This window comes from Genypterus blacodes, unplaced genomic scaffold (genome assembly GCF_046128005.1).
Source record: "Genypterus blacodes isolate CSIRO-AG114 ecotype Tasmania unplaced genomic scaffold, CSIRO-AGI_Gbla_v1 ptg000036l_1, whole genome shotgun sequence".
NCBI classification, from domain to species: domain Eukaryota; kingdom Metazoa; phylum Chordata; class Actinopteri; order Ophidiiformes; family Ophidiidae; genus Genypterus; species Genypterus blacodes.
This window is the reverse complement of record NW_027466849.1, coordinates 4,233,051-4,305,139: the sequence shown is the minus strand read 5'-3', so window position 1 is coordinate 4,305,139 and position 72,089 is coordinate 4,233,051. Positions and strand designations below refer to the sequence as shown.

General features: G+C 39.8%; 7 non-coding genes and 1 pseudogene across 7 annotated transcripts; all 8 read left to right on the top strand.

Annotated features, from left to right (window-relative positions):
• Positions 1-49,438: 49,438 nt before the first annotated feature.
• Positions 49,439-49,557, top strand: LOC142996145 (5S ribosomal RNA). Its single transcript, XR_012961730.1, has one exon. It is a non-coding gene; the product is annotated as a 5S ribosomal RNA (ribosomal RNA).
• A 245-nt stretch (positions 49,558-49,802) lies between these two features.
• Positions 49,803-49,921, top strand: LOC142996154 (5S ribosomal RNA). The gene has a single exon (XR_012961737.1). It is a non-coding gene; the product is annotated as a 5S ribosomal RNA (ribosomal RNA).
• Positions 49,922-50,366: 445 nt separating this feature from the next.
• Positions 50,367-50,485, top strand: LOC142996152 (5S ribosomal RNA). The gene has a single exon (XR_012961735.1). It is a non-coding gene; the product is annotated as a 5S ribosomal RNA (ribosomal RNA).
• Positions 50,486-50,730: 245 nt separating this feature from the next.
• LOC142996146 (5S ribosomal RNA) lies at positions 50,731-50,839 on the top strand (annotated as a pseudogene).
• A 460-nt stretch (positions 50,840-51,299) lies between these two features.
• On the top strand, positions 51,300-51,418 carry LOC142996153 (5S ribosomal RNA). The gene has a single exon (XR_012961736.1). It is a non-coding gene; the product is annotated as a 5S ribosomal RNA (ribosomal RNA).
• A 7,554-nt stretch (positions 51,419-58,972) lies between these two features.
• LOC142996143 (5S ribosomal RNA) lies at positions 58,973-59,091 on the top strand. Its single transcript, XR_012961728.1, has one exon. It is a non-coding gene; the product is annotated as a 5S ribosomal RNA (ribosomal RNA).
• Positions 59,092-59,336: 245 nt separating this feature from the next.
• Positions 59,337-59,455, top strand: LOC142996151 (5S ribosomal RNA). The gene has a single exon (XR_012961734.1). It is a non-coding gene; the product is annotated as a 5S ribosomal RNA (ribosomal RNA).
• A 445-nt stretch (positions 59,456-59,900) lies between these two features.
• LOC142996144 (5S ribosomal RNA) lies at positions 59,901-60,019 on the top strand. Its single transcript, XR_012961729.1, has one exon. It is a non-coding gene; the product is annotated as a 5S ribosomal RNA (ribosomal RNA).
• The last annotated feature ends 12,070 nt before the right edge of the window (positions 60,020-72,089 follow it).

The window sequence follows — 72,089 nt, the reverse complement described above, 5'->3', positions numbered from 1 at the left end:
TGTAAATTTGGGGCTAATTGGGGAATATTGAAAATTTTGGAAAAAAGTTGACCCCCGGGTCAGCGATTTTTGAAACTGGAGAAAACTTGAAAAGCCCATATCTGTGACAAGGAAGGAGATAGAGAGCTAAAATGTCAGACGCAGCATCCAGGCAGAAATGCCATCAATGTGTGTAAATTTTGGGCAAATTGGGGAATATTGAAAATTTTGGAAAAAAGTTGACCCCCGGGTAATTGATTTTTGAAACTGGAGAAAACTTTAAAAGCCCATATCTGTGACAAGGAAGGAGATACAGAGCTAAAATTTCAGACGCAGCATCCAGACAGAAATGCCATCAATGTGTGTAAATTTTGGACTAATTGGGGAATATTGAAAATTTTCTAAAAATGTTGACCTGGGTCATCAATTTTTGAAACTGGAGAAAACTTGAAAAGCCTATATCTGTGACAAGGAAGGAGATAGAGAGCTTAAATTTCAGACGTTGCATCCAGACAGAAATGCCATCAATTTGTGTAAATTTGGGACAAATTGGGGAATATTGAAAATTTTCTAAAAATGTTGACCCTGGTCATCAATTTTTGAAACTAGAGAAAACTTGAAAAGCCCATGTCTGTGACAAGGAAGGAGATAGAGAGCTAAAATTTCAGACGCAGCATCCAGACAGAAATGCCATCAATTTATGTAAATTTGGGGCAAATTGGGGAATATTGAAAATTTTGGAAAAATGTTGACCCGGGTCATCAATTTTTGAAACTAGAGAAAACTTGAAAAGCCCATGTCTGTGACAAGGAAGGAGATAGAGAGCTAAAATTTCAGACGCAGCATCCAGACAGAAATGCCATCAATTTGTGTAAATTTGGGACAAATTGGGGAATATTGAAAATTTTCTAAAAATGTTGACCCGCGGGTCATCGATTTTTGAAACTAGAGAAAACTTGAAAAGCCCATATCTGTGACAAGGAAGGAGATAGAGAGCTACAATTTCAGACGCAGCATCCAGGCAGAAATGCTATCAATGTGTGTAAATTTGGGGCAAATTGGGGAATATTGAAAATTTTCTAAAAATGTTGACCCGCGGGTTATCGATTTTTGAAACTGGAGAAGACTTGAAAAGCCCAAATCTGTGACAAGGAAGGAGATAGAGAGCTAAAATTTCAGACGCAGCATCCAGGCAGAAATGCCATCAATGTGTGTAAATTTGGGGCAAATTGGGGAATATTGAAAATTTTGGAAAAAAGTTGACCCCCGGGTCATCGATTTTTGAAACTGGAGAAAACTTTAAAAGCCCTTTTCTGTGACAAGGAAGGATATAGAGAGCTAAAATTTCAGACGCAGCATCCAGGCAGAAATGCCATCAATGTGTGTAAATTTGGGGCAAATTGGGGAATATTGGAAATTTTCTAAAAATGTTAACCGCGGGTCATCGATTTTTGTAACTAGAGAAAACTTGAAAAGCCCATGTCTGTGACAAGGAAGGAGATAGAGAGCTACAATTTCAGACGCAGCATCCAGACAGAAATGCCATCAAATTGTGTAAATTTGGGACAAATTGGGGAATATTGGAAATTTTGGAAAAAAGTTGACCCATGGGTCATCGAATTTTGAAACTGGAGAAAACTTAAAAAGCCCATATCTGTGACAAGGAAGGAGATAGAGAGCTAAAATGTCAGACGCAGCATCCAGGCAGAAATGCCATCAATGTGTGTAAATTTAGGGCTAATTGGGGAATATTGAAAATTTTGGAAAAAAGTTGACCCCCGGGTAATTGATTTTTGAAACTGGAGAAAACTTTAAAAGCCCATATCTGTGACAAGGAAGGAGACAGAGAGCTAAAATTTCAGACGCAGCATCCAGACAGAAATGCCATCAATTTGTGTAAATGTGGGACAAATTGGGGAATATTGAAAATTTTCTAAAAATGTTGACCCGCGGGTCATCGATTCTTGAAACTAGAGAAAACTTGAAAAGCCCATATCTGTGACAAGGAAGGAGATAGAGAGCTTCAATTTCAGACGCAGCATCCAGACAGAAATGCCATCAATTTGTGTAAATTTGAGACAAATTGGGGAATATTGAAAATTTTCTAAAAATGTTAACCCGGGTCATCAATTTTTGAAACTGGAGAAATCTTTAAAAGCCCATATCTGTGACAAGGAAGGAGATAGAGAGCTAAAATTACAGACGCAGCATCCAGACAGAAATGCCATCAAATTGTGTAAATTTGGGACAAATTGGGGAATATTGAAAATTTTGGAAAAAAGTTGACCCCCGGGTCATCGAATTTTGAAACTGGAGAAAAACTTAAAAAGCCCATATCTGTGACAAGGAAGGAGATAGAGAGCTACAATTTCAGACGCAGCATCCAGACAGAAATGCCATCAATTTGTGTAAATTTGGGACGAATTGGGGAATATTGAAAATTTTCTAAAAATGTTGACCCGGGTCATCAATTTTGAAACTGAAGCAAACTTGAAAAGCCCATATCTGTAACAAGGAAGGAGATAGAGAGCTAAAATTTAAGACGCAGCATCAAGGCAGAAATGCCATCAGTGTGTGTAAATTTGGGGCAAATTGGGGAATATTGAAAATTTTCTAAAAATGTTGACCCGGGTCATCAATTTTTGAAACTGGAGAAAACTTGAAAAGCCCATGTCTGTGACAAAGAAGGAGAGAGAGAGCTACAATTTCAGACGCAGCATCCAGGCAGAAATGCCATCAATGTGTGTAAATTTGGGGCAAATTGGGGAATATTGAAAATTTTCTAAAAATGTTGACCCGCGGGTCATCGATTCTTGTAACTAGAGAAAACTTGAAAAGCCCATGTCTGTGACAAGGAAGGAGATAGAGAGCTAAAATTTCAGACACAGCATCCAGGCAGAACTGCCATCAGTGTGTGTAAATTTGGGGCAAATTGGGGAATATTGGAAATTTTCTAAAAATGTTGACCCGGGTCATCAATTTTTGGAACTGGAGAAAACTATAAAAGCCCATAACTGTGACAAGGAAGGAGATAGAGAGCTACAATTTCAGACGCAGCATCCAGACAGAAATGCCATCAATTTGTGTAAATTTGGGACGAATTGGGGAATATTGAAAATTTTCTAAAAATGTTGACCCGCGGGTCATCGATTCTTGAAACTGGAGAAAACTTTAAAAGCCCATATCTGTGACAAGGAAGGAGATAGAGAGCTACAATTTCAGACGCAGCATCCAGGCAGAAATGCCATCAATGTGTGTAAATTTGGGGCAAATTGGGGAAAATTGGAAATTTTCTAAAAATGTTGACCCGGGTCATCAATTTTTGGAACTGGATAAAACTTGAAAAGCCCATATCTGTAACAAGGAAGGAGATAGAGAGCTAAAATTTAAGACGCAGCATCCAGACAGAAATGCCATCAATGTGTGTAAATTTGGGACAAATTGGGGAATATTGAAAATTTGGGAAAAAAGTTGACCCCCGGGTCATCGATTTTTGAAACTGGAGAAAACTTAAAAAGCCCATATCTGTGACAAGGAAGGAGATAGAGAGCTACAATTTCAGACGCAGCATCCAGACAGAAATGCCATCCATTTGTGTAAATTTGGGACAAATTGGGGAATATTGAACATTTTCTAAAAATGTTGACCCACGGGTCATCAATTCTTGAAACTAGAGAAAACTTGAAAAGCCCATATCTGTGACAAGGAAGGAGAAAGAGAGCTACAATTTCAGACGCAGCATCCAGGCAGAAATGCCATCAATGTGTGTAAATTTGGGGCAAATTGGGGAATATTGGAAATTTTCTAAAAATGTTGACCCGGGTCATCAATTTTTGGAAATGGAGAAAACTTTAAAAGCCCATAACTGTGACAAGGAAGAAGATAGAGAGCTACAATTTCAGACGCAGCATCCAGACAGAAATGCCATCAATTTGTGTAAATTTGGGACGAATTGGGGAATATTGAAAATTTTCTAAAAATGTTGACCCGCGGGTCATCGATTCTTGAAACTAGAGAAAACTTGAAAAGCCCATATCTGTGACAAGGAAGGAGATAGAGAGCTAACATTTCAGACGCAGCATCCAGGCAGAAATGCCATCAATGTGTGTAAATTTGGGGCAAATTGGGGAATATTAAATTTTCTTGAAATGTTGACCCGCGGGTCATCAATTTTTGAAACTGGAGAAAACTTTAAAAGCCCATATGTGTGACAAGGAAGGAGATAGAGATCTACAATTTCAGACGCAGCATCCAGGCAGAAATGCCATCAATGTGTGTAAATTTGGGGCAAATTGGGGAATATTGAAAATTTTCTAAAAATGTTGACCCCCGGGTCATCGATTTTTGAAACTGGAGAAAACTTTAAAAGCCCTTATCTGTGACAAGGAAGGATATAGAGAGCTAAAATTTCAGACGCAGCATCCAGACAGAAATGCCATCAATTTGTGTAAATGTGGGACAAATTGGGGAATATTGAAAATTTTGGAAAAAAGTTGACCCCCGGGTCATCGATTTTTGAAACTGGAGAAAACTTTAAAAGCCCTTATCTGTGACAAGGAAGGATATAGAGAGCTAAAATTTCAGACGCAGCATCCAGACAGAAATGCCATCAATTTGTGTAAATGTGGGACAAATTGGGGAATATTGAAAATTTTCTAAAAATGTTGACCCACGGGTCATCGATTCTTGAAACTAGAGAAAACTTGAAAAGCCCATATCTGTGACAAGGAAGGAGATAGAGAGCTTCAATTTCAGACGCAGCATCCAGACAGAAATGCCATCAATTTGTGTAAATTTGAGACAAATTGGGGAATATTGAAAATTTTCTAAAAATGTTAACCCGGGTCATCAATTTTTGAAACTGGAGAAATCTTTAAAAGCCCATATCTGTGACAAGGAAGGAGATAGAGAGCTAAAATTACAGACGCAGCATCCAGACAGAAATGCCATCAAATTGTGTAAATTTGGGACAAATTGGGGAATATTGAAAATTTTGGAAAAAAGTTGACCCCCGGGTCATCGAATTTTGAAACTGGAGAAAAACTTAAAAAGCCCATATCTGTGACAAGGAAGGAGATAGAGAGCTAAAATGTCAGACGCAGCATCCAGGCAGAAATGCCATCAATGTGTGTAAATTTTTGGGCAAATTGGGGAATATTGAAAATTTTGGAAAAAAGTTGACCCCCGGGTAATTGATTTTTGAAACTGGAGAAAACTTTAAAAGCCCATATCTGTGACAAGGAAGGAGATAGAGAGCTAAAATTTCAGACGCAGCATCCAGACAGAAATGCCATCAATTTATGTAAATTTGGGGCAAATTGGGGAATATTGAAAATTTTGGAAAAAAGTTGACCCGGGTCATCAATTTTTGAAACTAGAGAAAACTTGAAAAGCCCATGTCTGTGACAAGGAAGGAGATAGAGAGCTAAAATTTCAGACGCAGCATCCAGACAGAAATGCCATCAAATTGTGTACATTTGGGACAAATTGGGGAATATTGAAAATTTTCTAAAAATGTTGACCCGGGTCATCAATTTTTGAAACTGGAGAAAACTTGAAAAGCCCATATCTGTGACAAGGAAGGAGATAGAGAGCTAAAATTTCAGACGCAGCATCCAGGCAGAAATGCCATCAATGTGTGTAAATTTGGGGCAAATTGGGGAATATTGAAAATTTTCTAAAAATGTTGATCCGGGTCATCAATTTTTGAAACTGGAGAAAACTTGAAAAGCCCATATCTGTGACAAGGAAGGAGATAGAGAGCTACAATTTCAGACGCAGCATCCAGGCAGAAATGCCATCAATTTGTGTAAATTTGGGACGAATTGGGGAATATTGAAAATTTTCTAAAAATGTTGACACCCGGGTCATCGATTCTTGAAACTAGAGAAAACTTGAAAAGCCCATATCTGTGACAAGGAAGGAGATAGAGAGCTACAATTTCAGACGCAGCATCCAGGCAGAAATGCCATCAATGTGTGTAAATTTGGGGCAAATTGGGGAATATTGAAAATTTTCTTGAAATGTTGACCCGGGTCATCGATTTTTGAAACTGGAGAAAACTTGAAAAGCCCATATCTGTAACAAGGAAGGAGATAGAGAGCTAAAATTTCAGACGCAGCATCCAGACAGAAATGCCATCAATTTGTGTAAATTTGGGGCAAATTGGGGAATATTGAAAATTTTCTAAAAATTTTGATCCGGGTCATCAATTTTTGAAACTGGAGAAAACTTGAAAAGCCAATATCTGTGACAAGGAAGGAGATAGAGAGCTAAAATTTCAGACGCAGCATCCAGGCAGAAATGCCATCAATGTGTGTAAATTTGGGGCAAATTGGGGAATATTGGAAATTTTCTAAAAATGTTGACCCGCGGGTCATCGATTTTTGTAACTAGAGAAAACTTGAAAAGCCCATGTCTGTGACAAGGAAGGAGATAGAGAGCTACAATTTCAGACGCAGCGTCCAGGCAGAAATGCCATCAATGTGTGTAAATTTGGGGCAAATTGGGGAATATTGAAAATTTTCTAAAGATGTTGACCCCCGGGTCATCGATTTTTGAAACTGGAGCAAACTTTAAAAGCCCATATCTGTGACAAGGAAGGAGATAGAGAGCTACAATTTCAGACGCAGCATCCAGACAGAAATGCCATCAATTTGTGTAAATTTGAGACAAATTGGGGAATATTGAAAATTTTCTAAAAATGTTGACCCGGGTCATCAATTTTTGAAACTGGAGAAAACTTTAAAAGCCCATAACTGTGACAAGGAAGGAGATAGAGAGCTACAATTTCAGACGCAGCATCCAGACAGAAATGCCATCAAATTGTGTAAATTTGGGACAAATTGGGGAATATTGGAAATTTTGGAAAAAAGTTGACCCCCGGGTAATTGATTTTTGAAACTGGAGAAAACTTTAAAAGCCCATATCTGTGACAAGGAAGGAGACAGAGAGCTAAAATTTCAGACGCAGCATCCAGGCAGAAATGCCATCAATGTGTGTAAATTTGGGGCAAATTGGGGAATATTGAAAATTTTCTAAAAATGTTGATCCGGGTCATCAATTTTTGAAACTGGAGAAAACTTGAAAAGCCCATATCTGTGACAAGGAAGGAGATAGAGAGCTAAAATTTCAGACGCAGCATCCAGACAGAAATGCCATCAATTTGTGTAAATTTGGGGCAAATTGGGGAATATTGAAAATTTTCCAAAAATGTTGACCTGGGTCATAAATTTTTGAAACTGGAGAAAACTTGAAAAGCCCATATCTGTGCAAAGGAAGGAGATAGAGAGCTACAATTTCAGACGCAGCATCCAGGCAGAAATGCCATCAATGTGTGTAAATTTGGGGCAAATTGGGGAATATTGGAAATTTTGGAAAAAAGTTGACCCGCGGGTTATTGATTTTTGAAACTGGAGAAAACTTTAAAAGCCCATATCTGTGACAAGGAAGGAGACAGAGAGCTAAAATTTCAGACGCAGCATACAGGCAGAAATGCCATCAATGTCTGTAAATTTGGGGCAAATTGGGGAATATTGAAAATTTTGGAAAAAAGTTGACCCCCGGGTCATCGATTTTTGAAACTGGAGAAAACTTGAAAAGCCCATATCTGTGACAAGGAAGGAGATAGAGAGCTAAAATTTCAGAAGCAGCATCCAGACAGAAATGCCATCAATTTGTGTAAATTTGGGGCAAATTGGGGAATATTGAAAATTTTCCAAAAATGTTGACCTGGGTCATAAATTTTTGAAACTGGAGAAAACTTGAAAAGCCCATATCTGTGCAAAGGAAGGAGATAGAGAGCTACAATTTCAGACGCAGCATCCAGGCAGAAATGCCATCAATGTGTGTAAATTTGGGGAAAATTGGGGAATATTGAAAATGTTCTAAAAATGTTGACCCGCGGGTCATCAATTTTTGAAACTGGAGAAAACTTGAAAAGCCCATATCTGTGACAAGGAAGGAGATAGAGAGCTACAATTTCAGACGCAGCATCCAGGTAGAAATGCCATCAATGTGTGTAAATTTGGGACAAATTGGGGAATATTGAAAATTTTCTAAAAATGTTGACCCGCGGGTCATCGATTCTTGTAACTTGAGAGAACTTGAAAAGCCCATGTCTGTGACAAGGAAGGAAATAGAGAGCTAAAATTTCAGACGCAACATCCAGACAGAAATGCCATCAATTTATGTAAATTTGGGGCAAATTGGGGAATATTGAAAATTTTGGAAAAATGTTGACCCGGGTCATCAATTTTTGAAACTAGAGAAAACTTGAAAAGCCCATGTCTGTGACAAGGAAGGAGATAGAGAGCTAAAATTTCAGACGCAGCATCCAGACAGAAATGCCATCAATTTGTGTAAATTTGGGACAAATTGGGGAATATTGAAAATTTTCTAAAAATGTTGACCCGCGGGTCATCGATTTTTGAAACTAGAGAAAACTTGAAAAGCCCATATCTGTGACAAGGAAGGAGATAGAGAGCTACAATTTCAGACGCAGCATCCAGGCAGAAATGCTATCAATGTGTGTAAATTTGGGGCAAATTGGGGAATATTGAAAATTTTCTAAAAATGTTGACCCGCGGGTTATCGATTTTTGAAACTGGAGAAGACTTGAAAAGCCCAAATCTGTGACAAGGAAGGAGATAGAGAGCTAAAATTTCAGACGCAGCATCCAGACAGAAATGCCATCAATTTGTGTAAATTTGGGACGAATTGGGGAATATTGAAAATTTTCTAAAAATGTTGACCCGCGGGTTATCGATTTTTGAAACTGGAGAAAACTTGAAAAGCCCAAATCTGTGACAAGGAAGGAGATAGAGAGCTAAAATTTCAGACGCAGCATCCAGACAGAAATGCCATCAATTTGTGTAAATTTGGGGCAAATTGGGGAATATTGGAAATTTTCTAAAGATGTTGACTCCCGGGTCATCGATTTTTGAAACTGGAGCAAACTTTAAAAGCCCATATCTGTGACAAGGAAGGAGATAGAGAGCTACAATTTCAGACGCAGCATCCAGACAGAAATGCCATCAATTTGTGTAAATTTGAGACAAATTGGGGAATATTGAAAATTTTCTAAAAATGTTGACCCGGGTCATCAATTTTTGAAACTGGAGAAAACTTAAAAAGCCCATATCTGTGACAAGGAAGGAGATAGAGAGCTAAAATGTCAGACGCAGCATCCAGGCAGAAATGCCATCAATGTGTGTAAATTTAGGGCTAATTGGGGAATATTGAAAATTTTGGAAAAAAGTTGACCCCCGGGTAATTGATTTTTGAAACTGGAGAAAACTTTAAAAGCCCATATCTGTGACAAGGAAGGAGACAGAGAGCTAAAATTTCAGACGCAGCATCCAGACAGAAATGCCATCAATGTCTGTAAATTTGGGGCAAATTGGGGAATATTGAAAATTTTGGAAAAAAGTTGACCCCCGGGTCATCGATTTTTGAAACTGGAGAAAACTTGAAAAGCCCATATCTGTGACAAGGAAGGAGATAGAGAGCTAAAATTTCAGAAGCAGCATCCAGACAAAAATGCCATCAATTTGTGTAAATTTTGGGCAAATTGGGGAATATTGAAAATTTTCCAAAAATGTTGACCTGGGTCATAAATTTTTGAAACTGGAGAAAACTTGAAAAGCCCATATCTGTGACAAGGAAGGAGATATAGAGCTAAAATTTCAGACGCAGCATCCAGGCAGAAATGCCATCAATGTGTGTAAATTTGGGGCAAATTGGGGAATATTGAAAATTTTCTAAAAATGTTGATCCGGGTCATCAATTTTTGAAACTGGAGAAAACTTGAAAAGCCCATATCTGTGACAAGGAAGGAGATAGAGAGCTACAATTTCAGACGCAGCATCCAGGCAGAAATGCCATCAATTTGTGTAAATTTGGGACGAATTGGGGAATATTGAAAATTTTCTAAAAATGTTGACACCCGGGTCATCGATTCTTGAAACTAGAGAAAACTTGAAAAGCCCATATCTGTGACAAGGAAGGAGATAGAGAGCTACAATTTCAGACGCAGCATCCAGGCAGAAATGCCATCAATGTGTGTAAATTTGGGGCAAATTGGGGAATATTGAAAATTTTCTTGAAATGTTGACCCGGGTCATCGATTTTTGAAACTGGAGAAAACTTGAAAAGCCCATATCTGTAACAAGGAAGGAGATAGAGAGCTAAAATTTCAGACGCAGCATCCAGACAGAAATGCCATCAATTTGTGTAAATTTGGGGCAAATTGGGGAATATTGAAAATTTTCTAAAAATTTTGATCCGGGTCATCAATTTTTGAAACTGGAGAAAACTTGAAAAGCCAATATCTGTGACAAGGAAGGAGATAGAGAGCTAAAATTTCAGACGCAGCATCCAGGCAGAAATGCCATCAATGTGTGTAAATTTGGGGCAAATTGGGGAATATTGGAAATTTTCTAAAAATGTTGACCCGCGGGTCATCGATTTTTGTAACTAGAGAAAACTTGAAAAGCCCATGTCTGTGACAAGGAAGGAGATAGAGAGCTACAATTTCAGACGCAGCGTCCAGGCAGAAATGCCATCAATGTGTGTAAATTTGGGGCAAATTGGGGAATATTGAAAATTTTCTAAAGATGTTGACCCCCGGGTCATCGATTTTTGAAACTGGAGCAAACTTTAAAAGCCCATATCTGTGACAAGGAAGGAGATAGAGAGCTACAATTTCAGACGCAGCATCCAGACAGAAATGCCATCAATTTGTGTAAATTTGAGACAAATTGGGGAATATTGAAAATTTTCTAAAAATGTTGACCCGGGTCATCAATTTTTGAAACTGGAGAAAACTTTAAAAGCCCATAACTGTGACAAGGAAGGAGATAGAGAGCTACAATTTCAGACGCAGCATCCAGACAGAAATGCCATCAAATTGTGTAAATTTGGGACAAATTGGGGAATATTGGAAATTTTGGAAAAAAGTTGACCCCCGGGTAATTGATTTTTGAAACTGGAGAAAACTTTAAAAGCCCATATCTGTGACAAGGAAGGAGACAGAGAGCTAAAATTTCAGACGCAGCATCCAGGCAGAAATGCCATCAATGTGTGTAAATTTGGGGCAAATTGGGGAATATTGAAAATTTTCTAAAAATGTTGATCCGGGTCATCAATTTTTGAAACTGGAGAAAACTTGAAAAGCCCATATCTGTGACAAGGAAGGAGATAGAGAGCTAAAATTTCAGACGCAGCATCCAGACAGAAATGCCATCAATTTGTGTAAATTTGGGGCAAATTGGGGAATATTGAAAATTTTCCAAAAATGTTGACCTGGGTCATAAATTTTTGAAACTGGAGAAAACTTGAAAAGCCCATATCTGTGCAAAGGAAGGAGATAGAGAGCTACAATTTCAGACGCAGCATCCAGGCAGAAATGCCATCAATGTGTGTAAATTTGGGGCAAATTGGGGAATATTGGAAATTTTGGAAAAAAGTTGACCCGCGGGTTATTGATTTTTGAAACTGGAGAAAACTTTAAAAGCCCATATCTGTGACAAGGAAGGAGACAGAGAGCTAAAATTTCAGACGCAGCATACAGGCAGAAATGCCATCAATGTCTGTAAATTTGGGGCAAATTGGGGAATATTGAAAATTTTGGAAAAAAGTTGACCCCCGGGTCATCGATTTTTGAAACTGGAGAAAACTTGAAAAGCCCATATCTGTGACAAGGAAGGAGATAGAGAGCTAAAATTTCAGAAGCAGCATCCAGACAGAAATGCCATCAATTTGTGTAAATTTGGGGCAAATTGGGGAATATTGAAAATTTTCCAAAAATGTTGACCTGGGTCATAAATTTTTGAAACTGGAGAAAGCTTGAAAAGCCCATATCTGTGCAAAGGAAGGAGATAGAGAGCTACAATTTCAGACGCAGCATCCAGGCAGAAATGCCATCAATGTGTGTAAATTTGGGGAAAATTGGGGAATATTGAAAATGTTCTAAAAATGTTGACCCGCGGGTCATCAATTTTTGAAACTGGAGAAAACTTGAAAAGCCCATATCTGTGACAAGGAAGGAGATAGAGAGCTAAAATTTCAGACGCAGCATCCAGGTAGAAATGCCATCAATGTGTGTAAATTTGGGACAAATTGGGGAATATTGAAAATTTTCTAAAAATGTTGACCCGCGGGTCATCGATTCTTGTAACTTGAGAGAACTTGAAAAGCCCATGTCTGTGACAAGGAAGGAAATAGAGAGCTAAAATTTCAGACGCAACATCCAGACAGAAATGCCATCAATTTGTGTAAATTTGGGGCTAATTGGGGAATATTGAAAATTTTGGAAAAAAGTTGACCCCCGGGTCAGCGATTTTTGAAACTGGAGAAAACTTGAAAAGCCCATATCTGTGACAAGGAAGGAGATAGAGAGCTAAAATGTCAGACGCAGCATCCAGGCAGAAATGCCATCAATGTGTGTAAATTTTGGGCAAATTGGGGAATATTGAAAATTTTGGAAAAAAGTTGACCCCCGGGTAATTGATTTTTGAAACTGGAGAAAACTTTAAAAGCCCATATCTGTGACAAGGAAGGAGATACAGAGCTAAAATTTCAGACGCAGCATCCAGACAGAAATGCCATCAATGTGTGTAAATTTTGGACTAATTGGGGAATATTGAAAATTTTCTAAAAATGTTGACCTGGGTCATCAATTTTTGAAACTGGAGAAAACTTGAAAAGCCTATATCTGTGACAAGGAAGGAGATAGAGAGCTTAAATTTCAGACGTTGCATCCAGACAGAAATGCCATCAATTTGTGTAAATTTGGGACAAATTGGGGAATATTGAAAATTTTCTAAAAATGTTGACCCTGGTCATCAATTTTTGAAACTAGAGAAAACTTGAAAAGCCCATGTCTGTGACAAGGAAGGAGATAGAGAGCTAAAATTTCAGACGCAGCATCCAGACAGAAATGCCATCAATTTATGTAAATTTGGGGCAAATTGGGGAATATTGAAAATTTTGGAAAAATGTTGACCCGGGTCATCAATTTTTGAAACTAGAGAAAACTTGAAAAGCCCATGTCTGTGACAAGGAAGGAGATAGAGAGCTAAAATTTCAGACGCAGCATCCAGACAGAAATGCCATCAATTTGTGTAAATTTGGGACAAATTGGGGAATATTGAAAATTTTCTAAAAATGTTGACCCGCGGGTCATCGATTTTTGAAACTAGAGAAAACTTGAAAAGCCCATATCTGTGACAAGGAAGGAGATAGAGAGCTACAATTTCAGACGCAGCATCCAGGCAGAAATGCTATCAATGTGTGTAAATTTGGGGCAAATTGGGGAATATTGAAAATTTTCTAAAAATGTTGACCCGCGGGTTATCGATTTTTGAAACTGGAGAAGACTTGAAAAGCCCAAATCTGTGACAAGGAAGGAGATAGAGAGCTAAAATTTCAGACGCAGCATCCAGACAGAAATGCCATCAATTTGTGTAAATTTGGGACGAATTGGGGAATATTGAAAATTTTCTAAAAATGTTGACCCGCGGGTTATCGATTTTTGAAACTGGAGAAAACTTGAAAAGCCCAAATCTGTGACAAGGAAGGAGATAGAGAGCTAAAATTTCAGACGCAGCATCCAGACAGAAATGCCATCAATTTGTGTAAATTTGGGACGAATTGGGGAATATTGAAAATTTTCCAAAAATGTTGACCCGGGTCATCAATTTTTGAAACTGGAGAAAACTTTAAAAGCCCATATCTGTGACAAGGAAGGAGATAGAGAGCTAAAATTTCAGACGCAGCATCCAGGCAGAAATGCCATCAATGTGTGTTAATTTGGGGCAAATTGGGGAATATTGGAAATTTTCTAAAAATGTTAACCGCGGGTCATCGATTTTTGTAACTAGAGAAAACTTGAAAAGCCCATGTCTGTGACAAGGAAGGAGATAGAGAGCTACAATTTCAGACGCAGCGTCCAGGCAGAAATGCCATCAATGTGTGTAAATTTGGGGCAAATTGGGGAATATTGAAAATTTTCTAAAGATGTTGACTCCCGGGTCATCGATTTTTGAAACTGGAGCAAACTTTAAAAGCCCATATCTGTGACAAGGAAGGAGATAGAGAGCTACAATTTCAGACGCAGCATCCAGACAGAAATGCCATCAATTTGTGTAAATTTGAGACAAATTGGGGAATATTGAAAATTTTCTAAAAATGTTGACCCGGGTCATCAATTTTTGAAACTGGAGAAAACTTAAAAAGCCCATATCTGTGACAAGGAAGGAGATAGAGAGCTAAAATGTCAGACGCAGCATCCAGGCAGAAATGCCATCAATGTGTGTAAATTTAGGGCTAATTGGGGAATATTGAAAATTTTGGAAAAAAGTTGACCCCCGGGTAATTGATTTTTGAAACTGGAGATAACTTTAAAAGCCCATATCTGTGACAAGGAAGGAGACAGAGAGCTAAAATTTCAGACGCAGCATCCAGACAGAAATGCCATCAATGTCTGTAAATTTGGGGCAAATTGGGGAATATTGAAAATTTTGGAAAAAAGTTGACCCCCGGGTCATCGATTTTTGAAACTGGAGAAAACTTGAAAAGCCCATATCTGTGACAAGGAAGGAGATAGAGAGCTAAAATTTCAGAAGCAGCATCCAGACAGAAATGCCATCAATTTGTGTAAATTTTGGGCAAATTGGGGAATATTGAAAATTTTCCAAAAATGTTGACCTGGGTCATAAATTTTTGAAACTGGAGAAAACTTGAAAAGCCCATATCTGTGCAAAGGAAGGAGATAGAGAGCTACAATTTCAGACGCAGCATCCAGGCAGAAATGCCATCAATGTGTGTAAATTTGGGGCAAATTGGGGAATATTAAATTTTCTTGAAATGTTGACCCGCGGGTCATCAATTTTTGAAACTGGAGAAAACTTTAAAAGCCCATATGTGTGACAAGGAAGGAGATAGAGATCTACAATTTCAGACGCAGCATCCAGGCAGAAATGCCATCAATGTGTGTAAATTTGGGGCAAATTGGGGAATATTGAAAATTTTCTAAAAATGTTGACCCCCGGGTCATCGATTTTTGAAACTGGAGAAAACTATAAAAGCCCATATCTGTGACAAGGAAGGAGACAGAGAGCTAAAATTTCAGACGCAGCATCCAGGCAGAAATGCCATCAATGTGTGTAAATTTGGGGCAAATTGGGGAATATTGAAAATTTTGGAAAAAAGTTGACCCCCGGGTCATCGATTTTTGAAACTGGAGAAAACTTTAAAAGCCCTTATCTGTGACAAGGAAGGAGATAGAGAGCTAAAATTTCAGACGCAGCATCCAGACAGAAATGCCATCAATTTGTGTTAATGTGGGACAAATTGGGGAATATTGAAAATTTTCTAAAAATGTTGACCCGCGGGTCATCGATTCTTGAAACTAGAGAAAACTTGAAAAGCCCATATCTGTGACAAGGAAGGAGATAGAGAGCTTCAATTTCAGACGCAGCATCCAGACAGAAATGCCATCAATTTGTGTAAATTTGAGACAAATTGGGGAATATTGAAAATTTTCTAAAAATGTTAACCCGGGTCATCAATTTTTGAAACTGGAGAAATCTTTAAAAGCCCATATCTGTGACAAGGAAGGAGATAGAGAGCTAAAATTACAGACGCAGCATCCAGACAGAAATGCCATCAAATTGTGTAAATTTGGGACAAATTGGGGAATATTGAAAATTTTGGAAAAAAGTTGACCCCCGGGTCATCGAATTTTGAAACTGGAGAAAAACTTAAAAAGCCCATATCTGTGACAAGGAAGGAGATAGAGAGCTAAAATGTCAGACGCAGCATCCAGGCAGAAATGCCATCAATGTGTGTAAATTTTTGGGCAAATTGGGGAATATTGAAAATTTTGGAAAAAAGTTGACCCCCGGGTAATTGATTTTTGAAACTGGAGAAAACTTTAAAAGCCCATATCTGTGACAAGGAAGGAGATAGAGAGCTAAAATTTCAGACGCAGCATCCAGACAGAAATGCCATCAATTTATGTAAATTTGGGGCAAATTGGGGAATATTGAAAATTTTGGAAAAAAGTTGACCCGGGTCATCAATTTTTGAAACTAGAGAAAACTTGAAAAGCCCATGTCTGTGACAAGGAAGGAGATAGAGAGCTAAAATTTCAGACGCAGCATCCAGACAGAAATGCCATCAAATTGTGTACATTTGGGACAAATTGGGGAATATTGAAAATTTTCTAAAAATGTTGACCCGGGTCATCAATTTTTGAAACTGGAGAAAACTTGAAAAGCCCATATCTGTGACAAGGAAGGAGATAGAGAGCTAAAATTTCAGACGCAGCATCCAGGCAGAAATGCCATCAATGTGTGTAAATTTGGGGCAAATTTGGGAATATTGAAAATTTTCTAAAAATGTTGATCCGGGTCATCAATTTTTGAAACTGGAGAAAACTTGAAAAGCCCATATCTGTGACAAGGAAGGAGATAGAGAGCTACAATTTCAGACGCAGCATCCAGGCAGAAATGCCATCAATTTGTGTAAATTTGGGACGAATTGGGGAATATTGAAAATTTTCTAAAAATGTTGACACCCGGGTCATCGATTCTTGAAACTAGAGAAAACTTGAAAAGCCCATATCTGTGACAAGGAAGGAGATAGAGAGCTACAATTTCAGACGCAGCATCCAGGCAGAAATGCCATCAATGTGTGTAAATTTGGGGCAAATTGGGGAATATTGAAAATTTTCTTGAAATGTTGACCCGGGTCATCGATTTTTGAAACTGGAGAAAACTTGAAAAGCCCATATCTGTAACAAGGAAGGAGATAGAGAGCTAAAATTTCAGACGCAGCATCCAGACAGAAATGCCATCAATTTGTGTAAATTTGGGGCAAATTGGGGAATATTGAAAATTTTCTAAAAATTTTGATCCGGGTCATCAATTTTTGAAACTGGAGAAAACTTGAAAAGCCAATATCTGTGACAAGGAAGGAGATAGAGAGCTAAAATTTCAGACGCAGCATCCAGGCAGAAATGCCATCAATGTGTGTAAATTTGGGGCAAATTGGGGAATATTGGAAATTTTCTAAAAATGTTGACCCGCGGGTCATCGATTTTTGTAACTAGAGAAAACTTGAAAAGCCCATGTCTGTGACAAGGAAGGAGATAGAGAGCTACAATTTCAGACGCAGCGTCCAGGCAGAAATGCCATCAATGTGTGTAAATTTGGGGCAAATTGGGGAATATTGGAAATTTTGGAAAAAAGTTGACCCGCGGGTTATTGATTTTTGAAACTGGAGAAAACTTTAAAAGCCCATATCTGTGACAAGGAAGGAGACAGAGAGCTAAAATTTCAGACGCAGCATACAGGCAGAAATGCCATCAATGTCTGTAAATTTGGGGCAAATTGGGGAATATTGAAAATTTTGGAAAAAAGTTGACCCCCGGGTCATCGATTTTTGAAACTGGAGAAAACTTGAAAAGCCCATATCTGTGACAAGGAAGGAGATAGAGAGCTAAAATTTCAGAAGCAGCATCCAGACAGAAATGCCATCAATTTGTGTAAATTTGGGGCAAATTGGGGAATATTGAAAATTTTGGAAAAAAGTTGACCCCCGGGTCATCGATTTTTGAAACTGGAGAAAACTTGAAAAGCCCATATCTGTGACAAGGAAGGAGATAGAGAGCTAAAATTTCAGAAGCAGCATCCAGACAGAAATGCCATCAATTTGTGTAAATTTGGGGCAAATTGGGGAATATTGAAAATGTTCTAAAAATGTTGACCCGCGGGTCATCAATTTTTGAAACTGGAGAAAACTTGAAAAGCCCATATCTGTGACAAGGAAGGAGATAGAGAGCTAAAATTTCAGACGCAGCATCCAGGTAGAAATGCCATCAATGTGTGTAAATTTGGGACAAATTGGGGAATATTGAAAATTTTCTAAAAATGTTGACCCGCGGGTCATCGATTCTTGTAACTTGAGAGAACTTGAAAAGCCCATGTCTGTGACAAGGAAGGAAATAGAGAGCTAAAATTTCAGACGCAACATCCAGACAGAAATGCCATCAATTTGTGTAAATTTGGGGCTAATTGGGGAATATTGAAAATTTTGGAAAAAAGTTGACCCCCGGGTCAGCGATTTTTGAAACTGGAGAAAACTTGAAAAGCCCATATCTGTGACAAGGAAGGAGATAGAGAGCTAAAATGTCAGACGCAGCATCCAGGCAGAAATGCCATCAATGTGTGTAAATTTTGGGCAAATTGGGGAATATTGAAAATTTTGGAAAAAAGTTGACCCCCGGGTAATTGATTTTTGAAACTGGAGAAAACTTTAAAAGCCCATATCTGTGACAAGGAAGGAGATACAGAGCTAAAATTTCAGACGCAGCATCCAGACAGAAATGCCATCAATGTGTGTAAATTTTGGACTAATTGGGGAATATTGAAAATTTTCTAAAAATGTTGACCTGGGTCATCAATTTTTGAAACTGGAGAAAACTTGAAAAGCCTATATCTGTGACAAGGAAGGAGATAGAGAGCTTAAATTTCAGACGTTGCATCCAGACAGAAATGCCATCAATTTGTGTAAATTTGGGACAAATTGGGGAATATTGAAAATTTTCTAAAAATGTTGACCCTGGTCATCAATTTTTGAAACTAGAGAAAACTTGAAAAGCCCATGTCTGTGACAAGGAAGGAGATAGAGAGCTAAAATTTCAGACGCAGCATCCAGACAGAAATGCCATCAATTTATGTAAATTTGGGGCAAATTGGGGAATATTGAAAATTTTGGAAAAATGTTGACCCGGGTCATCAATTTTTGAAACTAGAGAAAACTTGAAAAGCCCATGTCTGTGACAAGGAAGGAGATAGAGAGCTAAAATTTCAGACGCAGCATCCAGACAGAAATGCCATCAATTTGTGTAAATTTGGGACAAATTGGGGAATATTGAAAATTTTCTAAAAATGTTGACCCGCGGGTCATCGATTTTTGAAACTAGAGAAAACTTGAAAAGCCCATATCTGTGACAAGGAAGGAGATAGAGAGCTACAATTTCAGACGCAGCATCCAGGCAGAAATGCTATCAATGTGTGTAAATTTGGGGCAAATTGGGGAATATTGAAAATTTTCTAAAAATGTTGACCCGCGGGTTATCGATTTTTGAAACTGGAGAAGACTTGAAAAGCCCAAATCTGTGACAAGGAAGGAGATAGAGAGCTACAATTTCAGACGCAGCATCCAGACAGAAATGCCATCAAATTGTGTACATTTGGGACAAATTGGGGAATATTGAAAATTTTCTAAAAATGTTGACCCGGGTCATCAATTTTTGAAACTGGAGAAAACTTGAAAAGCCCATATCTGTGACAAGGAAGGAGATAGAGAGCTAAAATTTCAGACGCAGCATCCAGGCAGAAATGCCATCAATGTGTGTAAATTTGGGGCAAATTGGGGAATATTGAAAATTTTCTAAAAATGTTGATCCGGGTCATCAATTTTTGAAACTGGAGAAAACTTGAAAAGCCCATATCTGTGACAAGGAAGGAGATAGAGAGCTACAATTTCAGACGCAGCATCCAGGCAGAAATGCCATCAATTTGTGTAAATTTGGGACGAATTGGGGAATATTGAAAATTTTCTAAAAATGTTGACACCCGCGTCATCGATTCTTGAAACTAGAGAAAACTTGAAAAGCCCATATCTGTGACAAGGAAGGAGATAGAGAGCTACAATTTCAGACGCAGCATCCAGGCAGAAATGCCATCAATGTGTGTAAATTTGGGGCAAATTGGGGAATATTGAAAATTTTCTTGAAATGTTGACCCGGGTCATCGATTTTTGAAACTGGAGCAAACTTTAAAAGCCCATATCTGTGACAAGGAAGGAGATAGAGAGCTACAATTTCAGACGCAGCATCCAGACAGAAATGCCATCAATTTGTGTAAATTTGAGACAAATTGGGGAATATTGAAAATTTTCTAAAAATGTTGAGCCGGGTCATCAATTTTTGAAACTGGAGAAAACTTGAAAAGCCCATGTCTGTGACAAGGAAGGAGATAGAGAGCTAAAATTTCAGACGCAGCATCCAGACAGAAATGCCATCAATTTATGTAAATTTGGGGCAAATTGGGGAATATTGAAAATTTTGGAAAAATGTTGACCCGGGTCATCAATTTTTGAAACTAGAGAAAACTTGAAAAGCCCATGTCTGTGACAAGGAAGGAGATAGAGAGCTAAAATTTCAGACGCAGCATCCAGACAGAAATGCCATCAATTTGTGTAAATTTGGGACAAATTGGGGAATATTGAAAATTTTCTAAAAATGTTGACCCGCGGGTCATCGATTTTTGAAACTAGAGAAAACTTGAAAGCCCATATCTGTGACAAGGAAGGAGATAGAGAGCTACAATTTCAGACGCAGCATCCAGGCAGAAATGCTATCAATGTGTGTAAATTTGGGGCAAATTGGGGAATATTGAAAATTTTCTAAAAATGTTGACCCGCGGGTTATCGATTTTTGAAACTGGAGAAGACTTGAAAAGCCCAAATCTGTGACAAGGAAGGAGATAGAGAGCTAAAATTTCAGACGCAGCATCCAGACAGAAATGCCATCAATTTGTGTAAATTTGGGACGAATTGGGGAATATTGAAAATTTTCCAAAAATGTTGACCCGGGTCATCAATTTTTGAAACTGGAGAAAACTTTAAAAGCCCATATCTGTGACAAGGAAGGAGATAGAGAGCTAAAATTTCAGACGCAGCATCCAGGCAGAAATGCCATCAATGTGTGTAAATTTGGGGCAAATTGGGGAATATTGGAAATTTTCTAAAAATGTTAACCGCGGGTCATCGATTTTTGTAACTAGAGAAAACTTGAAAAGCCCATGTCTGTGACAAGGAAGGAGATAGAGAGCTACAATTTCAGACGCAGCGTCCAGGCAGAAATGCCATCAATGTGTGTAAATTTGGGGCAAATTGGGGAATATTGAAAATTTTCTAAAGATGTTGACTCCCGGGTCATCGATTTTTGAAACTGGAGCAAACTTTAAAAGCCCATATCTGTGACAAGGAAGGAGATAGAGAGCTACAATTTCAGACGCAGCATCCAGACAGAAATGCCATCAATTTGTGTAAATTTGAGACAAATTGGGGAATATTGAAAATTTTCTAAAAATGTTGACCCGGGTCATCAATTTTTGAAACTGGAGAAAACTTTAAAAGCCCATAACTGTGACAAGGAAGGAGATAGAGAGCTACAATTTCAGACGCAGCATCCAGACAGAAATGCCATCAAATTGTGTAAATTTGGGACAAATTGGGGAATATTGGAAATTTTGGAAAAAAGTTGACCCATGGGTCATCGAATTTTGAAACTGGAGAAAACTTAAAAAGCCCATATCTGTGACAAGGAAGGAGATAGAGAGCTAAAATGTCAGACGCAGCATCCAGGCAGAAATGCCATCAATGTGTGTAAATTTAGGGCTAATTGGGGAATATTGAAAATTTTGGAAAAAAGTTGACCCCCGGGTCATCGATTTTTGAAACTGGAGAAAACTTGAAAAGCCCATATCTGTGACAAGGAAGGAGATAGAGAGCTAAAATTTCAGAAGCAGCATCCAGACAGAAATGCCATCAATTTGTGTAAATTTGGGGCAAATTGGGGAATATTGAAAATTTTCCAAAAATGTTGACCTGGGTCATAAATTTTTGAAACTGGAGAAAACTTGAAAAGCCCATATCTGTGCAAAGGAAGGAGATAGAGAGCTACAATTTCAGACGCAGCATCCAGGCAGAAATGCCATCAATGTGTGTAAATTTGGGGAACATTGGGGAATATTGAAAATGTTCTAAAAATGTTGACCCGCGGGTCATCAATTTTTGAAACTGGAGAAAACTTGAAAAGCCCATATCTGTGACAAGGAAGGAGATAGAGAGCTAAAATTTCAGACGCAGCATCCAGGTAGAAATGCCATCAATGTGTGTAAATTTGGGACAAATTGGGGAATATTGAAAATTTTCTAAAAATGTTGACCCGCGGGTCATCGATTCTTGTAACTTGAGAGAACTTGAAAAGCCCATGTCTGTGACAAGGAAGGAGATAGAGAGCTACAATTTCAGACGCAGCATCCAGGCAGAAATGCTATCAATGTGTGTAAATTTGGGGCAAATTGGGGAATATTGAAAATTTTCTAAAAATGTTGACCCGCGGGTTATCGATTTTTGAAACTGGAGAAGACTTGAAAAGCCCAAATCTGTGACAAGGAAGGAGATAGAGAGCTAAAATTTCAGACGCAGCATCCAGACAGAAATGCCATCAATTTGTGTAAATTTGGGACGAATTGGGGAATATTGAAAATTTTCTAAAAATGTTGACCCGCGGGTTATCGATTTTTGAAACTGGAGAAAACTTGAAAAGCCCAAATCTGTGACAAGGAAGGAGATAGAGAGCTAAAATTTCAGACGCAGCATCCAGACAGAAATGCCATCAATTTGTGTAAATTTGGGACGAATTGGGGAATATTGAAAATTTTCCAAAAATGTTGACCCGGGTCATCAATTTTTGAAACTGGAGAAAACTTTAAAAGCCCATATCTGTGACAAGGAAGGAGATAGAGAGCTACAATTTCAGACGCAGCATCCAGACAGAAATGCCATCAATTTGTGTAAATTTGAGACAAATTGGGGAATATTGAAAATTTTCTAAAGATGTTGACTCCCGGGTCATCGATTTTTGAAACTGGAGCAAACTTTAAAAGCCCATATCTGTGACAAGGAAGGAGATAGAGAGCTACAATTTCAGACGCAGCATCCAGACAGAAATGCCATCAATTTGTGTAAATTTGAGACAAATTGGGGAATATTGAAAATTTTCTAAAAATGTTGACCCGGGTCATCAATTTTTGAAACTGGAGAAAACTTTAAAAGCCCATAACTGTGACAAGGAAGGAGATAGAGAGCTACAATTTCAGACGCAGCATCCAGACAGAAATGCCATCAAATTGTGTAAATTTGGGACAAATTGGGGAATATTGGAAATTTTGGAAAAAAGTTGACCCATGGGTCATCGAATTTTGAAACTGGAGAAAACTTAAAAAGCCCATATCTGTGACAAGGAAGGAGATAGAGAGCTAAAATGTCAGACGCAGCATCCAGGCAGAAATGCCATCAATGTGTGTAAATTTAGGGCTAATTGGGGAATATTGAAAATTTTGGAAAAAAGTTGACCCCCGGGTAATTGATTTTTGAAACTGGAGAAAACTTTAAAAGCCCATATCTGTGACAAGGAAGGAGACAGAGAGCTAAAATTTCAGACGCAGCATCCAGACAGAAATGCCATCAATGTCTGTAAATTTGGGGCAAATTGGGGAATATTGAAAATTTTGGAAAAAAGTTGACCCCCGGGTCATCGATTTTTGAAACTGGAGAAAACTTGAAAAGCCCATATCTGTGACAAGGAAGGAGATAGAGAGCTAAAATTTCAGAAGCAGCATCCAGACAGAAATGCCATCAATTTGTGTAAATTTGGGGCAAATTGGGGAATATTGAAAATTTTCCAAAAATGTTGACCTGGGTCATAAATTTTTGAAACTGGAGAAAACTTGAAAAGCCCATATCTGTGCAAAGGAAGGAGATAGAGAGCTACAATTTCAGACGCAGCATCCAGGCAGAAATGCCATCAATGTGTGTAAATTTGGGGAAAATTGGGGAATATTGAAAATGTTCTAAAAATGTTGACCCGCGGGTCATCAATTTTTGAAACTGGAGAAAACTTGAAAAGCCCATATCTGTGACAAGGAAGGAGATAGAGAGCTAAAATTTCAGACGCAGCATCCAGGTAGAAATGCCATCAATGTGTGTAAATTTGGGACAAATTGGGGAATATTGAAAATTTTCTAAAAATGTTGACCCGCGGGTCATCGATTCTTGTAACTTGAGAGAACTTGAAAAGCCCATGTCTGTGACAAGGAAGGAAATAGAGAGCTAAAATTTCAGACGCAACATCCAGACAGAAATGCCATCAATTTGTGTAAATTTGGGGCTAATTGGGGAATATTGAAAATTTTGGAAAAAAGTTGACCCCCGGGTCAGCGATTTTTGAAACTGGAGAAAACTTGAAAAGCCCATATCTGTGACAAGGAAGGAGATAGAGAGCTAAAATGTCAGACGCAGCATCCAGGCAGAAATGCCATCAATGTGTGTAAATTTTGGGCAAATTGGGGAATATTGAAAATTTTGGAAAAAAGTTGACCCCCGGGTAATTGATTTTTGAAACTGGAGAAAACTTTAAAAGCCCATATCTGTGACAAGGAAGGAGATAGAGAGCTAAAATTTCAGACGCAGCATCCAGACAGAAATGCCATCAATGTGTGTAAATTTTGGACTAATTGGGGAATATTGAAAATTTTCTAAAAATGTTGACCTGGGTCATCAATTTTTGAAACTGGAGAAAACTTGAAAAGCCTATATCTGTGACAAGGAAGGAGATAGAGAGCTTAAATTTCAGACGTTGCATCCAGACAGAAATGCCATCAATTTGTGTAAATTTGGGACAAATTGGGGAATATTGAAAATTTTCTAAAAATGTTGACCCGGGTCATCAATTTTTGAAACTAGAGAAAACTTGAAAAGCCCATGTCTGTGACAAGGAAGGAGATAGAGAGCTAAAATTTCAGACGCAGCATCCAGACAGAAATGCCATCAATTTATGTAAATTTGGGGCAAATTGGGGAATATTGAAAATTTTGGAAAAAAGTTGACCCGGGTCATCAATTTTTGAAACTAGAGAAAACTTGAAAAGCCTATATCTGTGACAAGGAAGGAGATAGAGAGCTTAAATTTCAGACGTTGCATCCAGACAGAAATGCCATCAATTTGTGTAAATTTGGGACAAATTGGGGAATATTGAAAATTTTCTAAAAATGTTGACCCGGGTCATCAATTTTTGAAACTAGAGAAAACTTGAAAAGCCCATGTCTGTGACAAGGAAGGAGATAGAGAGCTACAATTTCAGACGCAGCATCCAGGCAGAAATGCCATCAATTTATGTAAATTTGGGGCAAATTGGGGAATATTGAAAATTTTGGAAAAAAGTTGACCCGGGTCATCAATTTTTGAAACTAGAGAAAACTTGAAAAGCCCATGTCTGTGACAAGGAAGGAGATAGAGAGCTAAAATTTCAGACGCAGCATCCAGACAGAAATGCCATCAATTTGTGTAAATTTGGGACAAATTGGGGAATATTGAAAATTTTCTAAAAATGTTGACCCGCGGGTCATCGATTTTTGAAACTAGAGAAAACTTGAAAAGCCCATATCTGTGACAAGGAAGGAGATAGAGAGCTACAATTTCAGACGCAGCATCCAGGCAGAAATGCTATCAATGTGTGTAAATTTGGGGCAAATTGGGGAATATTGAAAATTTTCTAAAAATGTTGACCCGCGGGTTATCGATTTTTGAAACTGGAGAAGACTTGAAAAGCCCAAATCTGTGACAAGGAAGGAGATAGAGAGCTAAAATTTCAGACGCAGCATCCAGGCAGAAATGCCATCAATGTGTGTAAATTTGGGGCAAATTGGGGAATATTGAAAATTTTCTAAAAATGTTGACCCGGGTCATCAATTTTTGAAACTAGAGAAAACTTGAAAAGCCCATGTCTGTGACAAGGAAGGAGATAGAGAGCTACAATTTCAGACGCAGCATCCAGGCAGAGATGCCATCAATGTGTGTAAATTTGGGGCAAATTGGGGAATATTGAAAATTTTGGAAAAAAGTTGACCCCCGGGTCATCGATTTTTGAAACTGGAGAAAACTTTAAAAGCCCATATCTGTGACAAGGAAGGAGATAGAGAGCTAAAATTTCAGACGCAGCATCCAGACAGAAATGCCATCAATTTGTGTAAATTTGGGACAAATTGGGGAATATGGAAAATTTTCTAAAAATGTTGACCCGGGTCATCGATTTTTGAACCTGGAGAAAACTTAAAAAGCCCATATCTGTGACAAGGAAGGAGATAGAGAGCTAACATTTCAGACGCAGCATCCAGACAGAAATGCCATCAATTTGTGTAAATTTGGGACAAATTGGGGAATATTGAAAATTTTGGAAAAAAGTTGACCCCCGGGTCATCGATTTTTGAAACTGGAGAAAACTTAAAAAGCCCATATCTGTGACAAGGAAGGAGATAGAGAGCTAAAATTTCAGACGCAGCATCCAGACAGAAATGCCATCAATTTGTGTAAATTTGGGACAAATTGGGGAATATGGAAAATTTTCTAAAAATGTTGACCCGGGTCATCGATTTTTGAACCTGGAGAAAACTTAAAAAGCCCATATCTGTGACAAGGAAGGAGATAGAGAGCTAACATTTCAGACGCAGCATCCAGACAGAAATGCCATCAATTTGTGTAAATTTGGGACAAATTGGGGAATATTGAAAATTTGGGAAAAAAGTTGACCCCCGGGTCATCGATTTTTGAAACTTTAGAAAACTTAAAAAGCCCATATCTGTGACAAGGAAGGAGATAGAGAGCTAAAATTTCAGACGCAGCATCCAGACAGAAATGCCATCAATTTGTTTAAATTTTAGACAAATTGGGGAATATTGAACATTTTCTAAAAATGTTGACCCGCGGGTCATCGATTCTTGAAACTAGAGAAAACTTGAAAAGCCCATATCTGTGACAAGGAAGGAGATAGAGAGCTAAAATTTCAGACGCAGCATCCAGGCAGAAATGCCATCAATGTGTGTAAATTTGGGGCAAATTGGGGAATATTGAACATTTTCTACAAATGTTGACCCGGGTCATCGATTTTTGAAACTAGAGAAAACTTGAAAAGCCCATATCTGTGACAAGGAAGGAGATAGAGAGCTAAAATTTCAGACGCAGCATCCAGGCAGAAATGCCATCAATGTGTGTAAATTTGGGGCAAATTGGGGAATATTGAAAATTTTCTAAAAATGTTGACCCGCGGGTCATCGATTCTTGAAACTAGAGAAAACTTGAAAAGCCCATATCTTTTACAAGGAAGGAGATAGAGAGCTACAATTTCAGACGCAGCATCCAGGCAGAAATGCCATCAATATGTGTAAATTTGGGGCAAATTCGGGAATATTGAAAATGTTCTAAAAATGTTAACCCGGGTCATCAATTTTTGAAACTGGAGAGAACTCGAAAAGCCCATAGCTGTGACAAGGAAGGAGATAGAGAGCTACAATTTCAGACGCAGCATCCAGGCAGAAATGCCATCAATGTGTGTAAATTTGGGGCAAATTGGGGAATATTGAAAATTTTCTAAAAATGTTGACCCGCGGGTCATCGATTCTTGTAACTAGAGAAAACTTGAAAAGCCCATGTCTGTGACAAGGAAGGAGATAGAGAGCTAACATTTCAGACGCAGCATCCAGGCAGAAATGCCATCAATGTGTGTAAATTTGGGGCAAATTGGGGAATATTGAAAATTTTCTAAAAATGTTGACCCGCGGGTCATCGATTCTTGTAACTAGAGAAAACTTGAAAAGCCCCTATCTGTGACAAGGAAGGAGATAGAGAGCTACAATTTCAGACGCAGCATCCAGGCAGAGATGCCATCAATGTGTGTAAATTTGGGGCAAATTGGGGAATATTGAAAATTTTGGAAAAAAGTTGACCCCCGGGTCATCAATTTTTGAAACTGGAGAAAACTTTAAAAGCCCATATCTGTGACAAGGAAGGAGATAGAGAGCTAAAATTTCAGACGCAGCATCCAGACAGAAATGCCATCAATTTGTGTAAATTTGGGACAAATTGGGGAATATGGAAAATTTTCTAAAAATGTTGACCCGGGTCATCGATTTTTGAACCTGGAGAAAACTTAAAAAGCCCATATCTGTGACAAGGAAGGAGATAGAGAGCTAACATTTCAGACGCAGCATCCAGACAGAAATGCCATCAATTTGTGTAAATTTGGGACAAATTGGGGAATATTGAAAATTTTGGAAAAAAGTTGACCCCCGGGTCATCGATTTTTGAAACTGGAGAAAACTTAAAAAGCCCATATCTGTGACAAGGAAGGAGATAGAGAGCTAAAATTTCAGACGCAGCATCCAGACAGAAATGCCATCAATTTGTGTAAATTTGGGACAAATTGGGGAATATGGAAAATTTTCTAAAAATGTTGACCCGGGTCATCGATTTTTGAACCTGGAGAAAACTTAAAAAGCCCATATCTGTGACAAGGAAGGAGATAGAGAGCTAACATTTCAGACGCAGCATCCAGACAGAAATGCCATCAATTTGTGTAAATTTGGGACAAATTGGGGAATATTGAAAATTTGGGAAAAAAGTTGACCCCCGGGTCATCGATTTTTGAAACTGGAGAAAACTTAAAAAGCCCATATCTGTGACAAGGAAGGAGATAGAGAGCTAAAATTTCAGACGCAGCATCCAGACAGAAATGCCATCAATTTGTTTAAATTTTAGACAAATTGGGGAATATTGAACATTTTCTAAAAATGTTGACCCGCGGGTCATCGATTCTTGAAACTAGAGAAAACTTGAAAAGCCCATATCTGTGACAAGGAAGGAGATAGAGAGCTAAAATTTCAGACGCAGCATCCAGGCAGAAATGCCATCAATGTGTGTAAATTTGGGGCAAATTGGGGAATATTGAACATTTTCTACAAATGTTGACCCGGGTCATCGATTTTTGAAACTAGAGAAAACTTGAAAAGCCCATATCTGTGACAAGGAAGGAGATAGAGAGCTAAAATTTCAGACGCAGCATCCAGGCAGAAATGCCATCAATGTGTGTAAATTTGGGGCAAATTGGGGAATATTGAAAATTTTCTAAAAATGTTGACCCGCGGGTCATCGATTCTTGAAACTAGAGAAAACTTGAAAAGCCCATATCTTTTACAAGGAAGGAGATAGAGAGCTACAATTTCAGACGCAGCATCCAGGCAGAAATGCCATCAATATGTGTAAATTTGGGGCAAATTCGGGAATATTGAAAATGTTCTAAAAATGTTAACCCGGGTCATCAATTTTTGAAACTGGAGAGAACTCGAAAAGCCCATAGCTGTGACAAGGAAGGAGATAGAGAGCTACAATTTCAGACGCAGCATCCAGGCAGAAATGCCATCAATGTGTGTAAATTTGGGGCAAATTGGGGAATATTGAAAATTTTCTAAAAATGTTGACCCGCGGGTCATCGATTCTTGTAACTAGAGAAAACTTGAAAAGCCCATGTCTGTGACAAGGAAGGAGATAGAGAGCTAACATTTCAGACGCAGCATCCAGGCAGAAATGCCATCAATGTGTGTAAATTTGGGGCAAATTGGGGAATATTGAAAATTTTCTAAAAATGTTGACCCGCGGGTCATCGATTCTTGTAACTAGAGAAAACTTGAAAAGCCCCTATCTGTGACAAGGAAGGAGATAGAGAGCTACAATTTCAGACGCAGCATCCAGGCAGAGATGCCATCAATGTGTGTAAATTTGGGGCAAATTGGGGAATATTGAAAATTTTGGAAAAAAGTTGACCCCCGGGTCATCGATTTTTGAAACTGGAGAAAACTTTAAAAGCCCATATCTGTGACAAGGAAGGAGATAGAGAGCTAAAATTTCAGACGCAGCATCCAGACAGAAATGCCATCAATTTGTGTAAATTTGGGACAAATTGGGGAATATGGAAAATTTTCTAAAAATGTTGACCCGGGTCATCGATTTTTGAACCTGGAGAAAACTTAAAAAGCCCTAGCTGTGACAAGGAAGGAGATAGAGAGCTAACATTTCAGACGCAGCATCCAGACAGAAATGCCATCAATTTGTGTAAATTTGGGACAAATTGGGGAATATTGAAAATTTTGGAAAAAAGTTGACCCCCGGGTCATCGATTTTTGAAACTGGAGAAAACTTAAAAAGCCCATATCTGTGACAAGGAAGGAGATAGAGAGCTAAAATTTCAGACGCTGCATCCAGGCAGAAATGCCATCAATGTGTGTAAATTTGGGGCAAATTGGGGAATATTGAACATTTTGGAAAAAAGTTGACCCCCGGGTCATCGATTTTTGAAACTGGAGAAAACTTGAAAAGCCCATATCTGTGACAAGGAAGGAGATAGAGAGCTAACATTTCAGACGCAGCATCCAGGCAGAAATGCCATCAATGTGTGTAAATTTGGGGCAAATTGGGGAATATTGAAAATTTTCCAAAAATGTTGACCCGCGGGTCATCGATTCTTGAATTTTAATAAAAATTGAAAAGCCCATATCTGTGACAAGGAAGGAGATAGAGAGCTAAAATTTCAGACGCAGCATCCAGACAGAGATGCCATCAATTTGTGTAAATTTGGGGCAAATTGGGGAATATTGAAAATTTTGGAAAAAAGTTGACCCCCGGGTCATCGATTTTTGAAACTGGAGAAAAATTGAAAAGCCCATATCTGTGACAAGGAAGGAGATAGAGAGCTAAAATTTCAGACGCAGCATCCAGGCAGAAATGCCATGAATGTGTGTAAATTTGGGGCAAATTGGGGAATATTGAAAATTTTCCAAAAATGTTGACCCGCGGATCATCGATTCTTGAATTTTAATAAAACTTGAAAAGCCCATAGCTGTGACAAGGAAGGAGATAGAGAGCTACAATTTCAGACGCAGCATCCAGACAGAGATGCCATCAATTTGTGTAAATTTGGGACAAATTGGGGAATATTGAAAATTTTCTAAAAATGTTGACCCGCGGGTCATCGATTCTTGAAACTAGAGAAAACTTGAAAAGCCCATATCTTTGACAAGGAAGGAGATAGAGAGCTACAATTTCAGAAGCAGCATCCAGGCAGAAATGCCATCAATGTGTGTAAATTTGGGGCAAATTGGGGAATATTGAAAATTTTCTAAAAATGTTGACCCGGGTCATCAATTTTTGAAACTGGAGAAAACTTGAAAAGCCCATATCTGTGACAAGGAAGGAGATAGAGAGCTACAATTTCAGACGCAGCATCCAGGCAGAAATGCCATCAATGTGTGTAAATTTGGGGCAAATTGGGGAATATTGAAAATTTTCTAAAAATGTTGACCCGCGGGTCATCGATTTTTGAAAAAGGAGAAAACTTGAAAAGCCCATATCTGTGACAAAGAATGAGATAGAGAGCTAAAATTTCAGACGCAGCATCCAGGCAGAAATGCCATCAATGTGTGTAAATTTGGGGCAAATTGGGGAATATTGAACATTTTGGAAAAAAGTTGACCTCCGGGTCATCGATTTTTGAAACTGGAGAAAACTTGAAAAGCCCATATCTGTGACAAGGAAGGAGATAGAGAGCTTACATTTCAGACGCAGCATCCAGGCAGAAATGCCATCAATGTGTGTAAATTTGGGGCAAATTGGGGAATATTGAAAATTTTCCAAAAATGTTGACCATCGATTCTTGAATTTTAATAAAACTTGAAAAGCCCATATCTGTGACAAGGAAGGAGATAGAGAGCTAAAATTTCAGACGCAGGATCCAGACAGAGATGCCATCAATTTGTGTAAATTTGGGGCAAATTGGGGAATATTGGAAATTTTCGAAAAATGTTGACCCGGGTCATCAATTTTTGAAACTGGAGAGAACTTGAAAAGCCCATATCTGTGACAAGGAAGGAGATAGAGAGCTACAATTTCAGACGCAGCATCCAGGCAGAAATGCCATCAATGTGTGTAAATTTGGGGCAAATTGGGGAATATTGAAAATTTTGGAAAAATGTTGACCCCCGGGTCATCGATTTTTGAAACTGGAGAAAACTTTAAAAGCCCATATCTGTGACAAGGAAGGAGATAGAGAGCTAAAATTTCAGACGCAGCATCCAGACAGAAATGCCATCAATTTGTGTAAATTTGGGACAAATTGGGGAATATTGAAAATTTTCTAAAAATGTTGACCCGCGGGTCATCGATTCTTGAAACTAGAGAAAACTTGAAAAGCCCATATCTTTGACAAGGAAGGAGATAGAGAGCTACAATTTCAGACGCAGCATCCAGGCAGAAATGCCATCAATGTGTGTAAATTTGGGGCAAATTGGGGAATATTGAAAATTTTCTAAAAATGTTGACCCGGGTCATCAATTTTTGAAACTGCAGAAAACTTGAAAAGCCCATATCTGTGACAAGGAAGGAGATAGAGAGCTAACATTTCAGACGCAGCATCCAGGCAGAAATGCCATCAATGTGTGTAAATTTGGGGCAAATTGGGGAATATTGAAAATTTTCTAAAAATGTTGACCCGCGGGTCATCGATTTTTGAAAAAGGAGAAAACTTGAAAAGCCCATATCTGTGACAAAGAAGGAGATAGAGAGCTAAAATTTCAGACGCAGCATCCAGGCAGAAATGCCATCAATGTGTGTAAATTTGGGGCAATTTGGGGAATATTGAAAATTTTCTAAAAATGTTGACCCGGGTCATCAATTTTTGAAACTGGAGAGAACTTGAAAAGCCCATATCTGTGACAAGGAAGGAGATAGAGAGCTACAATTTCAGACGCAGCATCCAGGCAGAAATGCCATCAATGTGTGTAAATTTGGGGCAAATTGGGGAATATTGAAAATTTTCTAAAAATGTTGACCCGCGGGTCATCGATTCTTGAAACTAGAGAAAACTTGAAAAGCCCATATCTTTTACAAGGAAGGAGATAGAGAGCTACAATTTCAGACGCAGCATCCAGGCAGAAATGCCATCAATATGTGTAAATTTGGGGCAAATTGGGGAATATTGAAAATGTTCTAAAAATGTTAACCCGGGTCATCAATTTTTGAAACTGGAGAGAACTCGAAAAGCCCATAGCTGTGACAAGGAAGGAGATAGAGAGCTACAATTTCAGACGCAGCATCCAGGCAGAAATGCCATCAATGTGTGTAAATTTGGGGCAAATTGGGGAATATTGAAAATTTTCTAAAAATGTTGACCCGCGGGTCATCGATTCTTGTAACTAGAGAAAACTTGAAAAGCCCATGTCTGTGACAAGGAAGGAGATAGAGAGCTAACATTTCAGACGCAGCATCCAGGCAGAAATGCCATCAATGTGTGTAAATTTGGGGCAAATTGGGGAATATTGAAAATTTTCTAAAAATGTTGACCCGCGGGTCATCGATTCTTGTAACTAGAGAAAACTTGAAAAGCCCCTATCTGTGACAAGGAAGGAGATAGAGAGCTACAATTTCAGACGCAGCATCCAGGCAGAGATGCCATCAATGTGTGTAAATTTGGGGCAAATTGGGGAATATTGAAAATTTTGGAAAAAAGTTGACCCCCGGGTCATCGATTTTTGAAACTGGAGAAAACTTTAAAAGCCCATATCTGTGACAAGGAAGGAGATAGAGAGCTAAAATTTCAGACGCAGCATCCAGACAGAAATGCCATCAATTTGTGTAAATTTGGGACAAATTGGGGAATATGGAAAATTTTCTAAAAATGTTGACCCGGGTCATCGATTTTTGAACTTGGAGAAAACTTAAAAAGCCCATATCTGTGACAAGGAAGGAGATAGAGAGCTAACATTTCAGACGCAGCATCCAGACAGAAATGCCATCAATTTGTGTAAATTTGGGACAAATTGGGGAATATTGAAAATTTTGGAAAAAAGTTGACCCCCGGGTCATCGATTTTTGAAACTGGAGAAAACTTAAAAAGCCCATATCTGTGACAAGGAAGGAGATAGAGAGCTAAAATTTCAGACGCAGCATCCAGACAGAAATGCCATAAATTTGTGTAAATTTGGGACAAATTGGGGAATATGGAAAATTTTCTAAAAATGTTGACCCGGGTCATCGATTTTTGAACCTGGAGAAAACTTAAAAAGCCCATATCTGTGACAAGGAAGGAGATAGAGAGCTAACATTTCAGACGCAGCATCCAGACAGAAATGCCATCAATTTGTGTAAATTTGGGACAAATTGGGGAATATTGAAAATTTGGGAAAAAAGTTGACCCCCGGGTCATCGATTTTTGAAACTTTAGAAAACTTAAAAAGCCCATATCTGTGACAAGGAAGGAGATAGAGAGCTAAAATTTCAGACGCAGCATCCAGACAGAAATGCCATCAATTTGTTTAAATTTTAGACAAATTGGGGAATATTGAACATTTTCTAAAAATGTTGACCCGCGGGTCATCGATTCTTGAAACTAGAGAAAACTTGAAAAGCCCATATCTGTGACAAGGAAGGAGATAGAGAGCTAAAATTTCAGACGCAGCATCCAGGCAGAAATGCCATCAATGTGTGTAAATTTGGAGCAAATTGGGGAATATTGAACATTTTCTACAAATGTTGACCAGGGTCATCGATTTTTGAAACTAGAGAAAACTTGAAAAGCCCATATCTGTGACAAGGAAGGAGATAGAGAGCTAAAATTTCAGACGCAGCATCCAGGCAGAAATGCCATCAATGTGTGTAAATTTGGGGCAAATTGGGGAATATTGAAAATTTTCTAAAAATGTTGACCCGCGGGTCATCGATTCTTGAAACTAGAGAAAACTTGAAAAGCCCATATCTTTTACAAGGAAGGAGATAGAGAGCTACAATTTCAGACGCAGCATCCAGGCAGAAATGCCATCAATTTGTGTAAATTTGGGACAAATTGGGGAATATGGAAAATTTTCTAAAAATGTTGACCCGGGTCATCGATTTTTGAACCTGGAGAAAACTTAAAAAGCCCATATCTGTGACAAGGAAGGAGATAGAGAGCTAACATTTCAGACGCAGCATCCAGACAGAAATGCCATCAATTTGTGTAAATTTGGGACAAATTGGGGAATATTGAAAATTTTGGAAAAAAGTTGACCCCCGGGTCATCGATTTTTGAAACTGGAGAAAACTTAAAAAGCCCATATCTGTGACAAGGAAGGAGATAGAGAGCTAAAATTTCAGACGCAGCATCCAGACAGAAATGCCATCAATTTGTGTAAATTTGGGACAAATTGGGGAATATGGAAAATTTTCTAAAAATGTTGACCCGGGTCATCGATTTTTGAACCTGGAGAAAACTTAAAAAGCCCATATCTGTGACAAGGAAGGAGATAGAGAGCTAACATTTCAGACGCAGCATCCAGACAGAAATGCCATCAATTTGTGTAAATTTGGGACAAATTGGGGAATATTGAAAATTTGGGAAAAAAGTTGACCCCCGGGTCATCGATTTTTGAAACTGGAGAAAACTTAAAAAGCCCATATCTGTGACAAGGAAGGAGATAGAGAGCTAAAATTTCAGACGCAGCATCCAGACAGAAATGCCATCAATTTGTTTAAATTTTAGACAAATTGGGGAATATTGAACATTTTCTAAAAATGTTGACCCGCGGGTCATCGATTCTTGAAACTAGAGAAAACTTGAAAAGCCCATATCTGTGACAAGGAAGGAGATAGAGAGCTAAAATTTCAGACGCAGCATCCAGGCAGAAATGCCATCAATGTGTGTAAATTTGGGGCAAATTGGGGAATATTGAACATTTTCTACAAATGTTGACCCGGGTCATCGATTTTTGAAACTAGAGAAAACTTGAAAAGCCCATATCTGTGACAAGGAAGGAGATAGAGAGCTAAAATTTCAGACGCAGCATCCAGGCAGAAATGCCATCAATGTGTGTAAATTTGGGGCAAATTGGGGAATATTGAAAATTTTCTACAAATGTTGACCCGGGTCATCGATTTTTGAAACTGGAGAACACTTGAAAAGCCCATATCTGTGACAAGGCAGGAGATAGAGAGCTAAAATTTCAGACGCAGCATCCAGACAGAAATGCCATCAATTTGTGTAAATTTGGGACTTATTGGGGAATATTGAAAATTTTCCAAAAATGTTGACCCGCGGGTCATCGATTCTTGAAACTAGAGAAAACTTGAAAAGCCCATATCTGTGACAAGGAAGGAGATAGAGAGCTAAAATTTCAGACGCAGCATCCAGACAGAAATGCCATCAATTTGTGTAAATTTGGGACAAATTGGGGAATATTGAAAATTTTCTAAAAATGTTGACCCGCGGGTCATTGATTTTTGAAACTGGAGAAAACTTTAAAAGCCCATATCTGTGACAAGGAAGGAGATAGAGAGCTAAAATTTCAGACGCAGTATCCAGGCAGAAATGCCATCAATGTGTGTAAATTTGGGGCAAATTGGGGGATATTGAAAATTTTCTAAAAATGTTGACCCGCAGGTCATCGATTCTTGAAACTAGAGAAAACTTGAAAAGCCCATATCTGTGACAAGGAAGGAGATAGAGAGCTAAAATTTCAGACGCAGCATCCAGGCAGAAATGCCATCAATGAGTGTAAATTTGGGGCAAATTGGGGAATATTGAAAATTTTCCAAAAATGTTGACCAGGGTCATCAATTTTTGAAACTGGAGAAAACTTGAAAAGCCCATATCTGTGACAAGGAAGGAGATAGAGAGCTAAAATTTCAGACGCAGCATCCAGACAGAAATGCCATCAATTTGTGTAAATTTGGGGCAAATTGGGGAATATTGAAAATTTTCTAAAAATGTTGACCCGGGTCATTGATTTTTGAACCTGGAGAAAACTTAAAAAGCCCATATCTGTGACAAGGAAGGAGATAGAGAGCTAACATTTCAGACGCAGCATCCAGACAGAAATGCCATCAATTTGTGTAAATTTGAGACAAATTGGGGAATATTGAACATTTTCTGAAAATGTTGACCCGCGGGTCATCGATTCTTGAAACTACAGAAAACTTGAAAAGCCCATATCTGTGACAAGGAAGGAGATAGAGAGCTAAAATTTCAGACGCAGCATCCAGACAGAAATGCCATCAATTTGTGTTAATTTGAGACAAATTGGGGATTATTGAAAATTTTCTAAAAATGTTGACCCGCGGGTCATCGATTCTTGAAACTAGAGAAAACTTGAAAAGCCCATATCTGTGACAAGGAAGGAGATAGAGAGCTACAATTTCAGACGCAGCATCCAGGCAGAAATGCTATCAATGTGTGTAAATTTGGGGCAAATTGGGGAATATTGAAAATTTTCTAAAAATGTTGACCCGGGTCATCAATTTTTGAAACTGGAGAAAACTTTAAAAAGCCAATATCTGTGACAAGGAAGGAGATAGAGAGCTAAAATTTCAGACGCAGCATCCAGGCAGAAATGCCATCAATGTGTGTAAATTTGGGGCAAATTGGGGAATATTGAAAATTTTCTAAAAATGTTGACCCGCGGGTCATCGATTTTTGAAACTGGAGAAAACTTGAAAAGCCCATATCTGTGACAAGGAAGGAGGTAGAGAGCTAAAATTTCAGACGCAGCATCCAGGCAGAAATGCCATCAATGTGTGTAAATTTGTGGCAAATTTGAGAAATATTGAAAATTTTCTAAAAATGTTGACCCGGGTCATCAATTTCTGGAACTGTAGAAAACTTTAAAAGCCCATAACTGTGACAAGGAAGGAGATAGAGACCTAAATTTCAGACGCAGCATCCAGACAGAAATGCCATCAATTTGTGTAAATTTGGGACAAATTGGGGAATATTGAAAATTTGGGAAAAAAGTTGACCCCTGGGTCATCGATTTTTGAAACTGGGAAAAATTAAAAAGCCCATATCTGTGACAAGGAAGGAGATAGAGAGCTAAAATTTCAGACGCAGCATCCAGACAGAAATGCCATCAATTTGTGTAAATTTGAGACAAATTGGGGAAAATTGAACATTTTCTGAAAATGTTGACCCGCGGGTCATCGATTCTTGAAACTAGAGAAAACTTGAAAAGCCCATATCTGTGACAAGGAAGGAGATAGAGAGCTACAATTTCAGACGCAGCATCCAGGCAGAAATGCTATAAATGTGTGTAAATTTGGGGCAAATTGGGGAATATTGAAAATTTTCTAAAAATGTTGACCCAGGTCATCAATTTTTGAAACTGGAGAAAACTTTAAAAGCCAATATCTGTGACAAGGAAGGAGATAGAGAGCTAAAATTTCAGACGCAGCATCCAGGCAGAAATGCCATCAATGTGTGTAAATTTGGGGCAAATTGGGGAATATTGAAAATTTTCTAAAAATGTTGACCCGCGGGTCATCGATTCTTGAAACTAGAGAAAACTTGAAAAGCCCATATCTGTGACAAGGAAGGAGATAGAGAGCTAAAATTTCAGACGCAGCATCCAGGCAGAAATGCCATCAATGTGTGTAAATTTGGGGCAAATTGGGGAATATTGAACAATTTCTAAAAATGTTAACCCGGGTCATCGATTTTTGAAACTGGAGAACACTTGAAAAGCCCATATCTGTGACAAGGCAGGAGATAGAGAGCTAAAATTTCAGACGCAGCATCCAGACAGAAATGCCATCAATTTGTGTAAATTTGGGACTTATTGGGGAATATTGAAAATTTTGGAAAAATGTTGACCCGCGGGTCATCGATTCTTGTAACTAGAGAAAACTTGAAAAGCCCATGTCTGCGACAAGGAAGGAGATAGAGAGCTAAAATTTCAGACGCAGCATCCAGACAGAAATGCCATCAATTTGTGTAAATTTGGGACAAATTGGGGAATATTGAAAATTTTCTAAAAATGTTGACCCGCGGTTCATTGATTTTTGAAACTGGAGAAAACTTTAAAAGCCCATATCTGTGACAAGGAAGGAGATAGAGAGCTAAAATTTCAGACGCAGCATCCAGGCAGAAATGCCATCAATGTGTGTAAATTTGTGGCAAATTTGAGAAATATTGAAAATTTTCTAAAAATGTTGACCCGGGTCATCAATTTCTGGAACTGTAGAAAACTTTAAAAGCCCATAACTGTGACAAGGAAGGAGATAGAGACCTAAATTTCAGACGCAGCATCCAGACAGAAATGCCATCAATTTGTGTAAATTTGGGACAAATTGGGGAATATTGAAAATTTGGGAAAAAAGTTGACCCCTGGGTCATCGATTTTTGAAACTGGGAAAAATTAAAAAGCCCATATCTGTGACAAGGAAGGAGATAGAGAGCTAAAATTTCAGACGCAGCATCCAGACAGAAATGCCATCAATTTGTGTAAATTTGAGACAAATTGGGGAAAATTGAACATTTTCTGAAAATGTTGACCCGCGGGTCATCGATTCTTGAAACTAGAGAAAACTTGAAAAGCCCATATCTGTGACAAGGAAGGAGATAGAGAGCTAAAATTTCAGACGCAGCATCCAGGCAGAAATGCCAACAATGTGTGTAAAATTGGGGCAAATTGGGGAATATTGAAAATTTTCTAAAAATGTTGACCCGCGGGTCATCGATTTTTGAAACTGGAGAAAACTTGAAAAGCCCATATCTGTGACAAGGAAGGAGATAGAGAGCTAAAATTTCAGACGCAGCATCCAGACAGAAATGCCATCGATTTGTGTAAATTTGGGACAAATTGGGGAATATTGAAAATTTTGGAAAAAAGTTGACCCCCGGGTCATCTATTTTTGAAACTGGAGAAAACTTGAAAAGCCCATATCTGTGACAAGGAAGGAGATAGAGAGCTACAATTTCAGACGCAGCATCCAGGCAGAAATGCTATCAATGTGTGTAAATTTGGGGCAAATTGGGGAATATTGAAAATTTTCTAAAAATGTTGACCCGGGTCATCAATTTTTGAAACTGGAGAAAACTTTAAAAGCCAATATCTGTGACAAGGAAGGAGATAGAGAGCTAAAATTTCAGACGCAGCATCCAGGCAGAAATGCCATCAATGTGTGTAAATTTGGGGCAAATTGGGGAATATTGAAAATTTTCCAAAAATGTTGACCCGCGGATCATCGATTCTTGAATTTTAATAAAACTTGAAAAGCCCATAGCTGTGACAAGGAAGGAGATAGAGAGCTACAATTTCAGACGCAGCATCCAGACAGAGATGCCATCAATTTGTGTAAATTTGGGACAAATTGGGGAATATTGAAAATTTTCTAAAAATGTTGACCCGCGGGTCATCGATTCTTGAAACTAGAGAAAACTTGAAAAGCCCATATCTTTGACAAGGAAGGAGATAGAGAGCTACAATTTCAGAAGCAGCATCCAGGCAGAAATGCCATCAATGTGTGTAAATTTGGGGCAAATTGGGGAATATTGAAAATTTTCTAAAAATGTTGACCCGGGTCATCAATTTTTGAAACTGGAGAAAACTTGAAAAGCCCATATCTGTGACAAGGAAGGAGATAGAGAGCTACAATTTCAGACGCAGCATCCAGGCAGAAATGCCATCAATGTGTGTAAATTTGGGGCAAATTGGGGAATATTGAAAATTTTCTAAAAATGTTGACCCGGGTCATCAATTTTTGAAACTGGAGAAAACTTGAAAAGCCCATATCTGTGACAAGGAAGGAGATAGAGAGCTACAATTTCAGACGCAGCATCCAGGCAGAAATGCCATCAATGTGTGTAAATTTGGGGCAAATTGGGGAATATTGAAAATTTTCTAAAAATGTTGACCCGCGGGTCATCGATTTTTGAAAAAGGAGAAAACTTGAAAAGCCCATATCTGTGACAAAGAATGAGATAGAGAGCTAAAATTTCAGACGCAGCATCCAGGCAGAAATGCCATCAATGTGTGTAAATTTGGGGCAAATTGGGGAATATTGAACATTTTGGAAAAAAGTTGACCTCCGGGTCATCGATTTTTGAAACTGGAGAAAACTTGAAAAGCCCATATCTGTGACAAGGAAGGAGATAGAGAGCTTACATTTCAGACGCAGCATCCAGGCAGAAATGCCATCAATGTGTGTAAATTTGGGGCAAATTGGGGAATATTGAAAATTTTCCAAAAATGTTGACCCGCGGGTCATCGATTCTTGAATTTTAATAAAACTTGAAAAGCCCATATCTGTGACAAGGAAGGAGATAGAGAGCTAAAATTTCAGACGCAGGATCCAGACAGAGATGCCATCAATTTGTGTAAATTTGGGGCAAATTGGGGAATATTGGAAATTTTCGAAAAATGTTGACCCGGGTCATCAATTTTTGAAACTGGAGAGAACTTGAAAAGCCCATATCTGTGACAAGGAAGGAGATAGAGAGCTACAATTTCAGACGCAGCATCCAGGCAGAAATGCCATCAATGTGTGTAAATTTGGGGCAAATTGGGGAATATTGAAAATTTTGGAAAAATGTTGACCCCCGGGTCATCGATTTTTGAAACTGGAGAAAACTTTAAAAGCCCATATCTGTGACAAGGAAGGAGATAGAGAGCTAAAATTTCAGACGCAGCATCCAGACAGAAATGCCATCAATTTGTGTAAATTTGGGACAAATTGGGGAATATTGAAAATTTTCTAAAAATGTTGACCCGCGGGTCATCGATTCTTGAAACTAGAGAAAACTTGAAAAGCCCATATCTTTGACAAGGAAGGAGATAGAGAGCTACAATTTCAGACGCAGCATCCAGGCAGAAATGCCATCAATGTGTGTAAATTTGGGGCAAATTGGGGAATATTGAAAATTTTCTAAAAATGTTGACCCGGGTCATCAATTTTTGAAACTGCAGAAAACTTGAAAAGCCCATATCTGTGACAAGGAAGGAGATAGAGAGCTAACATTTCAGACGCAGCATCCAGGCAGAAATGCCATCAATGTGTGTAAATTTGGGGCAAATTGGGGAATATTGAAAATTTTCTAAAAATGTTGACCCGCGGGTCATCGATTTTTGAAAAAGGAGAAAACTTGAAAAGCCCATATCTGTGACAAAGAAGGAGATAGAGAGCTAAAATTTCAGACGCAGCATCCAGGCAGAAATGCCATCAATGTGTGTAAATTTGGGGCAATTTGGGGAATATTGAAAATTTTCTAAAAATGTTGACCCGGGTCATCAATTTTTGAAACTGGAGAGAACTTGAAAAGCCCATATCTGTGACAAGGAAGGAGATAGAGAGCTACAATTTCAGACGCAGCATCCAGGCAGAAATGCCATCAATGTGTGTAAATTTGGGGCAAATTGGGGAATATTGAAAATTTTCTAAAAATGTTGACCCGCGGGTCATCGATTCTTGAAACTAGAGAAAACTTGAAAAGCCCATATCTTTTACAAGGAAGGAGATAGAGAGCTACAATTTCAGACGCAGCATCCAGGCAGAAATGCCATCAATATGTGTAAATTTGGGGCAAATTGGGGAATATTGAAAATGTTCTAAAAATGTTAACCCGGGTCATCAATTTTTGAAACTGGAGAGAACTCGAAAAGCCCATAGCTGTGACAAGGAAGGAGATAGAGAGCTACAATTTCAGACGCAGCATCCAGGCAGAAATGCCATCAATGTGTGTAAATTTGGGGCAAATTGGGGAATATTGAAAATTTTCTAAAAATGTTGACCCGCGGGTCATCGATTCTTGTAACTAGAGAAAACTTGAAAAGCCCATGTCTGTGACAAGGAAGGAGATAGAGAGCTAACATTTCAGACGCAGCATCCAGGCAGAAATGCCATCAATGTGTGTAAATTTGGGGCAAATTGGGGAATATTGAAAATTTTCTAAAAATGTTGACCCGCGGGTCATCGATTCTTGTAACTAGAGAAAACTTGAAAAGCCCCTATCTGTGACAAGGAAGGAGATAGAGAGCTACAATTTCAGACGCAGCATCCAGGCAGAGATGCCATCAATGTGTGTAAATTTGGGGCAAATTGGGGAATATTGAACATTTTGGAAAAAAGTTGACCCCCGGGTCATCGATTTTTGAAACTGGAGAAAACTTTAAAAGCCCATATCTGTGACAAGGAAGGAGATAGAGAGCTAAAATTTCAGACGCAGCATCCAGACAGAAATGCCATCAATTTGTGTAAATTTGGGACAAATTGGGGAATATGGAAAATTTTCTAAAAATGTTGACCCGGGTCATCGATTTTTGAACTTGGAGAAAACTTAAAAAGCCCATATCTGTGACAAGGAAGGAGATAGAGAGCTAACATTTCAGACGCAGCATCCAGACAGAAATGCCATCAATTTGTGTAAATTTGGGACAAATTGGGGAATATTGAAAATTTTGGAAAAAAGTTGACCCCCGGGTCATCGATTTTTGAAACTGGAGAAAACTTAAAAAGCCCATATCTGTGACAAGGAAGGAGATAGAGAGCTAAAATTTCAGACGCAGCATCCAGACAGAAATGCCATCAATTTGTGTAAATTTGGGACAAATTGGGGAATATGGAAAATTTTCTAAAAATGTTGACCCGGGTCATCGATTTTTGAACCTGGAGAAAACTTAAAAAGCCCATATCTGTGACAAGGAAGGAGATAGAGAGCTAACATTTCAGACGCAGCATCCAGACAGAAATGCCATCAATTTGTGTAAATTTGGGACAAATTGGGGAATATTGAAAATTTGGGAAAAAAGTTGACCCCCGGGTCATCGATTTTTGAAACTTTAGAAAACTTAAAAAGCCCATATCTGTGACAAGGAAGGAGATAGAGAGCTAAAATTTCAGACGCAGCATCCAGACAGAAATGCCATCAATTTGTTTAAATTTTAGACAAATTGGGGAATATTGAACATTTTCTAAAAATGTTGACCCGCGGGTCATCGATTCTTGAAACTAGAGAAAACTTGAAAAGCCCATATCTGTGACAAGGAAGGAGATAGAGAGCTAAAATTTCAGACGCAGCATCCAGGCAGAAATGCCATCAATGTGTGTAAATTTGGAGCAAATTGGGGAATATTGAACATTTTCTACAAATGTTGACCAGGGTCATCGATTTTTGAAACTAGAGAAAACTTGAAAAGCCCATATCTGTGACAAGGAAGGAGATAGAGAGCTAAAATTTCAGACGCAGCATCCAGGCAGAAATGCCATCAATGTGTGTAAATTTGGGGCAAATTGGGGAATATTGAAAATTTTCTAAAAATGTTGACCCGCGGGTCATCGATTCTTGAAACTAGAGAAAACTTGAAAAGCCCATATCTTTTACAAGGAAGGAGATAGAGAGCTACAATTTCAGACGCAGCATCCAGGCAGAAATGCCATCAATTTGTGTAAATTTGGGACAAATTGGGGAATATGGAAAATTTTCTAAAAATGTTGACCCGGGTCATCGATTTTTGAACCTGGAGAAAACTTAAAAAGCCCATATCTGTGACAAGGAAGGAGATAGAGAGCTAACATTTCAGACGCAGCATCCAGACAGAAATGCCATCAATTTGTGTAAATTTGGGACAAATTGGGGAATATTGAAAATTTTGGAAAAAAGTTGACCCCCGGGTCATCGATTTTTGAAACTGGAGAAAACTTAAAAAGCCCATATCTGTGACAAGGAAGGAGATAGAGAGCTAAAATTTCAGACGCAGCATCCAGACAGAAATGCCATCAATTTGTGTAAATTTGGGACAAATTGGGGAATATGGAAAATTTTCTAAAAATGTTGACCCGGGTCATCGATTTTTGAACCTGGAGAAAACTTAAAAAGCCCATATCTGTGACAAGGAAGGAGATAGAGAGCTAACATTTCAGACGCAGCATCCAGACAGAAATGCCATCAATTTGTGTAAATTTGGGACAAATTGGGGAATATTGAAAATTTGGGAAAAAAGTTGACCCCCGGGTCATCGATTTTTGAAACTGGAGAAAACTTAAAAAGCCCATATCTGTGACAAGGAAGGAGATAGAGAGCTAAAATTTCAGACGCAGCATCCAGACAGAAATGCCATCAATTTGTTTAAATTTTAGACAAATTGGGGAATATTGAACATTTTCTAAAAATGTTGACCCGCGGGTCATCGATTCTTGAAACTAGAGAAAACTTGAAAAGCCCATATCTGTGACAAGGAAGGAGATAGAGAGCTAAAATTTCAGACGCAGCATCCAGGCAGAAATGCCATCAATGTGTGTAAATTTGGGGCAAATTGGGGAATATTGAACATTTTCTACAAATGTTGACCCGGGTCATCGATTTTTGAAACTAGAGAAAACTTGAAAAGCCCATATCTGTGACAAGGAAGGAGATAGAGAGCTAAAATTTCAGACGCAGCATCCAGGCAGAAATGCCATCAATGTGTGTAAATTTGGGGCAAATTGGGGAATATTGAAAATTTTCTACAAATGTTGACCCGGGTCATCGATTTTTGAAACTGGAGAACACTTGAAAAGCCCATATCTGTGACAAGGCAGGAGATAGAGAGCTAAAATTTCAGACGCAGCATCCAGACAGAAATGCCATCAATTTGTGTAAATTTGGGACTTATTGGGGAATATTGAAAATTTTCCAAAAATGTTGACCCGCGGGTCATCGATTCTTGAAACTAGAGAAAACTTGAAAAGCCCATATCTGTGACAAGGAAGGAGATAGAGAGCTAAAATTTCAGACGCAGCATCCAGACAGAAATGCCATCAATTTGTGTAAATTTGGGACAAATTGGGGAATATTGAAAATTTTCTAAAAATGTTGACCCGCGGGTCATTGATTTTTGAAACTGGAGAAAACTTTAAAAGCCCATATCTGTGACAAGGAAGGAGATAGAGAGCTAAAATTTCAGACGCAGTATCCAGGCAGAAATGCCATCAATGTGTGTAAATTTGGGGCAAATTGGGGGATATTGAAAATTTTCTAAAAATGTTGACCCGCAGGTCATCGATTCTTGAAACTAGAGAAAACTTGAAAAGCCCATATCTGTGACAAGGAAGGAGATAGAGAGCTAAAATTTCAGACGCAGCATCCAGGCAGAAATGCCATCAATGAGTGTAAATTTGGGGCAAATTGGGGAATATTGAAAATTTTCCAAAAATGTTGACCAGGGTCATCAATTTTTGAAACTGGAGAAAACTTGAAAAGCCCATATCTGTGACAAGGAAGGAGATAGAGAGCTAAAATTTCAGACGCAGCATCCAGACAGAAATGCCATCAATTTGTGTAAATTTGGGGCAAATTGGGGAATATTGAAAATTTTCTAAAAATGTTGACCCGGGTCATTGATTTTTGAACCTGGAGAAAACTTAAAAAGCCCATATCTGTGACAAGGAAGGAGATAGAGAGCTAACATTTCAGACGCAGCATCCAGACAGAAATGCCATCAATTTGTGTAAATTTGAGACAAATTGGGGAATATTGAACATTTTCTGAAAATGTTGACCCGCGGGTCATCGATTCTTGAAACTACAGAAAACTTGAAAAGCCCATATCTGTGACAAGGAAGGAGATAGAGAGCTAAAATTTCAGACGCAGCATCCAGACAGAAATGCCATCAATTTGTGTTAATTTGAGACAAATTGGGGATTATTGAAAATTTTCTAAAAATGTTGACCCGCGGGTCATCGATTCTTGAAACTAGAGAAAACTTGAAAAGCCCATATCTGTGACAAGGAAGGAGATAGAGAGCTACAATTTCAGACGCAGCATCCAGGCAGAAATGCTATCAATGTGTGTAAATTTGGGGCAAATTGGGGAATATTGAAAATTTTCTAAAAATGTTGACCCGGGTCATCAATTTTTGAAACTGGAGAAAACTTTAAAAAGCCAATATCTGTGACAAGGAAGGAGATAGAGAGCTAAAATTTCAGACGCAGCATCCAGGCAGAAATGCCATCAATGTGTGTAAATTTGGGGCAAATTGGGGAATATTGAAAATTTTCTAAAAATGTTGACCCGCGGGTCATCGATTTTTGAAACTGGAGAAAACTTGAAAAGCCCATATCTGTGACAAGGAAGGAGGTAGAGAGCTAAAATTTCAGACGCAGCATCCAGGCAGAAATGCCATCAATGTGTGTAAATTTGTGGCAAATTTGAGAAATATTGAAAATTTTCTAAAAATGTTGACCCGGGTCATCAATTTCTGGAACTGTAGAAAACTTTAAAAGCCCATAACTGTGACAAGGAAGGAGATAGAGACCTAAATTTCAGACGCAGCATCCAGACAGAAATGCCATCAATTTGTGTAAATTTGGGACAAATTGGGGAATATTGAAAATTTGGGAAAAAAGTTGACCCCTGGGTCATCGATTTTTGAAACTGGGAAAAATTAAAAAGCCCATATCTGTGACAAGGAAGGAGATAGAGAGCTAAAATTTCAGACGCAGCATCCAGACAGAAATGCCATCAATTTGTGTAAATTTGAGACAAATTGGGGAAAATTGAACATTTTCTGAAAATGTTGACCCGCGGGTCATCGATTCTTGAAACTAGAGAAAACTTGAAAAGCCCATATCTGTGACAAGGAAGGAGATAGAGAGCTACAATTTCAGACGCAGCATCCAGGCAGAAATGCTATAAATGTGTGTAAATTTGGGGCAAATTGGGGAATATTGAAAATTTTCTAAAAATGTTGACCCAGGTCATCAATTTTTGAAACTGGAGAAAACTTTAAAAGCCAATATCTGTGACAAGGAAGGAGATAGAGAGCTAAAATTTCAGACGCAGCATCCAGGCAGAAATGCCATCAATGTGTGTAAATTTGGGGCAAATTGGGGAATATTGAAAATTTTCTAAAAATGTTGACCCGCGGGTCATCGATTCTTGAAACTAGAGAAAACTTGAAAAGCCCATATCTGTGACAAGGAAGGAGATAGAGAGCTAAAATTTCAGACGCAGCATCCAGGCAGAAATGCCATCAATGTGTGTAAATTTGGGGCAAATTGGGGAATATTGAACAATTTCTAAAAATGTTAACCCGGGTCATCGATTTTTGAAACTGGAGAACACTTGAAAAGCCCATATCTGTGACAAGGCAGGAGATAGAGAGCTAAAATTTCAGACGCAGCATCCAGACAGAAATGCCATCAATTTGTGTAAATTTGGGACTTATTGGGGAATATTGAAAATTTTGGAAAAATGTTGACCCGCGGGTCATCGATTCTTGTAACTAGAGAAAACTTGAAAAGCCCATGTCTGCGACAAGGAAGGAGATAGAGAGCTAAAATTTCAGACGCAGCATCCAGACAGAAATGCCATCAATTTGTGTAAATTTGGGACAAATTGGGGAATATTGAAAATTTTCTAAAAATGTTGACCCGCGGTTCATTGATTTTTGAAACTGGAGAAAACTTTAAAAGCCCATATCTGTGACAAGGAAGGAGATAGAGAGCTAAAATTTCAGACGCAGCATCCAGGCAGAAATGCCATCAATGTGTGTAAATTTGTGGCAAATTTGAGAAATATTGAAAATTTTCTAAAAATGTTGACCCGGGTCATCAATTTCTGGAACTGTAGAAAACTTTAAAAGCCCATAACTGTGACAAGGAAGGAGATAGAGACCTAAATTTCAGACGCAGCATCCAGACAGAAATGCCATCAATTTGTGTAAATTTGGGACAAATTGGGGAATATTGAAAATTTGGGAAAAAAGTTGACCCCTGGGTCATCGATTTTTGAAACTGGGAAAAATTAAAAAGCCCATATCTGTGACAAGGAAGGAGATAGAGAGCTAAAATTTCAGACGCAGCATCCAGACAGAAATGCCATCAATTTGTGTAAATTTGAGACAAATTGGGGAAAATTGAACATTTTCTGAAAATGTTGACCCGCGGGTCATCGATTCTTGAAACTAGAGAAAACTTGAAAAGCCCATATCTGTGACAAGGAAGGAGATAGAGAGCTAAAATTTCAGACGCAGCATCCAGGCAGAAATGCCAACAATGTGTGTAAAATTGGGGCAAATTGGGGAATATTGAAAATTTTCTAAAAATGTTGACCCGCGGGTCATCGATTTTTGAAACTGGAGAAAACTTGAAAAGCCCATATCTGTGACAAGGAAGGAGATAGAGAGCTAAAATTTCAGACGCAGCATCCAGACAGAAATGCCATCGATTTGTGTAAATTTGGGACAAATTGGGGAATATTGAAAATTTTGGAAAAAAGTTGACCCCCGGGTCATCTATTTTTGAAACTGGAGAAAACTTGAAAAGCCCATATCTGTGACAAGGAAGGAGATAGAGAGCTACAATTTCAGACGCAGCATCCAGGCAGAAATGCTATCAATGTGTGTAAATTTGGGGCAAATTGGGGAATATTGAAAATTTTCTAAAAATGTTGACCCGGGTCATCAATTTTTGAAACTGGAGAAAACTTTAAAAGCCAATATCTGTGACAAGGAAGGAGATAGAGAGCTAAAATTTCAGACGCAGCATCCAGGCAGAAATGCCATCAATGTGTGTAAATTTGGGGCAAATTGGGGAATATTGAAAATTTTCTAAAAATGTTGACCCGCGGGTCATCGATTTTTGAAACTGGAGAAAACTTGAAAAGCCCATATCTGTGACAAGGAAGGAGATAGAGAGCTAAAATTTCAGACGCAGCATCCAGACAGAAATGCCATCAATTTGTGTAAATTTGGGGCAAATTGGGGAATATGTAAAATTTTCTAAAAATGTTGACCCGCGGGTCATCGATTTTTGAAACTGGAGAAAACTTTAAAAGCCCATATCTGTGACAAGGAAGGAGATAGAGGCTTCTGTGTTCTTCTGATGAAGGCATCATGTAAATTGTGATATACATGAACTTGAGTGTAGTCATGTGTACACGGTGACTTGAACTGGGTCTGTCTCACCTATAAAGAGCCTCTGTATGGCTGCTCTCCTATTTTACGGCCATACCACTCTGAACACGCCCGATCTCATCTGATCTCAGAAGCTAAGCAGCGTTGGGCCAGGTTTGTACTTGGATGGGAGACCGCCTGGGAATACCCGGTGCCGTTAGCATTTTGGCCCTCTGAGCAGCAGGCCTCACCTGGTCCTCCTCCCTCATGTTTCACTCCCTCTGTAAACACGCAATTTCCCTCGGGAGAATAAAGTTGTATCTTATCTTATCTAAAATGTTAGTGTTCTTCTGATGAAGGCATCATCTAAATTGTGATATACATGAACTTGAGTGTAGTCATGCGTACACGGTGACTTGAACTGGGTCTGTCTCACCTATAAAGAGCCTCTGTGTGGCTGCTCTCCTTGTTTACGGCCATACCACTCTGAACACGCCTGATCTCGTCTGATCTCGGAAGCTAAGCAGCGTCAGGCCAGGTTAGTACTTGGATGGGAGACCGCCTAGGAATACCCGGTGCCGTAAGCATTTTGGCCCTCTGAGCAGCAGGCCTCACCTGGTCCTCCTCCCTCATGTTTCACTCCCTCTGCTAATACGCAAGTTCCCTCGGGAGAATAAAGTTGTATCTTATCTTATCTTATATGAAAGCATACATTCAGAAAATGAGTATTGCACATGGTCATAATATGAGAAGATTGAATGCACATGAGAAGTGAAGAACACGAGCCACTGTGTGACAATGATGATGATGAGGATGAAAGTGAGCGTCAGAGATGTAAGTGGTCCCTCTGTATGTTCTATGTGATGATTATCAGTTTCATTAGGTAAGACTTCATTATCCAGAAATGTGTGTTTCTGATGAAGGCATCATGTAAATTGTGATATACATGAACTTGAGTGTAGTCATGTGTACACGGTGACTTGAACTGGGTCTGTCTCACCTATAAAGAGCCTCTGTGTGGCTGCTCTCCTCGTTTACGGCCATACCACTCTGAACACGCCCGATCTCCTCTGATCTCGGAAGCTAATCAGCGTCGGGCCAGGTTAGTACTTGGATGGGAGACCGCCTGGGAATACCCGGTGCCGTAAGCATTTTGGCCCTCTGAGCAGCAGGCCTCTCATGGTCCTCCTCCCTCATGTTTCACTCCCTCTGTCAACACGCAATTTCCCTCGGGAGAATAAAGTTGTATCTTACCTTATCTGAAATGTTAGTTTTCTTCTGATGAAGGCATCATGTAAATTGTGATATACATGAACTTGAGTGTAGTCATGCATACACGGTGACTTGAACTGGGTCTGTCTCACCTATAAAGAGCCTCTGTGTGGCTGCTCTCCTAGTTTACGGCCATACCACTCTGAACACGTCTGATCTCAGAAGCTAAGCAGCGTCGGGCCAGGTTAGTACTTGGATGGGAGACCGCATGGGAATACCCTGTGCCGTAAGCATTTTGGCCCTCTGAGCAGCAGGCCTCACCTGGTCCTCCTCCCTCATGTTTCACTCACTCTGTGAACACGCAAGTTCCCTTGGAGGAATAAAGTTGTATCTTATCTTATCTTATATGAAAGCATACAGTCAGAAAATGAGTATTGCACATGGGCATAATATGAGAAGATTGAATGCACATGAGAAGTGAAGTACACGAGCCACTGTGTGACGATGATGATGATGATGATGATGATGATGATGATGAAAGTGAGCGTCAGAGATGTTAGTGGTCCCTCTTTATGTTCTATGTGATGATTATCAGTTTCATTAGGTAAGACTTCATTATCCAGAATTGTGTGTTTCTGATGAAGGCATCATGTAAATTGTGATATACATGAACTTGAGTGTAGTCATGTGTACACGGTGACTTGAACTGGGTCTGTCTCACCTATAAAGAGCCTCTGTGTGGCTGCTCTCCTCGTTTACGGCCATACCACTCTGAACACGCCCGATCTCGTCTGATCTCGGAAGCTAATCAGCGTCGGGCCAGGTTAGTACTTGGATGGGAGACCGCCTGGGAATACCCGGTACCGTAAGCATTTTGGCCTTCTGACCAGCAGGCCTCACCTGGTCCTCCTCCCTCATGTTTCACTCCCTCTGTCAACACCCAATGTCCCTCGGGAGGATAAAGTTGTATCTTATATGAAAGCATACATTCAGAAAATGAGTATTGCACATGGGCATAATATGAGAAGATTGAATGCACATGAGAAGTGAAGTACACGAGCCACTGTGTGACGATGATGATGATGATGATGAAGAAAGTGAGCGTCAGAGATGTTAGTGGTCCCTCTTAATGTTCTATGTGATGATTATCAGTTTCATTAGGTAAAACTTCATTATCCAGAAATGTGTGTTTCTGATGAAGGCATCATGTAATTTGTGATATACATGAACGTGAGTGTAGTCATGTGTACACGGTGACTTGAACTGGGTCTGTCTCACCTATAAAGAGCCTCTGTGTGGCTGCTCTCCTCGTTTACGGCCATACCACTCTGAACACGCCCGATCTCGTCTGATCTCGGAAGCTAATCAGCTGTCACACTCTCCCCTGCTTAACTAAATGTCGTCCCGACATTTCCCGTCTCAGTTCATCCTGTTTAAGACAATTTGATCACTTCCAGGTTAGAGTCCATTATTCAAGACACATATCTAATGACAGATTTCACATCACACTTTTCTCCCCTTAATGTCATGTGTTAAACAGAGGAAGTCATTGTGCACTATGACAACTATCTATTTACTCCGCTGTGTTCACGGGCAGCTTGTCTTGACTGGAATAGGCGTGACCTTTGACCTGTAGCGAAATCACATAGAATCTCACACTTCATATATTCTAATAACTCTTTTCTTCATATCATTTCGTTATAAGAGTCTCTTTACATTTAGTCTTTTCAACCATACTCCTGTAAATACAATATCTTACAACCACCATTTCCTCTTCAGTTATATTTGTGCGATTCTAAATGTGAGAACTGACTTTGTGTGGGCCTATATAAACTAAAAGTATTTTTTTTCTTTTAAACAACACATTAACATTTTCCATCCATCATATGACTTTGACATGAACTAACAAATTGTATTCATCTTAAAACTGGATGGCTTGAACTTACAACTTTAAAGTGCATCATATAATCTCATAACTTTAATTCAATTAACTGTGGGCTGCCCCAACCTATCATATGCGAGTGTTTTGGGTGCAGGTCTATTTCTGAAAGGATATCGTCTCGCAGGTGGTGAAGATGATGGATACTCTTCTCCCTCATTGCTTGCGGTCTCCAGCTCAGCCTCTTCTATATCCTCACTCAGGCCTGCTGTCACAGTCACTTCATTTTCCAGTCCAGTCTCGATCTGTTCTTCTTGCTCTCTGTCCGTGTCTGATGTCCACAGGGTCTGTTCTCCCATCACATCGTCTCCCTCAGGTGCTGGTGTTGCAGCCCGTGGCTGAAACTCTGTAGCCTCTGGTCTGAGGTTCCTTCTGGTTTGTGCTGCGGAGTCTCCTTGGGGCCATCTGGACATGCATCGCCAGTCATCCTCTTCAGAGTCAGATGAACACTCGGGTTCTGCATTCTGTTTTGTCGGTGTCTTTTTCTCTTTGTGTGGTCTCTCACCTCTTTTCTTTTCAGGCTTGTGTGACTCAACTGGCAGGAAGTCACAGGGGAGCAGCAGATTTCGATGAAGCACTCTGGTGCGGCCCTGGCCATCCTCTGGTTGTACTTCATAAACTGGACTTTCTGGGTGTTTTCTCTTGACCACTACATGGACTTTGTCTTCCCAGAATGACCTGAGTTTTCCGGGTCCACCTCTTTCAGTCAAGTTCCTAATGAGAACTCTGCAGCCAGGATACAGCTCTGCACCTTGAACCTTCCGGTCATACAGGTTTTTCCCCCTCTCTCCGCTTGCCTTCGCAGCCTTGGAGGCTAACTGGTACGCCTCCTCCATCCTCTGTTTCCATTTCTTGGCATAGTCATCATGAGATGCACTGCCATCACTGTGGGGGATACTGAACATGATGTCAATAGGCAATCTGGGGTTACGACCAAAGAGCAGGTAATATGGTGCGTATCCAGTGGACTCATTGCGCGTGCAATTGTAGGCGTGTATTACTTTGGCAAGAGAATTCTTCCAATCTGCTTTAGCTTGGTCATCTAGGTTACGCAACATGGCCAGCAGGGTGCGGTTGAAGCGTTCCACTTGACCGTTCCCCTGGGGGTGGTACGGGGTGGTGCGAGAACCTTGGATGCCAGAGTATTTTTGGAGCTCTGCAAACAACTTATTCTCAAATTCTCTACCCTGATCATGGTGTAATTTCGTGGGGAAGCCGAATTTGAGGACAAAGTCACCGAATATCTTCTCAGCTGCAGTTCGAGCACTGTTGTTAGTACATGCATACGCCTGAGCGAATCGTGTAAAATGGTCCATGACAACCAGAATGTACTCATATCCTCCTTTACACTTCTCTAGGTGCATGAAGTCAATTGAGACCAGCTCAAAGGGGTATGTTGTCACAATACTGGTAAGTGGTGCTCTTACTGCTTTCTGTGGTCTTTTCCGTTTCACACAGCTACAGACCTTGTTGATGTGATGCTCAACGTCTCTCTGCATATGAGGCCAAAAGAAACGCTCACGGATCAGATGGAGTGTCCGTTCAACGCCCAAGTGTCCCATCTCTTCATGCAGCTCTCTCAGGATGAGGGGATGGAACTTTGGAGGCACAACCAGTTGTGTGCGTGTTGCTGTCTGTCGCCGGAGAACATCCTCAGCATCAATCACCAACTTCGCTTTCTCCCTTGCAAACACTGCCAACTCACTGTGAGTGTCTTTCACCCTCGGCCACTGCTGTTGTGCGACCTGCTGTTTCACCTGCTTCAGCAGTAGATCCTCGTCTTGAGCGGCTCTCAGTGCTTGAGGGGCGATCTGCTTTGCTGCGTTCATCCGCGGCTCACTGCTCAGCTCTGCGATGGCTGTGGTGATGGTCACTGGACACAGCAACTGCTCTCTCTCCACCTGGTGAACTGACAACCCTTTGGAGACACTGGCCAAGATCTCAGACTGTATCTTTTGTGAACAGGTTAGCATATACTTCTCTATGTCAAGGGGCATTCTCGATAGCCCGTCTGCGTCAGAGTTAGACTTCCCTGGCCTGTACTTAATTGAAAATCGGAAGTCTGCCAATTCAGCCACCCATCTCAGCAACGTGGCATTCAATTTAGCTGTTGTCAGCACATATGTCAGAGGGTTATTATCTGTATATACTACAAACGATGGAGTGTAATACAAATAATCCCTAAACCTCTCGCATATAGCCCATTTCATTGCTAAAAACTCTAGCTTACCAGAATGTAGATGGTAATTCTTCTCTGGAGCAGAGAGTGTGCGGGAGCCATACGCAATGACCTTTAACCTTCCCTCCTGTTTTTGATAGAGCACCGCTCCAAGTCCATCCTGGGACGCATCACAATGCATAATGAACGGTTCTTCAAAGTTTGGGTAGCCCAGCACAGGAGGACTGGAGAGGTAATCTATCAGCTGACTGAGAACTGTACTGTGTTCTTCTGTCCACCTGATACGTTGATGTGAGGGTACCTGGCTTTGCTTTGTCTTTCTCACCCCAGCCTTCTGCTTCTTTGTGCCTTTAGGGGTCTCACTGCCTGGTATCTCAGCGCACAGCAGTGCATAGAGAGGCTTAGCTATGCGAGAGAAGTTTGGGATATAGGCTCGGTAGTATGAGATGAATCCTAGCACTTTCCGCACCTCACCCACTGTCGCTGGCTTCCTCTGCTTCATCTCTTGCACTGGGGCTACTTCTGCAGGATCCATTGTGTAGCCTTCCTTCGATACGATCTTTCCCAGAAATCTGACCTGGTTCTTAAAGAGCTCACATTTCTTTGCAGTCAATTTCATCCCGTGCTGTTGGTAGCGCTGAAGCACTTTTCTCACATCTTTCAGGTGATTATCAAATGTTTGGCTATGAACCAGATTATCGTCTAGATATGGCTCGCAAATTTCATCTCTGAGTCCAGATAGACACTCCTCCATGCTGCGCTGGAATTCGGAGGGTGCTGTAGACAAGCCAAAAGGGATTCAGATCCACTCATATAGGCCCCAGGGTGTTATAAAAGCTGTGAGTGGTCTACTACTTTCTTCCACGAACCCCTGATGGTAGGCCTTGCCTTGATCTAACACTGAAAACCATGCACTCCCATGTAAACTATCTAGCATATCTTGAATGCGGGGAATAGGGTGGCGATCTGGCAGAGACTTACGGTTGAGTTCTCTGTAGTCACAGCACAGACGGAGGTTCCCATCTTTTTTCCGCACACAGACAATGGGAGATGAGTAATGTGACCTAGATTTTTGGATCCAGCCCCTATTTAACAAGTCTTCTAAGTACTGTTTTACTTCTTTGTGAAGTGGCTTAGGCACAGACACATAGGTACGTCTTACCGGTGTTGTATCTGTGAGTCTGATTTTCAGTTGTAGGGAAGGGATGTATCCCACATCATCATCGTCTCTGGCGAACGCTCTGCATTCCTCCCTCAACATCTGCTTCACTTGTCGCTGCTGAGCAAGGGGGAGGTGAATCAGTGTGATTGGTGGGTCCCACCTTTCCTCGTCCACCGCTGTCCTTCCATCAGGCTCAGGCTCATCCTCCCTGCTGACCTCTGGACGTTCGACTGGAGAAGCTGGTCGGGGAGTGACTGGCTTGGCGTCCACTGGATAGACAGCTTTGACCAGTTGAACCTGCCCCAACACTGTGCGTGGGCTCAGGGTGACATCATGACAGGTGTAATTGGTGATGGGCAGTGCTATGCGAGAATATGTCCCTTCGCTAAGAGTCATCATGCTCTCTGACATACTCAGGCCATCTGGCCAGGGGGCATGTTCATCAGGCAGAAAAAGGGCTTCTTGACTGGACAGTAGAGGACCTGTTCTCACAGCACATTTTATAGTTCTCACCTGACCTGCTGGGATCACTTCCTTCTGCCTGCCCACTCTCACTAGGCCGTCACTGCACTCAGGGTCACTGTTTTGAATAATTTTCACTAACATTTCAGTCTTTTTACAGCTAAAAGAGAAAGCTGTGCTCACAGCCTGTGTTATTACTTCATGTGGACCCTCCACACCATTCTTTAACAACAGTTCAATTACATTGTAACCAATGATTGGCTCTTCTGCTGCTCCTTTCTCACCCGTCACGAGCATGGGCACCTGAAGCGTGAACTCTGGAGCATGTGATGGGTCTAGGTGGAACGTGACCTCCACCCAGCCTAGGAAAGGGATGTCGGTCTGGTTGACAGCTTTCCCCACAAAAGGACCAGGGCCGAGGAGTTCTTCAGTGCTCCGTACCTTCACCTCTGGGATGCAGTTCTTCCTCCAGGTCTCATTGATAAGGCAGACTTGCGATCCAGTGTCCCATAAGGCTTGAGTCTTCACCCCATCTAGGTAGCAACTCACCATGCACTTCTTTCCAATAAGTCTCAGCAGCTGTGAATGGTGACGAGGGGAGATGTGGCTAATATAAGCAGAACCTGCCAATCTTCCACCTGGGGAACACCTTTCTGCTCGCAGTCTCTCTTCTAATTGTACAATGCTTTCTCTAAGAATAGTAGGGGTGTTGAGTGACCTGCTATGCTGTTCTTGAGTGTCAGGGGAGGTACATTCTACAGTCTGTCCTTTGATATTAGCTGAATCAGTGTTGCCTCTTGAGTTCCTTTGGCCTCTGCATCCTCTTGAGAGGTGTCCACTCAGGCCACATTTGAAGCAGTGGTCACACTGTTCCTCTTCACCCCGGTCTTGACATCCTCTGCATGCCCTCTTCCCTCTGTTTTGGAACTGGTGAGATGGTCGTGCTGAGTACTGAACATTCTTCCTCAGCTCAGCCACTTCCTCTCTCAGCTGTTTCACTGCATCCATCAGTTCAGTTTCTGAAGAGCTTTTTGGAGTTTTTATCTTCTGACTTTTAACACTGGCCTTGACTGAAGTGCTGTGTTCAGATGGCTGGTCATTGTCTGTTTCCCTGTCACTATACAGCTGGTAAGTAGTTGTTTCTGTTTTTAGCTCATTTATTCTGGCTGGCTTATTTGGGATACTTTTCTTCAATTTCTGCTGTGTCTCCCAATCAACAGCAGCAGCATCATTCATTTTCTCTATCAATATCTCGTCAGTCACTCCTAGATCATCTAGGTGAGGTTTCAGCTGCATTTTAACATTATCACTCAGTAGTCCTGTACTGACTGACCTAAGAAACTTTTTCTGAATGAGGTCTGGGCTATACTGTACATCTGAGCTGGCATCTTCTGCAGCCGCCAGTAGCTTCTCTTTGAGTTCAACTGCACGAAAAAGAAAATTCTGAGGGGATTCTTTTGCATCTTGAGTTATGTTAATGAGTCTGTGGAACATATCTGTAGTGTTGTTTTCTTTGAAATGGGCTTTAAGAATCGTCTTCAACTGCACGAGTGTCAAATTATTTTTGGCTTCCAGCATATCACGTAAACTGAGCCCTGGTGTAGCAGCTTTTACTACGGCTTCAACAATTTCTACATCGCTGTGGCCTTTACGTTTTTCAGAGTCTATTTGGTACATGAGGTTAGTGTATGATAACTTGTCTTTCTGCCCCAATTCACCTATCTGGCCATTAATCCGAAACTCGCGTCTGATAACCACTTCAGGGGCTCTGGAGAATGGGAGTTCTGGCGGGCTAGCCGTCCTGTTCATTTTTTCCCGAAGCCGACTCATTTCCTCCTCGAGCATTTTGGTCGACGTCTGGAATGTCAACTGCATTTCAGCATACTGTTTTTGTAGCTTTTGTAGCTCCTCTTCATTTTTATCATACCTCTCTGGTTTGGGCGCGTTTTCTCTCAATCGCTTAGCTGTAGCTAACAACTCTTGCCCAAATGTCTCTGCTACATCTTGTTCCTCCTCTTCAAAAGCATTCTCTACTGACTCATTAATTGCTCGGATCAACGTGTGTTTCTTCTCCTTGTCTGATGAAACTTTAGCTCGGATACACACTTCTTTTAGCTGTTCCACGTTTAGCCGACACAGTAGCTCCGTTAGCTGATCCTGTAACTGCTCCAGCTCCATTTTGCGTGTTCCAACGTTCGTTCTTTTTTTTTTTCTTCAGACTTCTTTTTTGTATCACGTTGAGTCCCTGTTCGAGCGCCAATTTTGTTGCACACTTGAAGAAAGTAATACTCTCAACGGCGTACTGGGAAAAGTTTTTCGTTTAATCCAAAGTTTCCACAATACAGCTCACTTCACCATTTACATCTCCCGCCTTTCACCATTTACATCTCCCGCCTTCCGTTCTCAGTGGCTACTTCTTCTCTCTCTCACCGTTATGCAACTGCATTATATCCCAGTACTACAGCGCCACTTCTGGCCAAAACATGCAACAACATCGTAACAAAAGAAAATAAAAGGCCACAACTTAATGGAAAAGGGACCAAAGAAAAGACTAAATGGGGGGTATGTCACAAAGGCATCATGTAAATTGTGATATACATGAACTTGAGTGTAGTCATGTGTACACGGTGACTTGAACTGGGTCTGTCTCACCTATGAAGAGCCTCTGTGTGGCTGCTGTCCTCGTTTACGGCCATACCACTCTGAACACGCCCGATCTCGTCTGATCTCGGAAGCTAAGCAGCGTCGGGCCAGGTTAGTACTTGGATGGGAGACCTCCTGGGAATACCCGGTGCCGTAAGCATTTTGGCCCTCTGAGCAGCAGGCCTCACCTGGTCTTCCTCCCTCATGTTTCACTCCCTCTGTCAACACGCAATTTCCCTAGGGAGAATAAAGTTGTATCTTATCTTATCTGAAATGTTAGTGTTCTTCTGATGAAGGCATCATGTAAACTGTGATATACATGAACTTGAGTGTAGTCATGCGTACACGGTGACTTGAACTGGGTCTGTCTCACCTATAAAGAGCCTCTGTGTGGCTGCTCTCCTCGTTTACGGCCATACCACTCTGAACACGCCTGATCTCGTCTGATCTCGGAAGCTAAGCAGCGTCGGGCCAGGTTAGTACTTGGATGGGAGACCGCCTAGGAATACCCGGTGCCGTAAGCATTTTGGCCCTCTGAGCAGCAGGCCTCACCTGGTCCTCCTCCCTCATGTTTAACTCCCTCTGTGAACACGCAAGTTCCCTCGGGAGAACAAAGTTGTATCTTATCTTATCTTATATGAAAGCATACATTCAGAAAATGAGTATTGCACATGGGCATAATATGAGAAGATTGAATGCACATGAGGAGTGAAGTACACGAGCCACTGTGTGACAATGATGATGATGAGGATGAAAGTGAGCGTCAGAGATGTAAGTGGTCCCTCTGTATGTTCTATGTGATGATTACCAGTTTCTTTAGGTAAGACTTCATTATCCAGAAATGTGTGTTTCTGATGAAGGCATCATGTAAATTGTGATATATATGAACTTGAGTGTAGTCATGTGTACACGGTGACTTGAACTGGGTCTGTCTCACCTATAAAGAGCCTCTGAGTGGCTGCTTTCCTCGTTTACGGCCATACCACTCTGAACACGCCCGATCTCGTCTGATCTCGGAAGCTAAGCAGCGTCGGGCCAGGTCAGTACTTGGATGGGAGACCGCCTTGGAATACCCGGTGCAGTAAGCATTTTGGCCCTCTGAGCAGCAGGCCTCACCTGGTCCTCCTCCCTCATGTTTCACTCCCTGTGTCAACACCCAATGTCCCTCGGGAGAATAAAGTTGTATCTTATCTTATCTTATAAGAAAGCATACATTCAGAAAATGAGTATTGCACATGGGCATAATATGAGATGATTGAATGCACATGAGGAGTGAAGTACACGAGCCACTGTGTGACGATGATGATGATGATGATGATGATGATGATGAAAGTGCGAAGCATCCAGGCAGAAATGCCATCAATGTGTGTAAACTTGGGGCAATTTGGGGAATATTGAAAATTTTCTAAAAATGTTGACCCGGGTCATCAATTTTTGAAACTGGAGAAAACTTGAAAAGCCCATATCTGTGACAAGGAAGGAGATAGAGAGCTAAAATTTCAGACGCAGCATCCAGGCAGAAATGCCATCAATGTGTGTAAATTTGGGGCAAATTGGGGAATATTGAAAATTTTCTAAAAATGTTGACCCGCGGGTCATCGATTTTTGAAACTGGAGAAAACTTGAAAAGCCCATATATGTGACAAGGAAGGAGATAGAGAGCTAAAATTTCAGACGCAGCATCCAGGCAGAAATGCCATCAATGTGTGTAAATTTGGGTCAAATTGGGGAATATTGAAAATTTTCCAAAAATGTTGACCCGCGGGTCATCGATTCTTGAAACTAAATAAAACTTGAAAAGCCCATATCTGTGACAAGGAAGGAGATAGAGAGCTAAAATTTCAGACGCAGCATCCAGACAGAAATGCCATCAATTTGTGTAAATTTGGGGCATATTGGGGAATATTGAAAATTTTCTAAAAATGTTGACCCGGGTCATCAATTTTTGAAACTGGAGAAAACTTGAAAGGCCCATATCTGTGACAAGGAAGGAGATAGAGAGCTAAAATTTCAGACGCAGCATCCAGGCAGAAATGCCATCAATGTGTGTAAATTTGGGGCAAATTGGGGAATATTGAAAATTTTCCAAAAATGTTGACCCGCGGCTCATCGATTCTTGAAACTAAATAAAACTTGAAAAGCCCATATCTGTGACAAGGAAGGAGATAGAGAGCTAAAATTTCAGACGCAGCATCCAGACAGAGATGCCATCAATTTGTGTAAATTTGGGGCAAATTGGGGAATATTGGAAATTTTCGAAAAATGTTGACCCGGGTCATCAATTTTTGAAACTGGAGAAAACTTGAAAAGCCCATATCTGTGACAAGGAAGGAGATAGAGAGCTAAAATTTCAGACGCAGCATCCAGACAGAAATGCCATCAATTTGTGTAAATTTGGGACAAATTGGGGAATATTGAAAATTTTCTAAAAATGTTGACCCGGGTCATCAATTTTTGAAACTGGAGAAAACTTGAAAAGCCCATATCTGTGACAAAGAAGGAGATAGAGAGCTAAAATTTCAGACGCAGCATACAGGCAGAAATGCCATCAATGTGTGTAAATTTGGGGCAAATTGGGGAATATTGAAAATTTGGGAAAAAAGTTGACCCCCGGGTCATTGATTTTTGAAACTGGAGAACACTTTAAAAGCCCATATCTGTGACAAGGAAGGAGATAGAGAGCTAAAATTTCAGACGTTGCATCCAGACAGAAATGCCATCAATGTGTGTAAATTTGGGGCAAATTGGGGAATATTGAAAATTTTGGAAAAAAGTTGACCCACGGGTCAGCGATTTTTGAAACTGGAGAAAACTTGAAAAGCCCATATCTGTGACAAGGAAGGAGATAGAGAGCTAAAATTTTCAGACGCAGCATCCAGGCAGAAATGCCATCAATGTGTGTAAATTTGGGGCAAATTGGGGAATATTGAAAATTTTCCAAAAATGTTGACCCGCGGGTCATCGATTCTTGAAACTAAATAAAACTTGAAAAGCCCATATCTGTGACAAGGAAGGAGATAGAGAGCTAAAATTTCAGACGCAGCATCCAGACAGAAATGCCATCAATTTGTGTAAATTTGAGACAAATTGGGGAATATTGAAAATTTTCTAAAAATGTTGACCCACGGGTCATCGATTCTTGAAACTAGAGAAAACTTGAAAAGCCCATATCTGTGACAAGGAAGGAGATAGAGAGCTACAATTTCAGACGCAGCATCCAGACAGAAATGCCATCAATGTGTGTAAATTTGGGCCAAATTGGGGAATATTGAAAATTTGGGAAAAAAGTTGACCCCCGGGTCATTGATTTTTGAAACTGGAGAAAACTTTAAAAGCCCATATCTGTGACAAGGAAGGAGATAGAGAGCTAAAATTTCAGACGTTGCATCCAGACAGAAATGCCATCAATTTGTGTAAATTTGGGGCAAATTGGGGAATATTGAAAATTTTCTAAAAATGTTGACCCGGGTCATCAATTTTTGAACCTGGAGAAAACTTGAAAAGCCCATATCTGTGACAAGGAAGGAGATAGAGAGCTAACATTTCAGACGCAGCATCCAGGCAGAAATGCCATCAATGTGTGAACATTTGGGGCAAATTGGGGAATATTGAACATTTTGGAAAAAAGTTGACCCCCGGGTCATCGATTATTGAAACTGGAAAAAACTTGAAAAGCCAATTTCTGTGACAAGGAAGGAGATAGAGAGCTAACATTTCAGACGCAGCATCCAGGCAGAAATGCCATCAATGTGTGTAAATTTGGGGCAAATTGGGGAATATTGAAAATTTTGGAAAAAAGTTGACCCACGGGTCAGCGATTTTTGAAACTGGAGAAAACTTGAAAAGCCCATATCTGTGACAAGGAAGGAGATAGAGAGCTAAAATGTCAGAAGCAGCATCCAGACAGAAATGCCATCAATTTGTGTAAATTTGGGGCAAATTGGGGAATGTTGAAAATTTTGGAAAAAAGTTGACCCCCGGTCATCGATTTTTGAAACTGGAGAAAACTTTAAAAGCCCATATCTGTGACAAGGAAGGAGATAGAGAGCTAAAATTTCAGACACAGCATCCAGACAGAAATGCCATCAATTTGTGTAAATTTGAGACAAATTGGGGAATATTGAAAATTTTCTAAAAATGTTGACCCGCGGGTCATCAATTCTTGTAACTAGAGTAAACTTGAAAAGCCCATGTCTGTGACAAGGAAGGAGATAGAGAGCTACAATTTTAGACGCAGCATCCAGACAGAAATGCCATCAATTTGTGTAAATTTGAGACAAATCGGGGAATATTGAAAATTTTCTAAAAATGTTGACCCACGGGTCATCGATTCTTGAAACTAGAGAAAACTTGAAAAGCCCATATCTGTGACAAGGAAGGAGATAGAGAGCTACAATTTCAGACGCAGCATCCAGGCAGAAATGCCATCAATGTGTGTACATTTGGGGCAAATTGGGGAATATTGAAAATTTTCTAAAAATGTTGACCCGCGGGTCATCGATTTTTGAAACTGGAGAAACTTTAAAAGCCCACAACTGTGACAAGGAAGGAGATAGAGAGCTAAAATTTCAGACGCAGCATCCAGACAGAAATGCCATCAATTTGTGTAAATTTGGGACAAATTGGGGAATATTGAACATTTTCTAAAAATGTTGATCCGCGGGTCATCAATTCTTGTAACTAGAGAAAACTTGAAAAGCCCATGTCTGTGACAAGGAAGGAGATAGAGAGCTAAAATTTCAGACGCAGCATCCAGACAGAAATGCCATCAATTTGTGTAAATTTGGGACAAATTGGGGAATATTGAAAATTTTGGAAAAAAGTTGACCCGGGTCATCAATTTTTGAACCTGGAGAAAACTTGAAAAGCCCATATCTGTGACAAGGAAGGAGATAGAGAGCTAACATTTCAGACGCAGCATCCAGGCAGAAATGCCATCAATGTGTGTAAATTTGGGGCAAATTGGGGAATATTGAAAATTTTGGAAAAAATGTTGACCCCCGGGTCAGCGATTTTTGAAACTGGAGAAAACTTGAAAAGCCCATATCTGTGACAAGGAAGGAGATAGAGAGCTAAAATTTTTAGACGCAGCATCCAGGCAGAAATGCCATCAATGTGTGTAAATTTGGGGCAAATTGGGGAATATTGAAAATTTTCCAAAAATGTTGACCCGTGGGTCATCGATTCTTGAAACTAAATAAAACTTGAAAAGCCCATATCTGTGACAAGGAAGGAGATAGAGAGCTACAATTTCAGACGCAGCATCCAGGCAGAAATGCCATCAATGTGTGTAAATTTGGGGCAAATTGGGGAATATTGAAAATTTTCTAAAAATGTTGACCCGTGGGTCATCAATTTTTGAAACTGGAGAAAACCTGAAAAGCCCATATCTGTGACAAAGAAGGAGATAGAGAGCTAAAATTTCAGACGCAGCATCCAGGCAGAAATGCCATCAATGTGTGTAAATTTGGGGCAAATTGGGGAATATTGAACATTTTGGAAAAAAGTTGACCCCCGGGTTATCGATTTTTGAAACTGGAGAAAACTTGAAAAGCCCATATCTGTGACAAGGAAGGAGATAGAGAGCTAACATTTCAGACGCAGCATCCAGGCAGAAATGCCATCAATGTGTGTAAATTTGGGGCAAATTGGGGAATATTGGAAATTTTCTAAAAATGTTGACCTGGGTCATCAATTTTTGAAACTGGAGAAAACTTGAAAAGCCCATATCTGTGACAAGGAAGGAGATAGAGAGCTACAATTTCAGATGCAGCATCCAGGCCGAAATGCCATCAATGTGTGTAAATTTGGGGCAAATTGGGGAATATTGAAAATTTTCTAAAAATGTTGACCCGCGGGTCATCGATTCTTGTAACTAGAGAAAACTTGAAAAGCCCATGTCTGTGACAAGGAAGGAGATAGAGAGCTACAATTTCAGACGCAGCATCCAGGCAGAAATGCCATCAATGTGTGTAAATTTGGGGCAAATTGGGGAATATTGAAAATTTTGGAAAAAAGTTGACCCCCGGGTCATCGATTTTTGAAACTGGAGAAAACTTGAAAAGCCCATATCTGTGACAAGGAAGGAGATAGAGAGCTAAAATTTCAGACGCAGCATCCAGACAGAAATGCCATCAATTTGTGTAAATTTGGGGCAAATTGGGGAATATTGAAAATTTTGGAAAAAAGTTGACCCCCGGGTCAGCGATTTTTGAAACTGGAGAAAACTTGAAAAGCCTATATCTGTGACAAGGAAGGAGATAGAGAGCTAAAATTTCAGACGCAGCATCCAGGCAGAAATGCCATCAATGTGTGTACATTTGGGGCAAATTGGGGAATATTGAAAATTTGGGAAAAAAGTTGACCCCCGGGTCATTGATTTTTGAAACTGGAGAAAACTTTAAAAGCCCATATCTGTGACAAGGAAGGAGATAGAGAGCTAAAATTTCAGACGTTGCATCCAGACAGAAATACCATCAATTTGTGTAAATTTGGGGCAAATTGGGGAATATTGAAAATTTTCTAAAAATGTTGACCCGGGTCATCAATTTTTGAACCTGGAAAAAACTTGAAAAGCCCATATCTGTGACAAGGAAGGAGATAGAGAGCTAACATTTCAGACGCAGCATGCAGGCAGAAATGCCATCAATGTGTGTAAATTTGGGGCAAATTTGGGAATATTGAACATTTTGGAAAAAAGTTGACCCCCGGGTCATCGATTTTTGAAACTGGAGAAAACTTGAAAAGCCCATATCTGTGACAAGGAAGGAGATAGAGAGCTAACATTTCAGACGCAGCATCCAGGCAGAAATGCCATCAATGTGTGTAAATTTGGGGCAAATTGGGGAATATTGGAAATTTTCTAAAAATGTTGACCTGGGTCATCAATTTTTGAAACTGGAGAAAACTTGAAAAGCCCATATCTGTGACAAGGAAGGAGATAGAGAGCTACAATTTCAGATGCAGCATCCAGGCCGAAATGCCATCAATGTGTGTAAATTTGGGGCAAATTGGGGAATATTGAAAATTTTCTAAAAATGTTGACCCGCGGGTCATCGATTCTTGTAACTAGAGAAAACTTGAAAAGCCCATGTCTGTGACAAGGAAGGAGATAGAGAGCTACAATTTCAGACGCAGCATCCAGGCAGAAATGCCATCAATGTGTGTAAATTTGGGGCAAATTGGGGAATATTGAAAATTTTGGAAAAATGTTGACCTGGGTCATCGATTTTTGAAACTGGAGAAAACTTGAAAAGCCCATATCTGTGACAAGGAAGGAGATAGAGAACTAACATTTCAGACGCAGCATCCAGGCAGAAATGCCATCAATGTGTGTAAATTTGGGGCAAATTGGGGAATATTGAACATTTTCTAAAAATGTTGACCCGGGTCATCAATTTTTGAAACTGGAGAAAACTTTAAAAGCCCATATCTGTGACAAGGAAGGAGATAGAGAGCTACAATTTCAGACGCAGCATCCAGGCAGAAATGCCATCAATGTGTGTAAATTTGGGGCAAATTGGGGAATATTGAAAATTTTCTAAAAATGTTGACCCGGGTCATCAATTTTTGAAACTGGAGAAAACTTGAAAAGCCCATTTCTGTGACAAGGAAGGAGATAGAGAGCTACAATTTTAGACGCAGCATCCAGACAGAAATGCCATCAATTTGTGTAAATTTGGGGCAAATTGGGGAATATTGAACATTTTGGAAAAAAGTTGACCCGGGTCATCAATTTTTGAACCTGGAGAAAACTTGAAAAGCCCATATCTGTGACAAGGAAGGAGATAGAGAGCTAACATTTCAGACGCAGCATCCAGGCAGAAATGCCATCAATGTGTGTAAATTTGGGGCAAATTGGGGAATATTGAAAATTTTGGAAAAAATGTTGACCCCCGGGTCAGCGATTTTTGAAACTGGAGAAAACTTGAAAAGCCCATATCTGTGACAAGGAAGGAGATAGAGAGCTAAAATTTTTAGACGCAGCATCCAGGCAGAAATGCCATCAATGTGTGTAAATTTGGGGCAAATTGGGGAATATTGAACATTTTGGAAAAAAGTTGACCCCCGGGTCATCGATTCTTGAAACTAAATAAAACTTGAAAAGCCCATATCTGTGACAAGGAAGGAGATAGAGAGCTACAATTTCAGACGCAGCATCCAGGCAGAAATGCCATCAATGTGTGTAAATTTGGGGCAAATTGGGGAATATTGAAAATTTTCTAAAAATGTTGACCCGTGGGTCATCAATTTTTGAAACTGGAGAAAACCTGAAAAGCCCATATCTGTGACAAAGAAGGAGATAGAGAGCTAAAATTTCAGACGCAGCATCCAGGCAGAAATGCCATCAATGTGTGTAAATTTGGGGCAAATTGGGGAATATTGAACATTTTGGAAAAAAGTTGACCCCCGGGTTATCGATTTTTGAAACTGGAGAAAACTTGAAAAGCCCATATCTGTGACAAGGAAGGAGATAGAGAGCTAACATTTCAGACGCAGCATCCAGGCAGAAATGCCATCAATGTGTGTAAATTTGGGGCAAATTGGGGAATATTGGAAATTTTCTAAAAATGTTGACCTGGGTCATCAATTTTTGAAACTGGAGAAAACTTGAAAAGCCCATATCTGTGACAAGGAAGGAGATAGAGAGCTACAATTTCAGATGCAGCATCCAGGCCGAAATGCCATCAATGTGTGTAAATTTGGGGCAAATTGGGGAATATTGAAAATTTTCTAAAAATGTTGACCCGCGGGTCATCGATTCTTGTAACTAGAGAAAACTTGAAAAGCCCATGTCTGTGACAAGGAAGGAGATAGAGAGCTACAATTTCAGACGCAGCATCCAGGCAGAAATGCCATCAATGTGTGTAAATTTGGGGCAAATTGGGGAATATTGAAAATTTTGGAAAAAAGTTGACCCCCGGGTCATCGATTTTTGAAACTGGAGAAAACTTGAAAAGCCCATATCTGTGACAAGGAAGGAGATAGAGAGCTAAAATTTCAGACGCAGCATCCAGACAGAAATGCCATCAATTTGTGTAAATTTGGGGCAAATTGGGGAATATTGAAAATTTTGGAAAAAAGTTGACCCCCGGGTCAGCGATTTTTGAAACTGGAGAAAACTTGAAAAGCCTATATCTGTGACAAGGAAGGAGATAGAGAGCTAAAATTTCAGACGCAGCATCCAGGCAGAAATGCCATCAATGTGTGTACATTTGGGGCAAATTGGGGAATATTGAAAATTTGGGAAAAAAGTTGACCCCCGGGTCATTGATTTTTGAAACTGGAGAAAACTTTAAAAGCCCATATCTGTGACAAGGAAGGAGATAGAGAGCTAAAATTTCAGACGTTGCATCCAGACAGAAATACCATCAATTTGTGTAAATTTGGGGCAAATTGGGGAATATTGAAAATTTTCTAAAAATGTTGACCCGGGTCATCAATTTTTGAACCTGGAAAAAACTTGAAAAGCCCATATCTGTGACAAGGAAGGAGATAGAGAGCTAACATTTCAGACGCAGCATGCAGGCAGAAATGCCATCAATGTGTGTAAATTTGGGGCAAATTTGGGAATATTGAACATTTTGGAAAAAAGTTGACCCCCGGGTCATCGATTTTTGAAACTGGAGAAAACTTGAAAAGCCCATATCTGTGACAAGGAAGGAGATAGAGAGCTAACATTTCAGACGCAGCATCCAGGCAGAAATGCCATCAATGTGTGTAAATTTGGGGCAAATTGGGGAATATTGGAAATTTTCTAAAAATGTTGACCTGGGTCATCAATTTTTGAAACTGGAGAAAACTTGAAAAGCCCATATCTGTGACAAGGAAGGAGATAGAGAGCTACAATTTCAGATGCAGCATCCAGGCCGAAATGCCATCAATGTGTGTAAATTTGGGGCAAATTGGGGAATATTGAAAATTTTCTAAAAATGTTGACCCGCGGGTCATCGATTCTTGTAACTAGAGAAAACTTGAAAAGCCCATGTCTGTGACAAGGAAGGAGATAGAGAGCTACAATTTCAGACGCAGCATCCAGGCAGAAATGCCATCAATGTGTGTAAATTTGGGGCAAATTGGGGAATATTGAAAATTTTGGAAAAATGTTGACCTGGGTCATCGATTTTTGAAACTGGAGAAAACTTGAAAAGCCCATATCTGTGACAAGGAAGGAGATAGAGAACTAACATTTCAGACGCAGCATCCAGGCAGAAATGCCATCAATGTGTGTAAATTTGGGGCAAATTGGGGAATATTGAACATTTTCTAAAAATGTTGACCCGGGTCATCAATTTTTGAAACTGGAGAAAACTTGAAAAGCCCATATCTGTGACAAGGAAGGAGATAGAGAGCTACAATTTCAGACGCAGCATCCAGGCAGAAATGCCATCAATGTGTGTAAATTTGGGGCAAATTGGGGAATATTGAAAATTTTCTAAAAATGTTGACCCGGGTCATCAATTTTTGAAACTGGAGAAAACTTGAAAAGCCCATTTCTGTGACAAGGAAGGAGATAGAGAGCTACAATTTTAGACGCAGCATCCAGACAGAAATGCCATCAATTTGTGTAAATTTGGGGCAAATTGGGGAATATTGAACATTTTGGAAAAAAGTTGACCCCCGGGTCATCGATTTTTGAAACTAATTAAAACTTGAAAAGCCCATATCTGTGACAAGGAAGGAGATAGAGAGCTAAAATTTCAGACGCAGCATCCAGACAGAGATGCCATCAATTTGTGTAAATTTGGGGCAAATTGGGGAATAATGGAAATTTTCGAAAAATGTTGACCCGCGGGTCATCCATTCTTGTAACTAGAGTAAACTTGAAAAGCCCATGTCTGTGACAAGGAAGGAGATAGAGAGCTACAATTTTAGACGCAGCATCCAGACAGAAATGCCATCAATTTGTGTAAATTTGAGACAAATTGGGGAATATTGAAAATTTTCTAAAAATGTTGACCCGCGGGTCATCCATTCTTGTAACTAGAGTAAACTTGAAAAGCCCATGTCTGTGACAAGGAAGGAGATAGAGAGCTACAATTTTAGACGCAGCATCCAGACAGAAATGCCATCAATTTGTGTAAATTTGAGACAAATTGGGGAATATTGAAAATTTTCTAAAAATGTTGACCCACGGGTCATCGATTCTTGAAACTAGAGAAAACTTGAAAAGCCCATATCTGTGACAAGGAAGGAGATAGAGAGCTACAATTTCAGACGCAGCATCCAGACAGAAATGCCATCAATGTGTGTAAATTTGGGGCAAATTGGGGAATATTGAAAATTTTCTAAAAATGTTGACCCGGGTCATCAATTTTTGAAACTGGAGAAAACTTTAAAAGCCCATAACTGTGACAAGGAAGGAGATAGAGAGCTAAAATTTCAAACGCAGCATCCAGACAGAAATGCCATCAATGTGTGTAAATTTGGGGCAAATTGGGGAATATTGAAAATTTTCTAAAAATGTTGACCCGGGTTATCAATTTTTGAAACTGTAGAAAACTTTAAAAGCCCATAACTGTGACAAGGAAGGAGATAGAGAGCTAAAATTTCAGACGCAGCATGCAGGCAGAAATGCCATCAATGTGTGTAAATTTGGGGCAAATTGGGGAATATTGAAAATTTTCTAAAAATGTTGACCCGCGGGTCATCGATTTTTGAAACTGGAGAAAACTTGAAAAGCCCATATCTGTGACAAAGAAGGAGATAGAGAGCTAAAATTTCAGACGCAGCATCCAGGCAGAAATGCCATCAATGTGTGTAAATTTGGGGCAAATTGGGGAATATTGAAAATGTTCTAAAAATGTTGACCCGCGGGTCACCGATTTTTGAAACTGGAGAAAACTTGAAAAGCCCATATCTGTGACAAGGAAGGAGATAGAGAGCTAAAATTTCAGACGCAGCATCCAGGCAGAAATGCCATCAATGTGTGTAAATTTGGGGCAAATTGGGGAATATTGAAAATTTTGTAAAAAACTTGACCCCCGGGTCATCGATTTTTGAAACTGGAGAAAACTTGAAAAGCCCATATCTGTGACAAAGAAGGAGATAGAGAGCTAAAATTTCAGACGCAGCATCCAGGCAGAAATGCCATCAATGTGTGTAAATTTGGGGCAAATTGGGGAATATTGAAAATTTTCGAAAAATGTTGACCCGCGGGTCATCGATTCTTGTAACTAGAGAAAACTTGAAAAGCCCATGTCTGTGACAAGGAAGGAGATAGAGAGCTACAATTTCAGACGCAGCATCCAGGCAGAAATGCCATCAATGTGTGTAAATTTGGGGCAAATTGGGGAATATTGAAAATTTTCGAAAAATGTTGACCCGCGGGTCATCGATTCTTGAAACTAGAGTAAACTTGAAAAGCCCATGTCTGTGACAAGGAAGGAGATAGAGAGCTACAATTTTAGACGCAGCATCCAGACAGAAATGCCATCAATTTGTGTAAATTTGAGACAAATTGGGGAATATTGAAAATTTTCTAAAAATGTTGACCCACGGGTCATCGATTCTTGTAACTAGAGAAAACTTGAAAAGCCCATATCTGTGACAAGGAAGGAGATAGAGAGCTACAATTTCAGACGCAGCATCCAGACAGAAATGCCATCAATTTGTGTAAATTTGCGGCAAATTGGGGAATATTGAAAATTTTGGAAAAAAGTTGACCCCCGGGTCATCGATTTTTGAAACTGGAGAAAACTTGAAAAGCCCATATCTGTGACAAGGAAGGAGATAGAGAACTAACATTTCAGACGCAGCATCCAGGCAGAAATGCCATCAATGTGTGTAAATTTGTGGCAAATTGGGGAATATTGAAAATTTTCTAAAAATGTTGACCCGGGTCATCAATTTTTGAAACTGGAGAAAACTTGAAAAGCCCATTTCTGTGACAAGGAAGGAGATAGAGAGCTACAATTTTAGACGCAGCATCCAGACTGAAATGCCATCAATGTGTGTAAATTTGGGGCAAATTGGGGAATATTGAAAATTTTCTAAAAATGTTGACCCGCGGGTCATCGATTTTTGAAACTGGAGAAAACTTGAAAAGCCCATATCTGTGACAAAGAAGGAGATAGAGAGCTAAAATTTCAGACGCAGCATCCAGGCAGAAATGCCATCAATGTGTGTAAATTTGGGGCAAATTGGGGAATATTGAAA